Here is a 71578-nt window from a genome sequence, read left to right as displayed (position 1 = left end):
CTCTCTCCCCATGTGTGTTTTGGTCTCATTCCTCCAACTTCTAAAGTTACTGATTTTCAATGTCATTCTAGGTGGCTATCAAGAAAATCTATCTTCGGGGACCGAGCGAGATGGAGGATATTGTTACTGAAATCACGGTCATGAAGAGGAATATGAGTCCCCATCTTGTCCATTATTTAGACGGGTGAGTGGTCATGGTCTCATCCCATGAAGGTTTGTTTACATAGTAAAAGTATGCAAGGTTAAAACCCCACTTTGGACACTAGCAGAAAAGAAAGCTGTTAATTATTGCTTCATTATTATTTCTCTACTCATCTCCAATGGATGGGAAGAGAGTGCAGTTTATCTCCGTGAGTCATCCCTGGCTTTCCAACACATAGTTGAAAAATTGTTCAAAAACCTGCATCAACTCTACCATAAGAAGTCAGTACCCTGTAAGTTGGCTGCCTCCATGTTGTCTCAGGATGGATTTTTTAAGGTTTCTTCAATGCTGATGAAGCATGCTAGGGAGGATTTCCCTTGGATTGTTGCCCCTCTTTTCCAGGGCTGGCCATGCCAGGAACACTAGGTGCTTCTTTCCAGAAATACCACGCGGGACAGGTTTTTCATCTTGGCTGTTACTAAACTGCACTTTTTGATTGCTGGCCATCAGAGACATCTCCTTTTGACAGATGTGCTGTTCTCCTTGAGACTGCACAGACTGCAAACAACCCACAGCCCGGAGGGAATGTCTTTAATTCTTTTAATTCTGTCCTTGTCACAAAGCAACCCAGAAACAAGAATCAAGCAAAGGAGCCAACGAATGCATGTTCATCTGCATGGCCTTGTTCCCTTCTTTCAGCTACCTTGTGCATGAAGAACTGTGGCTGGTGATGGAGTACATGGATGGAGGCAGTCTTTACGACACAATCCAAAAGACTCGCCTGACAGAAGACGAGATTGCCATCATCAGTCGGGAGGTCAGTCGGGGATCCCAGCTGTGCTTCCCAGAGCTTGGGCAGGATTGTCTGGGAAAGGGGCTCAGAGCAGGAGCGATTCCGTGAGCCAGGCTTTGTTTCTGTGTGGCTGATATGCTCTGGGCAAGCAAGAGCCTCTCAAATGAACTGCCTGCCAGTGCCCCTGCACTCACTGGACTCTGTTCTTGTCCTCTTGTCTCCTGCTGTTGCATTCTCACTCTGGCTCTTGTATTTGCTCTTCTCCATCTTGCCTCTCTAAACTTTGGTCTGTTGGCACTGCATTCCTTGCCTGTAAAAGCAAAGGTAGTGATGGTGGGAGCATTTGAAAGGAACAGCAAAGAAGAAAGAGAGACTCATTTCTCTGAGTCCTCAGCTGGAAAGGTTAGCAGTGCAGCCAGAGTGCTGTGTGCTTCTGAGCACATCCACTGCAGCAGCAGTCATCCTGGCTGGTTTGCAGGGCAGAGTCTACACCAGCAGTTGCTGTTGCTCTTTGGCAAGCTGACATGCCTTTCTTTAGAAAGGTGCTGCTCTGCCTGTGTTGGAGTAGCGAGCTCTTCCCATCAGTGGCACTGTGTTCTGCCATTACTCCTCATTCCCCTGCAGAGGGAATCTTGGAGAGCTGTTTCCTTTCTTGTGTGATGAAATCACATCACTGATATTTGCCCTCCTGTTTCTGGTTTCTCTCTCAGTGCCTGCAAGGACTGCATTTTCTCCACGCCAACCACGTGATGCACAGAGATTTGAAAAGCCTCAACATCCTTCTCAAAACGGATGGCTCTGTCAAGCTGGGTCAGTATATTCTTGGGCAGGTGCAGCATTCCAGGGATATGTGGGCTGTGGGGCTGCTTTTGAGTGAGTGCCAGCCCCCCCAAAATGGCGCTGGTGGCAGTGCAGGGAGCCTGTTGTGAGCTGACCACGCGGTGGCAACGTGCACAGACCTATGGCAAGGCTCGAGCAGTCCACAGTGGCATTGCTCTGTGCGTGTCCCTTCCAGAGGGAGGGAGCTACATGTCTAAAGTTTGAAAAGCCCCTGCTGGAGGCAGTGTAAAAAATGTGAGGATTTCTGAAGCAGCCAGCACCATATTTCCTTGGCTAAAGTCCTGAGGAAACAGAGCAGGGACGGTTGTCCAGGAGATTCAAGAGCACATTCTCAAACTTCTACCGGGAAATTCTTTTGCGTGCTTTCCTAATTGCACAGGATTCAAATAAAAACGGTCTTTTGCTCTCTCCCCAGCTGATTTTGGCCTCTCTGCTCAACTCACCCCTGAGCAGAGTAGACGGAGATCGGTGGTCGGGACTCTTCAGTGGATGGCACCTGAAGTGAACGGTGAACCCTATGGCCCCAAAGTGGACATATGGTCTTTGGGAATCGTGGTCATTGAAATGGTGGAAGGAGAAGCTCCTGACTGGGAGGAAAATTCTGCCATGGTAAGGTGTAAATACTCTCTGATCCCGCTGTCTTTCTCCCCCATCCCACTTTGTGTGTGCCACTGGACAAAATGCCATTGCCATCCGCTGGAACTACTTCCACCACAGTCCCTTTCTGAAAATGTCCCGGCAGCACATCAGCATCTGCTGGGGTTTTGGTTGCATCCGTGGGGGAACTCAAGCCTTAGCCCAGGCAAACAATCTCCCTTCTCAGGCAACACTGGGCTTTGGCTTAGAAGTCGTTCCAGCTCTTTTGGCTTTGTAGACAGCCCTAATAGCAGCAAACAAGCATCTTAGAAGTGGTGTTATCTTTCCTGAAATGAAGGAAAGTAACCCAAACCCGAGGATGTTTATAAAACAGGGGTTTGGAGAGAAGAAGTGCACCCCCATTCTTCTCACAAGGAAATTTGCCTGAAACCTTAACAAGAGGGTGTGAAGGCCACAGAGTCTCTTGTGCTTCTTGTGCGGTGCTGCTGAAACACTCAGTGACCGTCTTTCTTTCCTAACCCAAGCCGTCACCTCCATGTCACTAAGATGAAGCCTGGCCATGTGGAGAGCCGGCCAAACCCACCCCTTTGTTTCCAGGCACTTTCTAGGATGGCCATGCCATTAATGCATTGACTTGAGTGTCCAAATGAGCAGAGGGCTACCACATGGATGGCGTTTCTCCCTCTTCTGCTTTGACCACCAAAATTTTCCTTTTGCTGCCTAAGGGAAGCTGAAATTTGCAGTCTGATGAGAGACGGAGGTGCAGGTGTTTCCTGTGTGCCCAAAGAGGCATTTTCGTCCCAAGACATTTGTGCATGCATCTTCATGTGTCTGTGTGGAAGATGAGATTCCAAATGTTTGTTTCCTTACCTGAGGAATAACTGAGGGATTTCCTTTCTTTGCTTGCAATTCCCATTGTTTTCAAGAACCAAGGAAAAAGCTTGATGACTTTGGTTTGATGGCAGCTGTGCTTAAGGGACCAACAAGAGCTGCAGAGATGCTTTTCATGTAATTATCTTTGGAAATAGTAGAGTGAGTTAGTAGAGCAAAGTCCCTCTTCCAAATAGCCTGTCAAGCTGCTCAGGTGAACCCTCAGAGAAGCAAACCTGCTTTTGCTGCTATTGTTTCCACTAACAAGGCCAGTCAATGAAATCAACTGCCAAGGCAAGAGCTGCTGGATGCTGGGAAAGCTGTGGCTGCATCGGGCTTTGGGTGTTTTGTTGGTCAGGAAAGTCATCTCTGCCTCTGTGCCACGGCAGAAAGTGCCACTGCAGAGTGCACCTGAAACAATGGGATCTGGGAGAGCAGTTCCAGACGTGAAAGAAGCGGGTGAGAAACTCGTGTTTCCTTTTTCTTCAGGCTCAACTCCTGAAAGCCACCAAAGGGATCCCAAAGCTGCAGCAGCCCAAGCTCCTCTCCCCTTTGCTGTGTGACTTCCTGAGCTGCTGCCTGCAGAGAGACGAGGCGCGGCGCTGGTCTGCCAAGGAGCTGCTGCAGGTAAAATGCCAAGGGGCTGCAGGGGAAACAGTGTCCCAGGGACGGGCTCCTCCTGCACTGAAGTGCAAGGCATCAGAGGAGCCTCCTCCTCCTCACCTCCACTCTTGGTGCTGTTCAAATGAGAACAGTCAGGAATCCTAGACTGGGCTGGGCTGGCAAGGGCCTGTAAGGGTCATCTGCTCCAAGTGCCCTGCAATATGACCAGGGACCTCTTTCAAGAGATCAGGATGCTCAGACCGGAGATATTTCCAGGCCTGGGGCACATAGTAGCTCTTGCAGCAAGCTGTGCCAATGTGGCCCCACTGTTGCTCCTTAGACGTACTCTGATTCAATCTCCTTTTCCTTTGAAAAATATTGCCCTGCCTTTGAGGCTCTTAGCTTGCAAAGTAATGGTTCATTCTTGTTTTTTTTTTTTTTTCTTTGTGCAGCATCCATTTGTAACATCAGCCAAGCCTGTGTCCAGCCTGGTGCCACTGATCACTTCAGTGAAAGAGTGGAAGGAGGAGACAGGAATCAGACAACTGTTTTCTCCAACACCAGTATAGAGAAGGATTGTAGAATAGGACTGTAGAGTAGGATTGCAGCTAGGACAGTGGAGTAGGATAGTAGCATAGGATTGGAAATAAAGTTTGTGAAACCTCAACTCCTTTCAAAGATTCCCCTCCTTCTGAGCCTCTGACAAAGCTCAACATTTTCTTCTGAAGTGTCAGTTTTTTCTTAGAGGTGGAGAGTGACATTGATGGCTTCTTTGGTACAGTTGGAAAGTGGGGAAGGCTCTCCCGAGGGGAAGCGTGGCCGTGCTGGGCACAGCACAGACCGGTGGCATCGGCCGTCCGGAGCGTGCACAGGAGCAGAGAAAGGCAAACCACAGGCGAGGGCTGCAGGCCTGGCTGAGGATTGCCACCCTTGTGCCGGCTGCCCTCTAACTCCTGGCCAAGGCGAGCAGTGTGTGCAGCGCTCTGGGCACAGGGGAGGGAGCCGGGCTGCTCCGCAGGCTCCGGCACAGGGCAGCCTCCTTCAGGCACGGCGCTTCTGCCGGGGGAAGCGAGGCCAGCGGCAGGCAGGGACAGCTTGTCAGCTCACATCTGCAGGAGCCGGGGCCTCACACGGCTCTGGGAGGAAGCGCCTGCAGTGCTGGAGTTGTGCACTAAGCCAGAGCAAAAGAGTGAAATGCAGAGTGTTCTGCAGAAATATTCCGGGGTACCAGGCCAGCCTGCTTTGAGCTCTCTGGCACAGAGCAAGCTCTGCAAAATACAGCCCTGAGCTGCTGGGAGAGAGAGAGGTGTTAGAAAGGAGCCAACTCTTAGATGAAATTAAATGGGGAGACAAAGTCATCAAAGCCAAAGAGAACTGTTTCTTAGGAAGGATTCACCTGAGCTGGGTGTGTATCTCCCTCTCCCAAGAGCCAAACACACACACAACACACACACAGAAAATGCTGCTTTTTATTGCCTTTCCCAGCCCAGGGTGAACCGTGTCCTCTTTCCCTTTGGCCGGGAAATAGGAAACTTGTATTCTGTCCCCACCGCCTCCTTTTCTGTCCCCTCCCCTCTTCTCCTACTTCCCTTTTGGTTTGGTCTTCACGCTGGCCCCTCTCCCAGCTCACAGCAACACCCAACAAATCAACTAGAACCAATCCAAACCCTAAATAACAACCCCAAGAACCAACAGCTTTCGTTCCTTCTTCTAATAACCCTGCAGCTGCAGCAAAATATTACCTCCTATCTCACAGAGGGAATCGGGCAGGAGCCTGTGGCTCGTGCTTGAGCAGTGAACTGATTTGGAAGGGAGCAGAAGGGTTTCAGTAGGCAGTTTGTGTTTTTCTTCTGAATTGCTGAAGGAAAGACACACTCTGGCTTCAGTCAGCAAAAACATTTTCAAGGTGCATTGAGGACATGCTTGTGAGCAATTCCCAGAGAAGGCAGGTTTTGAGAAAATGTTGAACTGTAACAAATTGTGAATTCCCTTTGCATTAACAGAGTGTTGAGCCCTCTATTCCCCCAGTGCAGTGATTGATGTGTGCAAGTGGCTACCTTAGCCTTGAGAATAGAGTAGTCTTCCTAAGAATGTAGCTGGAATGCATTCAAGGGGAAAAGAGTGGTTGTAGGAGGCTCTTGGGCATCAGAGGAGAATTGCAGGAATGGGATGTTCCCCAAATGACCAGCCAAGACTCTCAAGAGAGCCCTACTCTCCTGTCAGTAACTTCTGAGAAGTGATTTAAATATGTCAACTAATTTGAGGGAATGTTTAGCCTGTGAGTTTCAGCAAAGTAATGAGTAGGTCTTATTTCCATGGTTACAAATGAGTAGGTGGGATTTCTGGCTGAGCACGTGTTAGGAAAGTGATTCCCCACGCACCCAGCACTGAAATGAAGTCATCTATTGACAGGTGAAAATGAAACCTTTTCCAGCTGTTCCCCTCGGGTTTACCTTTCTGGGGGCCAAAGCTCTGTGCTGCAGGTGGCCCGGGTGTGTGCAGAGCAAGGCAGCCTCCACAAAGCCCTTGGTTTCCCCACAAGTCGTCATGATTTGTTGCCAGGTGTGCCCAGCTGTGGCAGGAGAAAGAGCCCGCAGTGCAGTGGGCGCCGTGCCCTGCCCGGCCAGGGCTCTCTGGCACAGAGGAGCAGCAGCAGCACCTTTCAACCCACTCCTGCCCTGGCCTCACCTGGGACACAGAAGCCTCTGGAAATCAGCACCACCTGGCCCCTTCCCAGCTTGGAGCAGCTCCTGCTGGTGGGCACATCCTGCACTTCTACTGCTTCCGAACAGGAATCAAGGCACAGGGGGAGACGGACATACAGAGAAGCCCTGGGCTAGTGCAATAAATGGGCAAATGCATGGGGGAATGTGTTAGGAATCATTTCAGCTGTCATGCCAATCCTGCCTTCGCTCCTCTTCTCCCTTCACATTTCCTGTTCTTTTCCCTCTCACATTTCCACTCCTTCCCCCTCTCGAGTCTCACAGTTTTCCTGTCATGTTTGCCTCCCAAGTTTTACTTCTTTTCCCCACCCTTTTCAGCTCCCTTTCCTCAGACTTTGCCTCTCACACTTCCCCAACTTCCCGCTTTTTCCTGCTTTTTTGTTCTCGCATGATTCTCACAATTTCCCCCTCACTTACCCTGCCCTTTTCTCCCCTCATGCTTTTCTCCTTTCCTCAGTCATTTTTCTCCAAGTTGTCTCCTCATGTTTCTCACTTTTGCCCTCATGTTTCCCAGGCTTTCCCTCTTACATTTCTCCCACTTTTCCCCTCACGTTCATCATTCTTTCCCCCTCATGTTGCTTATACTTTTCCTCTAGCATTTTGTGCCCTTTTTTCACTCCTGTTTTCTGTCACTTTTCCCATCCAACTTCCCACCCTTTTTTTCCCCCTAATGTTTTCTGCCTTTTTCTGCCCTTCGGTTTCTCCCTCTTTTCCCCTAAGGATTCTCACAATGTTCCCCTCACATTTGCTGCCTGTTTCTCTTTCTCTGCCAGTAATTTTCTCACTCTCTTCCCCTCACATTTCCCTCCATTTTTTCCTCTATGTTTTTCAGCCTTCCCTGATCATGTTTCTTAGAATTTTCCCGTCATAAGTCCTGCCTTTTCCTCCTTTCACCTTCCTCTCCTATTTTCACTCACATCTTCACCATTTTCCCCTCAGTTTTCTCAGCCTTTCCCACTCAGGTTTCCTTCCCTTTTCCTCCCTCACACTTCCCTCCTTTTTCCACTCCCATTTCTCACACTTGTCACCTCATGTTTTCTGCCTTTTTTCCCCTCACATTTCTTAACCCACTGCTTCCTGTCAGTGACTCTTCCTCTTCAGTAGTTGATGAGCTTCTTTTCTTCTTTCCTGCAATCCCCTCCTCCAAAGAATGGGTGCCAGAGCAGCGCTCCAAGAAGCCCCTGCCCGTGTGTCTGCTGAACAGAATGGCTGTGCTCAACTTGAACAATCTCGTGAAGAACAACCTAAACTGCAGTGGACTTTCAATTCCCTCTAGTCTTCATAGTGTTCTAAAGAAATAGGTACCCTGAGGGATACACGTCGCAGGTGCGCAGCCGCTGCACCATCCGCCTCAAGCAGATCCCATCTCCGTTTTCATCACCTCACAGTGACTGTGACTCCTGCCTGGACGAAACCACTTGTGATGCTGCTTGATGCTAACTGGAGTCCATGTGCACAAGAAGTGCTTTTAGCCCTCTTTCAAAAAAAAAAAAAAAAAAAAAAAAAAAAAAAAGAAGATGTTTTTATTTTAAAATGTTCAATGCCTGGAGTTTCGTTCTATTTTCACCTATTTGAATTGCCTTGACATCAAAGTACTGCCAGTTGGCGTTCCAAACTGGCTGGTCTATGTTTGTGTGCACAGAGCAAAGGTGCCAGACCGTGTCCTTTTCCCGGGTGTCCGTTAATGTCCATTTCAACAGGCACTGAAGGGGGGCTCTGCCTGCCCCACACAGGATGGCAGCCAGAGGGCTGAGGCTGCGCCTCCTAGTGAGATCAGCCGCCCTGGCAGCCCAGCCCCAGCCGCCATCTTGTGTGTGGTTCTCCAGCCCTGGCCGCCATCTTGTGTGTGGCTCTCTCAGCCCTGGCCGCCATCTTTTGCACTGACCTAGTCCAGCTCTTAAGCGAATGTGTTGCTGTTTTGTCGGCAGTCAGGGTCCGCCCCAAAGACACCAACACCAGCAGGACAGGCTACAGGGAATGGCACGGGTTTGGCTCAAAGCAGCCAGTCCTGACTTGTCACTGTCCTTTATCCATGAACATGTCCCCATATGCAGCCACAGCACATGTCCAACAGCAGCTCCATCAGCCACTTCCTCCCGCTGGCGTTGGCAGACACGCGGCAGCTGCAGCTCCTGCACTTCTGCCTCTTCCTGGGCATCTCCCTGGCTGCCCTCCTGGGCCACGGCCTCGTCACCAGCGCCGTAGCCTGCGGCCACCACCTGCACAGCCCCATGTTCTTCTTCCTGCTCAACCTGGCCCTCAGCGACCTGGGCTCCATCTGCACCACTGTCCCCAAAGCCATGCACAATTCCCTCTGGGACACCAGGACCATCTCCTACGCAGGATGTGCTGCACTGCGCAGGATTTCGGCGAGGGAAGAATGCAATCAATCAATATGATTGGTAAAGCATTGTTCAACTTTATTGCTCATAACATCCGTTCTTATACTTTTGCCCGAAGCGTTCAGCATACTTGTCAAATTATAATTGGTTAGCATACACTACTCATCTATACTTGATTGGCTATATCAAGCGTGAGAAGGTTCCTCCCCTTGGCATGCTGAAAACTTTGTATACGTGCTTACTGCTATGCTCTATTAACCACAAGTTCTTTTATCTTTGGCCTGTGTCCGTGCTTACTGCTGTCCCAAGGACAGCTTGTCTCAGCAGCGCGTAGGCTGCTAGCACTTGGTATCGGGCCATGAGGCCTCTAATGATCCGTGGCCTTGCTCTGCTAATTGTTCTTCAACACCTGCGTTCCAGAGGAAATTAAAAATCTATGAGTTCTTCACCTTATTAAGCTATAAAATAAACTAAATGACAGTCACAGTAGCTTTAGTTATTAGGCCGATGTTTAGATAAGGGCCTGCAAATGGAAGGAATACAGCCACAACCACATGTCATCCAAACCAGGCTAAGTTAGACTACATGATGCAGCCTAATGAGGTTTTTATATCCAACGCACACAAAAGAAAGTACTAGGTTAGTTAAGAACCGCTATTTCTCTTCCCTTTTCTTTTCTCAGTGCCCTCAAGCCCCACACTTGGGCGCCAAAATCTGTCTTGGTTTGGGAAGACAGGTATTTTCCAGGTAAAATTACAATCAGAGGCTCTTTGGCAAAGATTTGGGAAATAGGAATAGCAGTTCTTTACTAGTATGTAATACAAAGCAAACAAACACAACCCCCCCCCCCCCCCCACCAAACAACTACAGCATTAATAACAAACGAAAACAGTACCAAGATTTTTGAGGGCTTTGTTTCACAAAACCCAGGGCAGTTTGGTTTCGGTGTCCCTGCAGGATCCTCAGAGCACCAAGCTGAAACAGTGGAAAAGTCCCGGGCTGATAGCTGGGATGGCAGGGTGTCCCGGCAGGCAGGGGCAGGATGTCCCGGCAGCGCAGGGGGTGCAGGGTCACGCTGCAGCAAGAGGAGCAGCGCCGAAGAAGCCGAAGGCGAGGCCGTGCCTGGACCAGCTCCCGCGGGTGGCAGGGAAAACTCAGGATTCAGGCCAAACCAGTGATAGTAGATTTCTTAGGACTGGATCCCTTTGGCCACACAGTGAAACTCATCTAGAAAGCAACAGCCGTTCTCTCTCTCCCCGAAGGCCGGAAAAAAGAAAAGCCCGCTGCTGCCTCAAGCTTTGTTTTTTACCTGCGTTATCTCCCCCTTCCACCTTTGCCCACCACTGTTTCGGTTAAGTACTCTCAAGTATCCAACACTTGGTCTCCTTGGCAACTTGTGGGGAAAAAAATCTTAAGAGAGAAAAGGAACAAACCTAACCCCCAACACCAGCTCAGGTGAATCCTTCCTAAGAAAAAGTCCTCTTTGGCTTTGAGGACTTTGTCCCCATTTAATTTCATCTAAGAGCTGGCTCCTTTCTAACACCCCTCTTCCAGCAGCTCAGGGCTGCATTGCACAGTGCTTGCTGTGTGCCAGAGAGCTCAAAGCAGGCTGGCCTGGTGCCCCGGAATATTTCTGCAGAACACTCTGCATTTCATCCCTTTGCTCTGGCTCAGTGCACAACTCCAGGACTGCAGGCGCTTCCTCCCAGAGCTGCGTGAGGCCCCGGCTCCTGCAGATGTGACCTGACAAGCTGTCCCTGCCTGCAGCTGGCCTCGTCCTTTGGTTCTGCCTGCAAATGCCACTGCCCTTTCTGCCTCAAACACAAGTGCCACAGCTGGGTAAAACCCAGCCCCTGGGCCATATTCCAAAGGCACTGCGGTCCGGAGAGCATGACGAAAGAAGAGCCTACTCCCCCTTCAAACCGTACCAAAGAAGGCATCAATGTCACTTTCCACCTCTAAGCAAAAATGGACAGTTCAGAAGGAAATGTTGAGCATTCTCACAGGCTCAGAAAGAGGACAATCTTCAAAATGACTTGAGGTTTCAGAAACTTTATTTACAATCCTCGGCCAAAATACTACCCTACAATCCTAGGCTAAAATCCTACTCTACAATCCTAGCTACAATCCTACTCTACAAACCACTACAATGCTGGTGATGGAAGAAAAAGTTTTTAAGTGACTGGTCCATTCCTGTCAACTCCTTCCACCTCTTAAAGGTAAGGATGAGTGGCACCAGGCTGGATGTAGGCTTGGCCGATGTTACAAATGGATGCTGCACAAAGGAAAACAAAAAAGCCAAGAATGAACCATTACTTTCCAAGCTAAGAGCCCCAAAGGCAGGGTAATCTTTTTTTCAATGAAAAGGGGATTGAGTCAGAGTAGGTCTAAGGAGCAACAGTGGGACAACAGTGGCACAGCTTACTGCAAGAGCTGCTAAATGTCCCAGGCCTGGAAATATTTCAGGTCTGAGCATCCTGATCTCTTTAAAGACGCCCCTGCTCATTGCAGGGCACTTGGACCAGATGACCCTTACAGGTCCCTGCCAGCCCAGCCCAGTCTAGGATTCCTGGCTGTTCTCATTTGAACAGCACCAAGAGTGGAGGCGAGGAGGACGAGGCTCATCTGATGCCTGGCAGTTCAGTGCAGGAGGAGCCCGTCCCTGGGACACTGTTTCCCCTGCAGCCCCTTGGCATTTTACCTGCAGCAGCTCCTTGGCAGACCAGCGCCGCTCCTCGTCTCTCTGCAGGCAGCAGCTCAGGAAGTCACGCAGCAAAGGGGAGAGGAGCTTGGGCTGCCGCAGCTCTGGGATCCCTTTGGTGGCTATCAGGAATCGAGCCTGGAGAAAAAGGAAAGACGAGTCTCTCAGCTGCTTCTTTCACATCTGGAACTGCTCTCCCAGATCCCATTGTTTCAGCTGCACTCTGCAGGGGCTGTTTCTGCCGTGGCACAGAGGCAGAGATGACTTTCCTGGACCAACAAAAACCCAAAGCCTGATGCAGTCACAGCTTTTCCAGCATCCAGCAGATCTTGCCCTGGCAGCTGATTTCATTGACTGACCTCCTTAGTGGAAACTACATCAGCAAAAGCACCTTTGCTTCTCGGAGGATTCACCTGACCAGCTTGACAGGCTAGTTGGAAGAGGGACTTTGCTCTACTAACTCACTCTAGTATTTCCAAGGAGTATTACATGAAAAGCATCTCTGCAGCACTTGTTGGTCCCTTAAGCACAGCTGCTATAAAAGTCATCAGGCTTTTTCCTTGGTTCTTGAAAAAAATGGGAATTGCAAGCAAAGACAGGAAATCCCTCAGTTAAGGCAAGTTTCCCTGTGAGAAGAATGGGGGTACACTTCTCTCCAAACCACTGTTTTAGAAACTTGGTTGGGTTTGGGTTACTTTCCTTCATTTCAGGAAAGATAACAGCAGCTCTAAGATGCTTGTTTCCTGTTAGTAGGGCCATCTACACGGCCAAAAGAGCTGGAACGACTTCTAAGCCAAAGCCAAATGTTGCCTGAGAAGGGAGATTGTCTGCCTGGGCTAAGGCTTGAGTTCCCCCACGGATGCAACCAAAACCCCAGCAGATGCTGATGTGCTGCAGGGACATTTTCAGAAAGGGACCGTGGTGGAAGTAGTTCCAGCAGATGGCAATGGCATTTTGTCCAATGGCACACAGAACGTGGGATGGGGGAGAAAGACAGCGGGATCAGAGAGTATTTACACCTTACCATGAGAGGACCTTTATTCCCATAAGGAGGTTCTCCTTCCACCATTTCAATGCCCACAATTCCAAAAGACCATATGTCTGCTTTGGGGCCATAGAACTCAGCTTTCGCAATTTCAGGCGCCATCCACCAAGCAGTCCCGGTCACCGTTCTCCGTCTACTCTGCTCAGGGGTGAGTTGAGCAGAGAGGCCAAAATCAGCTGGGGAGAGAGCAAAAGACCGTTTTTATTTGAATCCTGTGCAATTAGGAAAGCAAGGAAAAGAATTGCCCAGTTGAAGTTGGAGAATGTGCTGCTGAATCTCCTGGACAACTGTCCCTGCTCTGTTTCCTCAGCACTTTAGCCAAGAAAATATGGCATTGGCTGCTTCAAAAATCCCCACATTTTTTACACGGCCTCCAGCAGTGTCTTTTCTTCCCCTGAAGCTTTAGACTTGTAGCCCCCTCCCTCTGGAAGGGACACGCACAGAGCAATGCCACTGTGCACTGCTCGATCCTTGCCATTGGTCTGTGCACGTTGCCACCGCGTGGTCAGCTCACAACAGGCTCCCTGCACTGCCACCAGCACAATTTTGGGGGGGCTGGCACTCACTCAAAAGCAGCCCCACAGCCCACATATCCCTGGAACGCTGCACCTGCCCAAGAATATACTGACCCAGCTTGACAGAGCCATCCGTTTTGAGGAGAATGTTGAGGCTCTTCACATCTCGGTGTATCACGTGGTTGGAATGGAGAAAATGCAGTCCTTGCAGGCACTGAGAGAGAAACCAGAAACAGGAGGGCAAAAATCAGTGATGTGATTTCATCACACAACAAAGGAAAGAGCTCTCCAAGATTCCCTCTCCAGGGGAATGAGGAGTCATAGCAGAAGACAGTGCCATTGAGGGCAAGAGCTCGCTGCTCCAACACAGGCAGGGCAGCATCTTTCTAAAGAAAGGCATGTCAGCTTGTCAAAGAGCAACAGCAACTGCTGGTGTTGACTCTGCCCTGCAAACCAGCCAGGATGACTGCTGCTGCAGTGCATGTGCTCAGAAGTACAGAGCATTCTGGCTGCACTGCTAACCTTTCCAGCTGAGGACTCAGAGAAATGAGTCTTTCTTCTTTGCTGCTCCTTTCAAACAGTGCCACCCCCACCTTTGCTTTTGCAGGCAAGGAATGCAGTGCAGACAGACCAAAGTTTAGAGAGGCAAGATGGAGAAGAGCAAATACAAGAGCCAGAGTGAGAATGCAACAGCGGGAGAGAAGAGGACAGGAACAGAGTCCAGTGAGTGCAGGGGCACTGGCAGGCAGTTTGCTTGAGATGCTCTTGCTTACCCAGAACATATCAGCAACACAGAAACAAAGCCTGGCTCACGGAATCACTCCTGTCCTGAGCCCCTTTCCCAGACAATCCTGCCCAAGCCCTGGGACGCACAGATGGGATCCCTCACCTCTCGACTGATGGTTGCAACGTGGTGTTCACATATGCGAACCTCAGCGATGACATCATCCAGAGAGCCTCCATCCATGTACTCCATCACCAGCCAGAGTTCGTCGAGCACAAGGTAGCTGAAAGAAGGGAACAAGGCCATGCAGATGAACATGCATACATTGGTTTCTTTGCTTGATTCTTGTTTCCGGGTCCCTTTGTGACAAGGACAGAATTCAAGGAATAGACATGCCCTCCAGGCTGTGCATTGTTTGCAGTCTGTGCAGTCTCAAGGAGAACAGCACATCTGTGAAAAAGGTGATATTTTAAATGGCCAGTAAGCAAAAAGTACAGTTTAGTATCAGCCAAGATGAAAAGCCTGTCCCGCATGGTATTTCTGGAAAGGAACACCTAGTGTTCCTGGCATGGCCAGCCCTGGAAAAGAGGGGCAACAATCCAAGGGAAATCCTCTCTAGCATGCTTCATCAGCATTGAAGAAACTTGAAAAAATCAATCCTGAGACAATATGGAGGCAGTGAGCTTACAAGGTATTGACTTAGTATGGGAGGGTTGATTCAGGTTTTTGGCCAATGTTCCAACTCAGTGTTTGAAAGCCAAGGAAGACACATGCAGGCAAAATACACTCTCTTCCCATCCATTGGAGATGAGTAGAGAAATAATAATTAACTGATTATTAACAGCTCTATTTTCTCCCAGTGTCCAAAGTGGGGTTTTAACCTCACATGCTTTTACTATGTAAACAAACCTTCATGGGAAGAGACCATGACCACTCACCTGTCTAAATAATCCACAACGTGGGGACTCTTATTCTTCTTCATGACCATGATTTCATTAAGCGCTTGTTGATTCCTATTCATTCCTTGAAGATTGATTTTCTTAATGGCCACCTAGAATGACACAGAAAATCAGTAACTTTAGAAGCTGGTGGAATGAGACCAAAACACACATGGAGCGAGTGATTTTGCAATGACACAGGTGAGCTCTGCCAAAGTGCCTTGCGATTAGACAAAGGAGTAATTAGGAACTGACATTCCTACAGCTCATTTCTCTGCTCCTTTGGGGGCCAGTTCCAGGACACGTGGCCACTGACCACAATTTGCCTTGTCCACTTGTTAAAAATGGTGTGTCAACTCTCACCCCCCAAAGCTCTGAGCACACTCTCTGTTTCTCTGTCCGTACTTCAGAGGAAGAAATGCGTGCCTTGGTACTCTGTGGATACATCTCGGGCTATAGGCAAGGCTTAGGGCTTTTAGGGACGCCTTGCAGATCTCTCCCTACGTGCAGTTCCCAAGTGCAGAACTGCAGGTGGCTAAGGAACTGCCAGGAACATTCAGATGTATTTGCTGGCAGCCAGAAATGGGAATTCAGGACTCTGAAGCCGTAGCCCCAGAGAGCAGTGTGATTCTCCAAGGCACCACCTTTGTTGGAGCAATTGAGAGCCAGGGAGAGCGTCCTTCTCTGAAAGGAACCGCTGCCCTCCTTGCCTTCCTTCTGGCAGCTGAGCAGGACAAAGACTGTCCCAAGTGCAGCTGGCTGGCTGGCACCAGTCTGTGCTTCTTGTGCCTTTGCAGCACAGCTCTAGCCACAGCTGCAGCCACAGCTGACACGAGACAGGAAAGCCCTGGAGAGCAGCAGAATCTGCAGGGGCTCTTGACATTTACCTGTCTTCCTGTGGCAGTGTTGATGGCTCTGCAAACCTCTCCAAAAGCCCTAGAAACAAAACAGCAGCAAAGAAAGGAGAAGCCATTTAGACCTTGGAGTGAAAGCCAGCCCAGACAGGAGATGTCTGCTGGAAATGCCTCCAACCCGCAGCATGCAGGAGGGCTCTGCCAGAAGGCAGATGATGCATGTTCCTCTTCAGTGCATGGGCACTGGGCCTGTTTCTGAAGCATTGGGGTTTAGTGCCTCAGCTCCAAAGGCCAGGTGATTCTTTCATCTTGGATTTCAGTTTCTAAACTTGGCAGTTTTTATCCTGATCACACTATTTCCTTCAGCAAACTCTTGGGAAGAAATGTTCCTTGCAACAGTTATCTCCCTGCTACAAAAAGGGGTGGTTGCTGTTTCTGGCAATGAAATCCAAGTGTCTTTGACAATTCCTTCTGACCACACTTCCAAATTCTGGCTGGTACTGAGAGATGGGGCAGACTAACCCCAGTGTCTGAATATGTTTGCAGCTTGCCTGACTTCACCCTTGACAGATATTCCAGCAGCAAATCGTTGCCCCATGATTGTGTAGAAGCAACTGTGGTTGGACTCACCCTCTGCCAACAATTTCCTCTTCAATGTATTTCCTTCGGGGATTTTCCATGCTCGCCATTTGCCCTGAGGGAAACAAAATGCAAGATGCTCACTTGAAAGCAGAGATCCCACTATCCAAGAGATACAAAAGGCAGCCCTGCTGGGGCTGTACAGTCTGGCCTTCTGAGCCCTTTGTGGTCAGCTGGGTAACAACAACAACTGCAAGAATTGCAACAAGACAGGCAGCTCTGCAGTACAAGCAGGCCAGCACTGATTTCTACAGCCCTTTGAAGAGATGCCTTGGCAGAAAACAAAGCACAGGGAGATGCATTCCCAGGAGAGGAGGGCATCTTCCCCACCTTGCAGCAGTTTCCCAAAGGAATGCCTTTCCCTTTGTAAACCCAAGCAGCTCATGCTCTAACCAATCCCAAGGGGCCTTCAGCAGCAGGACCCTCACCCTTGATGAGCAGGCTGAGCTGGAAGACGCCCTTGCCCGTGGCCCACGTGAAGAACCACACTGCTTCTCCTCCCCCTGACAGCAGGGATCAGTCCCTGCCATTGCACTCGCCCTCTCATCCCCGCACACGTGCCCACCTTCCCGCAGCGGGCAAGGGCAGCAAGGACAGCAGTGCTCCTCAGGTGCCGGCGGGACACGGACAGCTGCCCAGAGGAGATGCTGACCCTCTGTGAGCCCAGCCCAGGCCATGCAGGAGCCGGCCCAGAGCAGGGGCTGCTGCCTCGGGGCAGCTCCGCGCTGCAGCGGCCGGCCGGCAGCGGGACTCTCCCAGCTAAGGAAGGCTCCAGCCTCGGCACTCACACCAGCCCTCAGGGCCAGGGCAGCCACCGCCACAAAGCTGCCAAAGCCCAGGCACCAGCACTGACAAGCAATGGCAAGAAGGCACGGCCACACCCAGCCCCTTCCAAGCTGGTGCCCCCACTGAGGACACGGCAGGATTGGCTTGGAGAGCAGACACACCCAGGTGCACATCAGTGCCCTTTTGTGCCAACAGGTGACGGGAGACAGAGAGTCAGCTGGGCTCTCTTCTCAGCCCCACCAGGTCTTATCTGAGGGCACAGGACGGGCAGCTGCTCTGGGCAAGAAGCAGCTTCAATGACTTGTGCTGTAGAATCACAAAGGGCTTGATGTGTTTTCCTAGAGACTGATCTGAGCAGGGCTTGGGCCAGTGGGTAGCATTCTAACAGTCATGGGAATGACTGGGAATCAGGTAGGAAAAAGTGTCATGGATCTGAGGAATATACAGCAGAGGCGCTGAAGGCTCACTCCTGAGAAATGCCCACAGCGCACTTTTATCTGATCATGTCCCAGGCCTATGTCTCTTGGATGTATCTTTCTAGGAACAAAACTAGGATATGAAATACAGATTGTAATAAAAGGATCTGGTTTTTTTCATTGGGGGCACAAAAAAACCAGCTCTTGCTCTCTGTTTCTGCTGTCACCTGATGTTCTTTCCAAAGAGTCCTCACTGACAAATATATAATATTCTCATTAAAAAACCAGCAGATGTAGTAGTGGTAAATAAGAACAGTCATCAAAATGACGCCACTAAGACACATGGGGCAGAAGAGCTCCTTCAAGATGGAGAAAAAACCGCTACCCAAAAAAAAATCTGGAAAAAACCCCAAACTAAAACCACAACCAAAAGACAAAATGCCAAAACCAATCAATTTTCGTGAAGGTTTTTTTGCTCGGATGGCAGATGAGAAGTCAGGAGTCTAAGGAGCATTTAGGAAGCTGACTATTCTATCCAGTTTGGCCACTAGCACACAGGACTTGCCCAGATCATTTGCTAGCTCACAGCCTTCTGCTGATGCAAGGACAACCCCTGCTTCTGCCTTTAGCAGCTGGGGAAGCTCAGGCAAACCCCAGGCACGTCCAAGCTGCCCTCAGAGGCAGCGGGAACACCCAGAGCACTCTCTTGCTGCCTTGGAGCACAGCCTCTCCTGTGGAGAGCCCTAAATGCTCCTGGGACACCAAAGTGAGGAGGATCATTGGGTCCAGCTGTGCTGGCACGTGCACACAATACACTGTCCCTCAGAGAAGAAAGACACAAGACATACTCAGGAGCTCCAGGGACTCATCCTCATCATCCTCCATCTCCTCTTGCTGAGCAGAAGCCGTGTCAGTGCTGGAGATGAACAAACTGCCCGGCTTCCACTGCACAACTTGGCCAGCACTAGTGCCTTCAGGTGACACTGCTGCTCCTGCAGGTTCAACAGAAGAGCCTGTGGAGATCTGAGACAACAAAGGAGTTGGTGTCAGAAAGAAAAGTGGCTGGCAGAGATTAGCCCCAGATCCCATTTCAAATGCAAGCCCTTAGCAAGATGCTGTCAGCCACATGCAGGGCTCTGCCATGGGTTTGTTCTGATGTCCACTCCTCAAACTGGATGGCTCAAAGCCAAAGGCTGGTTTGACTGGAGTGCAAGGCCAGATTCATTGTCCATTTTCTCCAAAATGCATTTGCGTGGGTTTTCTGAAGGCAGAGTGCCAAAATGACCATTCCACTTTCTCCCAAGGACGCTTTTCCCCCTCCAAGGGCTGCAGACACACTTGCAGCTCTTTGTTCAAATGTTCTACCTTCTCCCATGGAGTCCTGTTTTCTTCCGGCATCTTCTGAACATGCCCAACCGGCAGCGCTGCTGCTTGGGACAGTTTCTGTGCCTCACAGGAATCTTGGGGCTCCTTGCTGCCAGTCACTTGATGGAAATCTTTGCAGGCTGCCAGGCGAGATGTCAACACTTCCACCTCAAGTCAAAGAGAACAAAGCAGTCAGAGAGTCCAGCTTGTCCTGTCAGCCAAGAGTCATCGACTGTGAGGAAAGGGAGAGGACCAGAATCACAAGGGATACAGACAGCTTCTTTCCAGATCCATCTGGGTCACCGTGTTCACCTGCAAGAACACCTCAAGAAACAAGGAGAGCAGGAAGAGGCCAGCAGGAATGCATTCAGATGACTGCTGGCCAAAAGGCCAAAGCACTAGTGCCACTGTGCAAGGCAGCAGCTGAGATTCAGCAGAGCAGGGAGTGTCCTTCAGAGTGCCTGTGGCACACACTGGAGCAGGATGGCACTCAGAGGCATCACCCCACCCCCCTGCTGCTCTGCAGGGGAAAGGCAAGAAGGGCAGAAAGCACCAGGTTGGTGACTGCAGTGGCTATTGCTCATTCACTCACTTGTTTCTGTAGAGCCTCTCGCTTCTCAAGGAGGAGACAAATTTTCGCTCGGTCTTCTGCTAGAATCTCCATTTCTTCCTCCAGCCTCTTCTCCCGTGCCTTGATCCTAGCCCGAGTTTTCTGCAGCTCTGCCTCCAGCTTGTCTCCAAAGTTCCGTAAAGAACAGGAGACAGAACCTTCCATCAGGGGAGTGGCTACTACTCCTCCGCTTACATGGTTTTGTTGATTGCCCCTCTCCTGATGGAGTTTCCATTGATCCTCAGTTCTTCTGATGTCTTCCCTGCTCTTCCTCCTCGCTGCCATCGTGTCACTCGGAGGTTTGGGCGGCTCTGCTTGTGCCTTTGCCTCCACGTTCTGTACACACAAATGCAGAGCAAGTGACTGGGAGATGCCATCAGGCTCAGCTTTTTCCTTTTTCAGCGTACAAATCATATTCATTCAGCCACTTCTTTCTGCTTCCCTGCCCACCTCTGCTTCCATTGTAACCCTCCTGTCCCAGTGCTGATCTCTGCAGATGACAAGGCTCTGTGCTTTCAGTGCCTGGGGGACTCCTGGCCTCCTCAGTCCCAAGAGCTCCATTGAATTCCCCTCTCCCTGCCCTTCACTCTGTCCCACTGTGACACTAGCAGTACAATCAGCCTCCATCTGGGGCTGAAGCTCCAACAGCCTCTTCGGAAGCTGACAGGGAACGTGTCTTTTGCCACACAAGAGAAGAGTGGCCCCCCAAAGATTCACGGACAACACATCATCTCTTAGCAGCTTATTAAAAGCCAAAAGACAGGTGGACTCCGAGTGCCTGCCAGCTCTGCTACTGACTGCTCTGCCTGAAGAGGCAAAAGAACAACCTGGCAACAAAGGCACCAAAATCCCTGTCTTCAAACAGCAACTCCACGTCCCCAGTGTGTCTCTGAAATGCTCCCGGGTAAGCACAGCCAAGAAGCTCACGGGGACAAACCACCTCAAAGAGCTTGTGTTCTCAGATCAAGACTTTTGGTGCCTGTGGGTACTTGGCACGTCTGTGGAGAGGGACAGGTGTCCCCAGACCACAGCGTCCCCTACGTATCCACCAAGGCTGAGCACAGTGCCTTTGACATGCTCCCTCCTCTGCAGACAGGGAGCGTTCCTGCTCCAGGCTGGCCCCTATCAGAATCCCAGCAAGCTGGGGCCTAAACATGGCAGCTCAAAGCCCATTTTCCAGCTGTCACTGGCTGAGGGGAATGGCTAGGTCGGGCAGGACTGCAGCACTTAGCATCCTCAGCCACCAACAGCAAGAGCTGGCTGCTCAGAAACTTGCAGCTCTGCCTCGCACTAAAGACAGCACCCTCCAGAAGTGGCACTTACTGTCTGGGAAAGTTCCGGCTGTGGCGTGACAACAGCTGGAGCCTTGTGGTCATTTGGCTCCTCTTCGGCTTCTTGTCCAGGAGCAGAGGAAGCCGGAGGGGAATCTGTTCTTCCTTCTGGGATCTGTGGACAGACAGGAGCGTGAGACACAGGCTCATTTAGAACCTTCTTTCTCTTCAGCTCTAGAACCAGCTCTACTAAGCACAAATCATCAGCTTGGAGAGCAAGGGGATTTTAAGTCCCTCAGACTAAATTCTAATGGGTTGATTCAACTGGACACTGCAAATTGCTCCAAATTACATATTCCCCCCTGACTACTATCAGGAAGCACATTCTCTCTGCAAAACTGATCTTTTAGTTCTTTTAAAGCTCTGGAATGGAAAATTAGGAAATAGGCAGTGATGCCTTTGCTCTTGCTGCAGCAGACATGGAAATGGATTTCCTTGCAGCCTACTCAGCTGGCCCTCTACACTCTACTGCCACAGGCCAAGCTCACAGCTTGCTGCACAATTCTTAAACACCAGGAACATCAAATGATCTTTCCTTACTCACCTTGGGATCAGCACCTCTGAATACCCGGCTCAGGTGACCTGCAGTGGGCAAGGGAAAATGAAGCAGATGCTTTGAGAAAACTGGAGACAACCACAGCATTTTTAGAAGACCTTCCAAGGCCTCCCAGTCTACATTTTCAAAGTTGTCCTGCTTGACCCAGCAATGGAGGAATTGGCAAACTCTGCTGCCACAGACTCTCCCACGGAGGGAACGCAACCCCTGCAGGCTCCCTTGCAAATGCTGCCCGCACGGCCGTGGCTACAGACACCCCCTTTTGAGCTGAACATGTTGACAGGAGCTTTACCCAAGCAGCATCCCAATGGCCTTTCTGTTTCCAAATCAATTCAGTCACTAAGAAAGAGCAGGAAGACCAAAAACCAGGTTAGGTGACACTCAGGGAAAACCTCTACTTACCTGCCAGGTGAGTCAGGAAATAGCAGGAATAAGTAACTCCATAAACAGTGAAAACTGCAGCGGCGAGTTGCCCAATCATTGTGGCAACTGCTGTGCAAGTTTGCAGACTGCGCTCTAACGCTAGCTAAAAGGAGTCTCCTGTCAGTCAGCAGCTGCCCACTGACAAAAGCCTCAAGCACAGGACCAAGTTCCTGCACCGAGCAAGCCCAAGAGCTGCTCTGACACCCCTGAGGCCTTCCGTGCACCAAGGCAACCTTGCAATGTCACCATGACCACGTGGCAACCGTGCCCTGACATCACAAAGCAGACGCTCTGCCTTGATCTGTGAGTTGATACAGATGGAGAGACTGATGTTTGTGTAGGCCTAGGCTGCATTTTTACCTCTTTCCCTCCCTCAGCTGCCTGTTTCAGCTCTTGTTTCTCCCCCTGTGCCCCCTGTGTCCCCTGTTGCTGTGCTGGGTCCGAGCTGGCGGCCGGGCCGGGCGGAGCAGCAGTTCCAGCCCCGGCTGTCCCTGGAGCGCTGGGAGCTGCCGGTGGCCCCAGGCACTGTCCCCTGAGCCAGTGCCATCTGCTGTCCTTGTCCAGGGGTGCTGCTCTGCAGGGGAGGAAGCAAGAACAGAGTGAAAGGCTTTGAAGATGGGGCGGCGGGAATCCCTCTGCTTAGATTTCTGTTTAAAGATATATGGACTGTAGCATAGAGAGGAATAATTACATGGATATTTAGATATGCGGGTTGCTTATTGTATAGGAATATTTCTCTATGTATCTTGGTATATTTATAAATGTATTCTACCTATATATGTGTCTGTATATATGCATACATCTTTGTAATAACATATGTATATATGGATGTAAGTATATGTATATGTAAGTATGCTGTTCGATGTGTGTTTTAATTCTATTTCCTATGAATACAGTTGTGTAGGTATTTCTGTTTATGCAGTTGGAGTTATATGACTCTTTAAATAGGTATATTGGTATTCCTAGAAGTAAATATATCCAGTTTTCTATTTACATCTGTGTATTGACTTCTGTATTTTGAGGTGGGTGTATCTGGGTGTATCTTTCTATTTAAACATGTATGGAGATGTATAGTTGTGTCATTGTATCGATTGAGATCTTTGTAGACGACTGTTTAGATAGAAATACTGATATTTTTGTATTCCTAGATGGGCTTTAGGCTTGCAGTAATATCTAATAAATTAAGTTGCTAAACACCTAATTGATCTTTGTGTCTAGTGAGTTGTTGTAGATGTTGGCAATAAATTAAGGTTTTCTTAACTGAAGTGGATATTTCTATATTTTTTATATAGCATTGTTGTAAAAATTTAAAAAATCCCTTTTTTAACTTAAATTGAGATATATAGTTAAATTAAATACATAGTTGTATAGTGTCAGCGTCGGTGAAGCAATTTGTAATAAATGACATTTTTCATGTGAAATCACTTCTGGTGTATTTGTCGATCAGCAGTGCAGCTGTAGGAATCTGCAAGAAAATACAATTGTCAACTGCGATGGGTGTTTTGTGATTTGTGCTGTCCAGAGCAATGAGCAGTTGTAAATCCTGGAGGATTTTGGCCATAGAAATCTCCATCCATGCCCAGCACATGCCCCACTTGCACTCAGGCTGGCCAAGAAAAGCAGAGATTTGGGATGGCAGCAGAGCCACACCTTGGCTGAGAACTCGCTGCAAAGGCAGCTGAGAAAACTCCGGGATTCCACGGAGCATCCAACTCCAACCAGAGCCACCCAGGGAGAACAAATCCACCCACCATGCCATGGGCAGCTCTTCAGGAAGCGCTCCAAGTGTCCCTCTGAAGGTCATCCTGGAGCCCAGGAGCCAACAGGGATCCTGAGCCAGCTCCGCTGCCTTTGGCAGCACTTTGCAAGTGAGCTGCAGCAAGGGGGAGGCCGCAGGGCTGTGAGTGCTGCAGGCTGGGGATGAAGGAAGGGCCATGGACACTTGGGCTGACATGCTCAGAAATCCACAAGGATGGTGAAGAACTGGGAAGCAACAAGTTCTCACAGCCACAACAGTGATGGAAGCCCTTGGTGTGAAGTTCCCTGGGGGAACTCCCAGGGGAGTTGCTGCTAGGATCAGCAGCAGCAGAAGCCAGCAGGATCTGCTCCTTTTCCTGGCTCTGTGTGCAGGGCACAGGCTGTGATGGCCCCTGCCCCACAAAGCCCTTGCCCATGGAGGCTGCAGGCTCAAAGCAATCCCATTGCAGAGAGAGGCTTTGCAGTTGAAGTCCACTGCCCTTGTGTTTCGGGCTGGAATGGCTCTCATGCCAAAGCACAGCAGGTAACCAGGGCTTTGGGAGGCAGAGACTTTAGAGGGAAAGAGAGGTCAGGCACTCACATGCCTGAAACTCCTTCAGCTCTCTTCTTTTGTAGAATGAGAAAGAAGCAAGCTGGGGAGAGGCACATGCAGTCCTTTGAAAAAACACAGTGTCTAACAAGTCCTGTGGCAGAAGAAAAATGGGTAACAACCTTGCCTTGTTTTCATAGCCTGCATCTTCTGCAGAGGAGACAATGGGATGGGCAGGAGGAAGGGGAGGGGAGGAATGACTGTGCTAACCCAGTCTGCCTTGCTGTGTCCTGCTATACTTTGTAGCAGTGAACATTAGAGGTAATGCCAAATTCCTATTTAGCACCATGACACGCTGCTGCTTCATTGCAAAACTGCCTCAGTGTTGTTATAAATACATACTAAGTGTTTGGATTTTTACAAATATGAAAATGAATCTTAGATGTGTTATGGTAGAAAGTTATGCGATAGTAATATACCCTCTTGTAGTAGTGGGATAAACACAGTTTTTAGGCTATAGCAGATGCTTTTTGTAACTAGCTCAAAAAATAAAAATAAAAGAACCAAAACTAAAAAACAAACAAACAAAACAAATGGGAGAAGCAATGAAGAAATTCCTCACAGCATCTCATGTGGATAGACATAACAGCAAGGACACCTAGGACTCCAACAAGAAGAATTTATTGCCTTCGTTATCAAGAGATTTGCGACTTTGTGGAGCCACAAAAACTTTATGTGCAGGAAAGAATGGTGGGGGAGAAAAGTTGCAATTAAGGAGAAACACCTAAAGTCAAAAGGAATGTTTAAATCGCGGATGAAATGTATGAATATGCAATACCTATGGTATTTAAAGGTCCTTTGCTGGCAAGCCGTGCCTTGAGTGGAAACACCAGGCACCCAGATGTCTGTCATTTTGCTTTTCTTATGCCTCTTCTTGTCTTATTGTTTATTATTAAACTTTTAAAATTTTAACAAAAAATGAACTGTGTTTTTCACAGAGAAAGTCAGCTGAATTTCTTGTTAGTTACATTAGATGTGGTGAGAAACAGTGACAGTGATTCAAACAGGTTTTCTAACCTCATCATCCAAAGGGAATTTAGTGTTCCCTTTTCTTCATTGTATGCACAACAGTTTGGAGTTGTTCTGGATTCTTCAAGGGGGTATCTACAACCGACCAAAAAAGAAAAGGGGGATTATTGCATTCATTCTCTTTTAACACCTATTTGCACTAAGCTGTAGCTTCAGCTTAGTAAGGAAAAGGAGAGATTGTCTTTAGTCATGCAGTGTGGAATCAATGGTGTAGAACAGCAACCATCCCAGCTGTAAGAACAGCGTGTTCTTGCTCTTAACAGGACATTGTGGATAAAAAAGCACCACAATGCTCATGATTCACGTCTTAGGTAAAACCAGAATGGTTCATGGTGTCAAACTAGCAGGTGATAGAAATAACAAATGTCCCTGGGCTGGGGCAGAAGCAGAAGTTTCCCTCTTTTCCCCCGTTGCCTGAGGTACTTGAGAGCTACATATTTCCCAGAGTGCCCAATACCCAAAATTCCTCCTTAACATACAACCCCCTTTAAACTTTGAATTTTTATGGAATTTATGGGGTTTCCCCAATGTTTCTTTCATCTTTCAACATCCATTTTCATTTATCAGCAAACCCACCGTTTGTTTGTGAAGGCAAACATCTTCTTTTCCATTCATCAATCAGTGGGATCCTTCCCATTGTTTCTTTTCTCTCTCAGTGCTGGTTTCATCCAGCAGCAGACCCAGAGTTTGTTTGTAAAGACAAACCTGTCATTCCTCCCAGAAGTGTCAATGTAAAGATAAATGTCAATCTTTAGAAAGCTGATGAGTTATTTTCTGATTGGGACAGAGTGTGAATAGTAGAAAAATTCATTTTTTTCTTTGTGACATCTGAGACTGACCAAGCCAACAATTATGAGGGAGAGGTCGTCACCCTACATAAAAGCTGCTGGATTTCTAGTTTCTCTATCAAAATAAAACCAGCCAAAACCCATGCTACCAAACACAATAAAAAGGCCCACAAACAAATTGATCAAATAAGATAATTAGCAAAACTTTAAACAAGCAAACAAAAAGTTTTAATATCTATTGAATATGTAAAACAGCAATCCTTAAAAACACAGCCATTGAAAAGAGAAGGGTGTGTGCTTTCCGGTGAAGCACCCCAGCTGAAACGTTTGCTCTTATGTCTCCTAATTGTCTGTCTTTAATTTTTATTCAACTCAGAAACATTTGAAAAGAGAGTGGAGCTCGTTTTTCACACAGTGGAAATGAATTCCCTCCTGTCCTGGCAGTCCCTGATGAACACTCCCACTCCGGTTTCCCTGTAGATCCTTCAAACACTGCAAGTTTTCTCTTCTCCAAAGTCATTTTGTTCTTGAGTTCTTTGCTCCAAAAGGTTCTTGCCATATTATTCAAACCCTTGAAAAAGCTATTTTTTTGAACTGTGAAAAGCTCCAGTCTGCTATCAAATTTCATCACCTTACACCAAAAACTACCTGAATCCTGTGTGCACATCAATTGCTTTCTGATTAAAAGATGTTCTTCTTCAATAAAATGTGCTTTTAACGAGGCAAAACCACGTTAAAAAACTTCTGGATTGAAGCCAGAGGATTTATTTACCTCTTCAAGGTGTAGAAAGCAAAGGGCTGAGTTTTACCTGAGATGTTGAACAACACGTTCACTTTCCAGCGACTCTGGCATGAATTTGAGAAGGAACCACAGAAGAAAAAAAAAAAAGTCAAAACAACTTCTCACAACACACAGGTATCATGTTGGGAATCAGCTGCAAACTCCTCTTGGACATAAAACGCTTCATTTCCCTTGATCTGTGTCTTTTCAGAGATGTGTCAGAAGAGAACTGTGTTATTAAATGGATCACGTTCAACTGCTCTGAAGCGGTTTTGATTCCTGGAAACCCGAGCATCTCCATTTGCTACAGCTGCTGTGAAAAACACAGGCTCGAATGACAGGGCTTGGTTAGGAAAGGAGTTGTGCAACAAATTGGGAAGTTTCAGGGACCAGCTCAAGGATTTCAGTGACAAACTCGAGGGGTTTTGTACAAAACTCGAGGGTTTCTGTGACAAAGTTGAGGATTGCAGTGACAAACTCGAGGATTTCTATTGCGAACTCCAAGATTTCTATGACAAACTCGAGGATTTTTATGACAAACTCCAGGATCTCTATGACAAACTCGAGAATTTCTAGGACAAACTCGAGGATTTTTGGTAAGAAACTCGAGGATTTCTGTGACAAACCCCAAGGTTTCAGTGCCACTTGAGGGAGCTCAAAGATAATTGACCTCGCAGAGCCACCTGGAGTTTCCTAATTCCAGGGAAACAATTTCTATCCACAGATAAAACGCATCACTTTGGAAAGCTAAAGCTAAACCGAGCCTGGGGTTGTCTTTTTCTTGTTCTGTGTAACACCAGGCTCTTTATCAGAGAGGAAGAAATCTCAGCCACGTATCCGGAATATTTACCAGGAGAAAAGGACGGTTTTCCATTTGCTGATTCCCAAGATTTGCCTTTCTCCCCTGTCACCTTCACCTTGGCTGTGACCTTGCTGTGCCCGTGATGTTCCTGTGAGTTCAGGCACATGCATTGCAGGGGAGTGTTTATGTGCCAAATAAATACAGTGGATCGCTCTTAAACTCAGCTTTAGGATGTTTGTTACAGATGGAGTTGCTGCCTCTCTGTAAATCAGAGCACTTAAAGTGCCATATGATCCCACAAAGGCTGTGTTTAGCAGCAGCAAATGCAGGAAAAGCTGTGTACAGGACTTTAGAGGGGCCATAAAATCCTGCCCTCCTTGCAGTGCAGGTGCAGGCAGCACGGAGGGCAGTAAAAACTCCCAGGAGACAAGGATGAGTCTCAGGGTTCAGCTCCTCAGAGTTATTGTCCAGCCTGGCCTTGGACACTGCCAGGGATGGACACCCCAGGATGGACACCCCGTGCCAGGACCAAGGCTGGTGCACATCAGGCACCCAAACAAGCCCCAGCAGCTGCAGCCTCGGCGGGTTTAATCCCAACCATCCAACATTCCCGAGCCGGCAGCACAGCAGTGCTGACCTCTAGTGAGAGGTCCCTGGAAAAGGGAGGATTTCTTGGGATAAAGTTCCCTTCCCAAAGCCTCTGAAGGCAACACCAGAACCCTCAACAACCAAAAAGCACGGGTGACAGTGTCCAACGAAAGGTTTTCTTTAAAAAACACCCCAAATTCACAAGGAAAGCGTCCAATCAAAGCCTCAGGGCTGGTACCGAGGAGCCCAGAAAGGACCAGGACAGCTCAGGGGGACAGGGAGCTCCCAAACTGCTCCGTTGGGTCCCCTCATTGTCCTCCAGAATCCAGAACTTTCACCCAAAATGTCCCTCGGGAAGATGAGAATTTTCCAGGCACGTCAAAAAAATCTCCACTGCACAAAAATCTCTTTTAAAACCAAGCTTTGAGATTGGGAGTTCTGCTTAGATTGAAACAATGAAATTCAGGATATTCTACATCAAATGCAACATTTTTGATTCTAACGGACTCCTCTCCCTGCAGCCAAACAAACGTCAAAGGCTCCTGAGCTTTTTGTGGCACACCAGGATTCCCTGGAGCCATCCCAGGAACATTTCCTGGAGTATCCCAGGAATATTCCCCATTCCTGGGGCTCCACAAACCTCCTGCCCCTTTACAGCAAGCTCAGCTCGGGTCAGAGATAATTGATCCAATTACCTCCAGGAGGAATTAAAGCAAAGCAAAGCGCACTCTGTAGGAGCCCTGGGAAGTCCCTGTTCAGCAAGAAACTTCCCACCGAAATGATGGGAAAAGGATGAGTTCCAGCATGGAATTCAAGGCTTTTCCCTCCGGAAGCAAAATCCAGTCCTTGCATTAACTCTTTTTATTGGTTTTCAGTCACTAAGTCTTAAAAAATAAATCGGTTTTCACATTGTTCAGGCTTGGAGAGGTTATTGCTGTTCCTGAGCTGGGATAAATTCCTGAGGCTGAGCACTTTTTGTACTTCTGGAACTGGAGATTCCTCTGCAATATTCCCTGGGGAGCTTCTCCTCACCTTTTCCTCCCCCAGGGTTTTTTTTTTTTTTTTTTTGTGTTTGTTTGCTTTGTAATACACACTAGTAAAGAACTACTATTCCTATTTCCCAAATCTTTGCCTAAGAGCCTCTGATTGTAAATTTATAATTGAAAAAAGAAAAAAAAAACGGGGTTGAGGGGGGGTTTACACTCTCCATCCTAAAGGAAACTGCAGTTGTTGTTGGTTTTTTTTTTTTTATTACCTGGCAGATACCTGTCTTCCCAAACCAAGACAGATTTTGGTACCCAATGTGGGGCTTGAGGGCACTGAGAAAAAGGAAGAGAAATAGCGGTTCTTAACTAACCTAGTACTTTCTTTTGTGTGCGTTGGATATAAAAACCTCATTAAGCAGCATCATGTGGTCTAACTTACCCTAGTTTGGATCGCATGTGGTTGTGGCTGTATTCCTTCCATTTGCAGGCCCTTATCTAAACATGGGCCCTATAACTAAGGCTACTGTGACTGTCATCCAGTTTATTTTATAGCTTAATAAAGTGAAGAACTCATGGATTTTTAATTTCCTCTGGAAGGCAGGCACATGGATTCAGGGCTATTGTACACTAACTGTGTGTTTTTGGAGTTACTTTAACAATAGTACCTACTGTGAGGAAATGACACCGAGAGAGTTTTTTTCCCAACCCTTTACCCATCTCTTTGGGTCTGCCTCACCAGTTTTTGAAGAGTTTAAATCCTCTTTGAATGCTAATGATATCATACAATGGCTGGTGCTGCTAATATGCGTATTCTATTTAGCATTCAGAGATAAGAAAAGATTGATCTAGATAACCACCCTGATACCTACCTCACAGAATAGGGATGATACCCCAGAGCCTGACTCTGCCCCACAGCCTGCCTCAGAAAGGACCCACCCGGATTGGGTTGAAGTTCTGGTAAAAGAGATGGGCCAGATGCTGAGGGAGTATATTTCCCCAGCTCATGAAAAACACTCCCCCTGCCCCGAGAAGGCGGAGACTGATGGTGCAGCAGTGGAACCCACAGACGTTACAACTGTCCAGGTTCCAGCTGAACCACGAGGGCAGACACAGCCAGCAGCAGTCGCCCCTGTGGAAACAAGGAAGTGTAAAGTGAAATCGTCAGATTCTGGTATTAAGGATAAGAAAGGAGGGTCCTCACAATCCACAGAAGAGCCACAGGTTGAGATCATCACTGAGTCCCTGACGTATGAAAGTCTATGTAATCTGCAAAAAGATATTGCACGACGAGGACGTGAGGCTTATACAGCCTGGCTACTTCGAGTCTGGGACCTTATGGGTACAGGTGTGCAACTGGATAGTGCTGAAGCAAGGAATTTGGGACCCTTGACCCAGGACTCAGGTATAAATCAGGTATTTGTAAGACAGCAAAGGCCCCTTCCCCTTTGGGAACGACTTCTAATGAGTGTGAGAGAGAGATTTGTCCACAGAGACAGAATGCAAGAGCACAACCATAAAATGCGATGGAAGACCCTTGAAGAAGAAATCCAACAGTTGAGAGAAGTGGCAGTGTTAGAAGTACTTTTTAAAAAGACCAGACAGCATGATAATAACCCCGACAAGATTAGATGCACAGGGCACATGTAGAATCTAGCAACTCATGGACCATCTCAATACGCCACATTCATCGCAACAATTAATGCCGAGGATAACCGAAAGACAGTGGGTTCTGTTGCCAACAAGCCCGGAAATTATGAAAGTATGATCAGTGGCCCAATGCAGGCTCATGTCTCTGCAGTGATGAAAGAACTCGAAGAAGAGATGAAAAAAATAAGAGAGGAGATGAGAAGAAACAGTTCCCATGTAGCACCGGTGCGAGTCACAAGCCCCAAAATTAGAGCCCAACATTCCCCAGCGAGAGAGAGAGGGCACACCCCTCGAGCTGACCTGTGGTTTTATTTGCGAGACCACGAGGAGGACATGGGAGCATGGCATCGGAAACCTACTTCTGTCCTGGCAGCACGGGTACGTGAGCTCAAAGAGAGAAACACCAACAGAGAGAGTTCCACTAGAATGAAAGTAGCCTCAGCCTCCCATGAGCAAGCTGCCAAGTATTACGGAAGTGAGAATGCTGTGTCAGATTCCCTCGAAGGAACCTCTACCATGTATGTCCAAGAAGAGAATAATAACCAGTGCTAAAGGAGCCTTGCCTCTAGCCAGGAAGAGGCACGAGAAAATCGAGTTTTTTGGACTGTGTAAATTCGGTTGCTTAGCACATCAGAACCACAAAAATATGAAACTTTAGTAAATACTAGGTCGCAGTGTATTCTAATGCCATCGGGACATTTGAGGGCAGAACCGATTTCCATTGCCGAGGTGACGAGAGGATCACAAAAATTGACTCTGATTGAAGCCAAAGTGAGCCTGACCAGGAAAAAGTGTCAGAAACTTCTGATTGTGACCGGCCCAGAGGCTCCGTGTATTCTGGGCATAGACTTCCTCAAGAATGGATATTATAAAGACCATAAAAGACTCAGATAAGCTTTTGGAATAGCTGCTGTGGAGACAGAGAACATTAAGCAGTTGAACACCTTGCCGAGACTATCAGAGAACCCATCTGCAGTGGGACTCCTGAAGGTAAAAGAACAACAAGTACTTGTTGCCACCTCGACGGTGCACCATCAGCAGTATCAGACAAATCAAAACGCCGTGATCCCCATCCACAAAATGATCCGTGAGCTGGAGAGCCAAGAGGTGGTCAGCAAAACCCACTCACCCTTCAACAGCTCAATCTGGCCTGTGCGCAAGTCTGATGGAGAATGGAGACTGACTGTGGACTATTGTACATTGAATGAAGTGACTCCACCGCTGAGCGCTGCTGTGCCGGACATGCTGGAACTTCAGTACGAGCTGGAGTCCAAGACAGCGAGGTGGTATGCCACTATTGACATCGCCAATGCATTTTTCTCCATTCCTCTGGCTGCAGAATGCAGGCCTCAGTTTGCTTTCACCTGGAGGGGCGTGCAGTACACCTGGAACCGGCTGCCCCAGGGGTGGAAACACAGCCCCACCATCTGCCATGGGCTGATCCAGGCTGCACTGGAGAAGGGTGAGGCTCCGGAACATCTACAGTACATCGGTGACATCATTGTGTGGGGAAAGACTGCAGCTGAAGTGTTCGAGAAAGGAGAGAGGATCATCCAGATTCTGCTAAAAGCCGGGTTTGCCATCAAAAAAAGCAAAGTCAAAGAACCTGCCAGACAGATCCAGTCCCTAGGAGTAAAGTGGCAAGATGGACGGCGGCAGATCCCCACTGAGGTCGTTGATAAGATCACAGCAATGTCCCCACCGACCAGCAAATAGGAAACACAAGCTTTCCTAAGAGCCATAAGTTTTTAGAAGATGCACATTCCTGAGTACAGTCAGATCGTGAGCCCTCTCTACCTGGTTACCCGCAAGAAGAACAATTTCCACTGGGGCCCTGAACAGCAACACGCCTTTGCCCAGATCAAGCAGGAGATTGCTCATGCAGTAGCCCTTGGCCCAGTCAGAACAAGACCAGATGTGAAAAATGTGCTTTACTCTGCAGCCGGAAACAACAGTTTGTCCTGGAGCCTTTAGCAAAAAGTGCCTAAAAGACCCGAGGCCGACCACTGAGATTCTGAAGTCGAAGTTACAGAGGATCTGAAGCCAACTACACTCCCACAAAGAAAGAGATCTTGGCCGCCTATGAAAGAGTTCAAACCACCTCAAAAGTGATTGACACAAAAGCACAACTCCTCTTGGCACCCCGACTACCAGTGCTGGGGTGGATGTTTAAAGGAAAGGCTCCCTCCACCCACCATGCCACCGACGCCACATAAAGCAAATGGATTGCCCTCATCACACAGCGTGCCCGTATTAGAAACCCAAATCGCCCTAGGATTATAGAGATAATTACAAACTAGCCAGAAAAAGAAAACTTTAGTCTCACGGATGAAGAAAAGCAAGAACAAGTGACATGGGCTGAAGAAGCTCCTCCGTACAACCAACTGCCGGCAAAAGAAACACACTACGCTCTTTTCACTGACGGTTCCTGTCGCATTGTAAGAATGAACCATAAGTAAAAAGCAGCCATATAGAGCCCCACATGACAAGTTGCAGAAGCCACTGAAGGAGAAAAGAAATCAAGTCAACTTGCTGAACTCCAAGCTGTTCAATTATCCCTTAACATCGTTGAAAAAAAAAAGGTAGCCAAAGCTCTACCTCTACCCTGATTCGTAAATAGTAGCCAATGCTCTGTGGGGCTGGCTGGAAAAGTAGAAAAAGGCCAACTGGCAGCGTCAGAAAAAACCAATCTGAGCTGCTGATGAATAGAAAGACGTTGCCACTCGTGTAGAGAAGCTGCCTGTGAAAGTCCGCCATGTAGATGCCCATGTTCCCAAGAGTCGGGCTAATGAGGAACACCAAAACAACAAGCAGGTAGATCAAGCTGCCAAAATAGAAGTGTCAAAGATAGATTTAGATTAGCAACACAAAAGAAAGTTGTTCCTAGCTCGACGGGCCCATGATGCCTCGGGTCATCAGGGCAGAGATGCCACCTATAAGTGGGCCCGAAACCGAGGGGTGGATTTAACCATGGACAGTATTTCTCAGGTTATCCATGACTGTGAGACGTGTGCTGCAATCAAGCAAGCCAAGCCAGTGAAGCCCTTATGGTGTGGTAAACGGTAGTCCAAATATAAATATAAAGAAGCCTGGCAAATTGACTACATCACCCTTCCCCAAACCCGCCAGGGCAAGCACTATGTGCTAACCATAGTGAAAGCCACCACTAGATAGTTAAAGACCTACCCTGTGCCTCATGCTACTGCCCGGAACACCATCCTGGGCCTGGAAAAACAAGTCCTGTAGAGACATGGCACCCCTGAGAGAATCGAGTCGGACAATGAGACCCATTTCAAGAATAGTCTTATAAGCACCTGGGCTAGAAAACATAGCATCAAGTAAGTGTACCATATTCCTTATCGTGTACCAGCGGCCAGGAAAGTTGAACGGTGCAATGGCCTGCTTAAAACTACCTTGAAGGCACTGGGTAGGAGAGCCTTCAAGAATTGAGATATTAATTTAGCAAAAGCCACCTGGTTGGTGAACACTCGAGGTTCCACCAACCGAGCAGGTCCTGCCCAATCTGAGCCCTTGCAAACGACAAAAAAAAATAAAGTTCCAGTAGTACACATGAGAAGTATGCTGAGAAAAACTGTTTGGATTAATCCTGCCTCCAGCAAAGACAATCCCATCCGTGAGGTTGTTTTCGCTCAGGGACCAGGTTGCACCTAGTGAGTGATGCAAAAAGATAGAGAGACCCAATGTATACCTCAAATGGACCTTGTTTTGAAGTGAACTACCCATGACAATGTAACTGTATCCATATTTGCATACGTATTTATATATATGTATTTTAACAGTTAAAACTCAATGTAATATGTTCGTATGGAAAAAAAATTCGGGATGGATAATGTTGGGGGTTAGGTTTGTTCCTTCTTTCTCTAAAGAATTTTTTCCCCATAAGTTACCAAAGAAACCAAGCGTTGGATACTTAAGAGTACTTAACCAAAACAAAGAGGTGGACAAAGGTGGAAGAAGGAGAAAATGCAAGTAAAAGACAAAGCTTGAGGCAGCTGCCAGCTCTTCTTTTTCCGGCGTTCAGGGAGGGAGAGAACGGCTGTTGCTGGCTGGAGGAGTTTCACTGTGGCCAAAGGGATCCAGTCCTGGGAAATCTACTATCACCGGTTCGGCCTGAATCCTGAGTTTTCCCTGCCACCTGCGGGAGCTGGTCCAGACACGGCCTCGCCTTCGGCTTCTTCGGCGCTGCTCCTCTTGCTGCAGCGTGACCCTGCACCCCCTGCGCTGCCGGGACATCCTGCCCCTGCCTGCCGGGACACCCTGCCAATCCCAGCGACCAGCCCGGGACTTTTCCACTGTTCCAGCTTGGTGCTCTGAGGATCCTGCAGGGACACCGAAACCAAACTGCCCTGGGTTTTGTGAAACAAAGCCCTCAAGGTTCTTAGTACTGTTTTCGTTTGTTATTAATGCTGTAGTTGTTTGGTGGGGGTTTTTTTGTGTTTGCTTGCTTTGTAATACATACTAGTAAAGAACTGCTATTCCTGTTTCCCAAATCTTTGCCTAAGAGCCTCTGATTTTAAATTTATAATTGAAAAAGAAAAAAAAGGGGTGAAGGGGGGGTTTACACTCTCGATCACAAAGGAAACTACAGTTGTTGGTTTTTTTTATTACCTGGCAAATACCTGTTTTCCCAAACCAAGACAGACTGTGAGATTTTTTTTTCCTGGGTTCATTTCTTGCTTTAGGAAGCACTGCCTTTTCAACAATATTTGCAAAAGAGGTTCAGGGATACACTGAAACACACTCTAAAATACTACAGAGATAAGCAGGGATCCACCATCCCTGTGCCCTGGATTCCTATCCCTCATTCCCACTCCTGGAAATGCTTTTGATAACAATAAAACATGTTGAACTTTTTTTTGTACTTGCTGACACCACTGCTAAATCCCAATAAGAAATAAAAGATTTGCAGCTTGCTTGGATTTACATCCAAAAGAAACAAAAGGCACAAGACTGGGAAAGGGTGAAAAGTCCTCCACAAAAGCAGTCATGCTTTGCAATGTCCAAATGAAGGAAGACACACAAATATTTTCAGGAAGACCGAATGTAGAATGGAAACACTTGGAGATGGGCAAAAATAATAGAAAAGTGAGCAACCTGAAACTCCTGGCATGCCCAGAGACCTCCTGACACCACGCCAGCTTTAAAACAGAGCTACTGCTGCTCACAGAATAACCATTCGAGGGAGGCTATTTGGAATTATTTCACATAATTTCAGTTTCCAAAGGGGCTATAAAGCACTATTGGTAGTCATCTGTACTACAATCATTGACCTTAACTTTAATTATTATTAATGAAAAAATATTTATGAACCAAAGCTATTCCCTTCCATTTCTCTGTCCCTTTCAAAGCTGCTAAGAGCTGGATAACTAAGCGAAGGAGTGCCCTCTGGGAAGTCAGCGGTGATTGCCTCATCCTCAAACGGGAAATTGGAAATTCAGAGTAGGGCAAGAAGCTTAACTCCAGCTATTGAACAGCTGCCATAAAAGAAAGAGTTACGTAGACAAGGGCACTTGTGTGGAGAAGAGGCAGCTGAAGAAAAGGTAAAAACCAGACAGCTGTGAAGGCAGGCACTGGACAGAAAGCAATGATTCTTTTTTAGAAGAATATGGAAACATCAAATTAAACCAGCAGAATGAAGACCAGGATTCCTCGCAATGTGCAATGGGGACACTTTTGGACAATCCTATGTCCCAAGTGCTCAGTTAGGGACTCTTCCAGAGCCAAAAGACTAGACTGGAAATCTCCTTAACTGGATTTAGCACACGCCTGCAGCTTCATTGTGTTCAGAGGAACACTCACCGTAAAGGTAAAATCCCCAGGAAGTCACACACAGCACACTGTGAACAAGCAATTTCCTCTTAACCCATTTTAGTTCCTTCGCCAAGACCCAAAACCAGAAGAATGCCAGCAACGTGGATTTTTCCCCGGATATCCCTAATCTTTCTATCAATTAAATGTATTCCCAAATCTTTTCATGGACGGGTTTTAATTATTACTTCTACCACTTAAAAAAATAGTCTCAAAAATTTGCTTAAAACTCGCTGAAACAAGGCACCGTTCAAATGAAGGATACAATTAAATGGGGCTATTGATAAAAATTTTCTCCATATTCAGAATTTTCTCTGTGGTTTACATGCATTAGCAAAAGCAGTATCAACTGTTCCCTGCCAGAGTAGTTTAGCATCTTCCTGCTACTAATTCAGCACACATATTTCAGTCATTACCCAGGAAATGCAGTGATTAGGCAGCTTTCCAGTAAACAGTCCTTAAAACAGTTCATAAAAATTCCATTTAGAAAAAGGTTGGTTTCCTGCTCGAGAATTTGATAAGATGTTGCAATTACTGCTTAGGGATATATTTCAAGTCCGCCAAGTGAGGTAAATTCCATTTCCACACACGCTATCATAGCGTTTGCAGGTTAAAATGCCATAAAGTAGTTCTTACGTACTCAGAAGATGCAATTAATTTGGGTGCTGCTTTTTTATAAACACACACTTAGAAAATCCTAAAAACTTGCAATGAAAAAAGTGAAAATACCCATAAAACAGGCCACAAAAGGCAGATTCTCAAGTAGAAATCTAGCGGCATTGTCTGAATCACAACTTGCCCGGATCAAAAACTGCTCCTAGTAATGGAGAGAAAACAGCATCACAATCTATATATTCTTTTGACATCCCACCTGAGGTAAGACCCCTAGTTCAAAGGTCCCAGAATACCCAGAAACAGTCAGTTTTATGGGTTACAAGGAAATCAAAGAAATACTCAAATTTTGGCACAGTAATTCCTAAACTTAGAGCATCAGTTTGTTATCCATAAATGGAAAGCATTTAGCTTGTTTTAACAACTTCCTAAAAAAAACAAGATTCAATTGCAACATTTATTATCTAAAAGTGTTCTGGTCAAAATAAAAATGAAACTCAAAATTATGAACCCTTTTTATGATAATAGCTGATACTTCTTAAGCAATAAACTCTTGCTCTCTCCTGTTTTTATTTCCTCAAAAAAGCAACATAAACTAAAACAATGTAATCTCATGTGTTCAGGCTCCATATTTGTTGTTTTGAGAAAAGGCTTTATAACAGCTTCATTGAAGGCTCTTTAAGAAACTAAATCTTTCTAGTTTAATAGAGTGACAAGGTGTATATGAGGGCATCAAATGAAAAGGAAAATGAGCTGTCACAATAAAGTACTACTGAAAGCCTTAGCACAAACTGCATGACAAGCTAAAAGAAAAAGAATTATTTTCTTCCTTTTGCTTTAACCAAAGTCCTAACACTTTGGACCTGCAAACCACTGCCATTTTAGAGCCAATCTGTATTTTAAGTGGATGTAACTAGCCCTCGCAAACGTAGCAAAAATTGAAATGTTCTCAAATTGGTCTTAGCATGTGCACTAATCCATCCACACCACATCAGATCTATCTTGTAGTTGATAATATTTTACATGCTTACAATAATTACTGTAATTCAGAACCTTGACACCCATTTTCCTAAGATAAATCAACGTAACAAAAATTATTCAACCTCCCTTTTCTTCTAAGGGTAAATGCAAAGCAGTTTGAAGCTCACTGTAGGTTGAAATTTTAATCCAAGGGCTGATGGTCTGCAACATGATTACAGTCTTTCCAATGTCAAAAGTTAACAGAGAAGTGGAGTCTATTTCAAATGACTGGCTCTAAACATCTCAGAATTACATTAGATAAATTACACTTCACACATATTTACAACAAGGTTTTGCATTATTAGGCACCGGTCTGAAATACTTGGCAGTTTCACAGTGAGACACTATTCCTGTTGATGCATTTGGATGAGGTCCTTACCCTTCTACCATCACAGTCAGGGATCTGCCACTGGCATAAAATTCCAGATGGCAAATGCCAGCAATCCTAACTACTTCACAAAACAACAGGTAAGGAGGCAAATTGATTAATATGCTGTTCTTATCCCCTTTCAACTGACAGAAGTTTTGCATGCTTAAAAAAAACAAATCGGTTTTCCCATGACATCATTCGGCTTGAATACTAACGCTTTTCCTTAATGCAGCTACATGTACATGGATGTACAACTTGTCTTTTCACAGAAGCAACGCCCAACTTTATATGTTTTTCATTACTCTGTTTCCCCTGATTCTAAGATCCTTTCTGATTTTTATGCCATTTCCCTGTCTTAATTCTTCAGTGTTGTTAAATGAAGTGCCCCTCTCCATTCTGTGAAGATAGAGTGATTTACAGCAGCTGAAAATCAGGGGATTGTCCAGTAATTACAGCTTTTCTCAGTAAAGTAGTAGTATTGGATTCATTAACAGTGTTTGGATTCATTAAGAATTAAAGTTTATTTCACTCAACAACAAGTACAAAGTTGGGTCAAGCTCCCTTGTTAGGCTTTGACACTTCCTTCAGGAAGACTACAATTCAACCCAGGGTTTCATTTTCTGTTTGGCTGCTTGTAAAATAGAAGGCATCTTGAAAATGATACTTCTATTTAGGGCTCTTACTATGGACCTTACAGGCACTGTAAATGTGGAGTGGCTTTGTCTTAAACAGCCTAATCTGCCCATTCCACAGAACAGACATTTGGAGTACAACGACGATGGGAGCATGAAAACGCAGCATTAACAACTTCTTCATTGCAAAGAGTAAGCACAATCCAAGTCTGGCTATTTCCTTGGTAAGACCATTAGAAATGAGGCAGGGAAAGTGAATGTTTTGGGCTTGCAACCCATTTTCCTTGAGCTGGGACATCTGCTGACTGCAAGGGGTTTCAGTTTGGAACTGAAGGCATGCTTTTTACACCACTGCCATTAGACAGATTCTATCTGACACCCTACTTCAAAATTAAAACAGCAGGCAAGTGGGTAAATAGGAGCAAAAATTGAAATTTTCAGTACTTGCTCACACCTTATTTTCAGATATTCTCCAAAATAGGGAGCAGCACCAGTGAAAAGCACGTTTGCATCAACAGGGCCTGGATGGACTATCCCAGGTGATACAACCACTAACCCACAGATGACGTGAGAGGTTTCACAGCACAGTGTTTAAAATTCAAGCAGCAGAAGCCCTTCCACCAGAATTTCACCCTGCTTTGGGAACAGATCTTCTGTCTGTATCATTAATTTCTTTGTTTTCCAATTGAGTTGCCGTGCAGCAAGTATTGCAGCATCACTAAAGAAACAGAGCTGGAGCACAGAGCAGCTCAGCTGAGTGAACTTGCAGCTCAAACCATCAGAAACACCAAGAACAAAAAAGGCTGGGCCAGCTTTCTCAGCAGCCTGCTTGTGGCACTCAGACCTGAAATTACTCACTGCAAGTGTTCTCTCTAGGGTCTGACAGGACTGACATATATTGGAATAGATATAACAAAATGATAATGCAGCTTCAAAGAGTGACTCACAGAAAACCGGTGCTGGAGCACTCAGAATTCATAAGGGACTTTAACCACAGTCACAACCCTCAGTTATTTGGTTGGCCTCCTTTATTCCTTTATTCTTGGGCTTTTCTTCCAGCTTTCTATCAACTGTGATATAAAACCATACTAATTAATCCAAATAAGCACATGTGCTATGTATTTCTTTCAAGATGGGATAACTACATACTCATCATTCCTGAAAACAAGCCCACAGTAACCAAAACCGGTCAAAGCAACACTGTTGTTATAAATTATAGCCCACAGCCACGGGTGTTCCTTGATGGAAGAAGAAGAAATATCAACCCAACCTCCTGGTCTGCTATGAGAACACTTGTTATAAATCATGTTTTTCCAGTGTTCTATTTCAACTGCATAGATCAGTATCCAATAGAGAGCTCCTTAAGTCACAGACAAACCCACAAAAACTGCTTAAGACCAACATTCCACAAAAACATGACAAAAAACTTCAAAGCAACCCTACAGTAGAGAAAATGCGGATTTAATAGGAGCTTAACATTAAGAATCCCATCCTCAAAATAATGCAAATTGATTTTAAAGTGGATTCAGGTTTTTAAATATTAAGAGCATAAAATTGAAGAATTAATTGAATTTACTGTCGGTTCAACATTGCTAATGTAAATGATAGATAACTGTATCGGGTCATTCTTGACTAAATGAAGCGCTATCTACCATTATTACACGACTAAAGGCTTTAAAAAATTCTGTTGTTAAATGCAATCAACTTTAAATTAAACTATGTGCATTCAGTCAGTGTCTTAAGCAATGATGAGGCAGAGATGCCTTAAGGTGGTAGTAGGGATTTAGACCTCCACAACTTCTGATGTAAAATTTAAATAAGTTAGAATTTGAAAAAGAAAATTAACCTGTACTGCATTTTGCCCACAAAGCTCTTCCTTCCATTTTGATTTACCACTGGTCTCCACTCATTAGATCAAAGCTCACAAAGTATTTTTGAGACCAACCAGCACTTTCAGCCCAATTGAAAAGTCACTGAAGGCAATGAAAATTACTTCTGTCAGCTTCACTAAGGCCTTCTACAATCTCAGTACTCAGAAGCTACAAGGAGTAGGACTGAGAGGGTCTGACCAACTTTGCTGAGGATATCACTTGGCAATCAAACATCATTGGAAAAAATCAGAGATTACTATTTATATTGCTTCAGCACAGCCACTGCTGTTCTGAGATTACCTGCTGCACAATGGAAAAAGCAAAAACAAGGATGTGAAAATACATATACCGACACCTGACTTATACACATCAGTATTCATCAATTAAAAGAGCCTGTGATGACTTCTCCAAACTGTCACTGGGGAATGACAAGCAACAGTCATTTCAGCCAAACTGGTACACACATATCCTCTTGGCTGTGGGAATTCTGGGTCACACCCATTTCTTTTACCATTTTTTCCTGCAATGTAACTGAAAGTGACATTGACATTTGTCCCTTGGAAAAGTTACTGTTATCCTCCTTGTTGACAGGATTATTCTACTGCCTGATGTTTTGTTTATTTTCTAAGCAATTGCCAAGAATACTGTCTGTGCCTGTCATCAGTCTACATGTTGACTGGTATCTACGCATCACACTGGAAGATCAGAATCCTTAAAAGACACTTTCCTTCTCAACTCTTGAAAAGATATTCCCAACACCGCCAGTAGAATCTGAAGATGCCAGCTATTAGGAGACAGAATTGACCACAATTTAGTCAAAGTGCACCATCACACCTCCTACTAAGAAGATTTTAAGAACTGGAAAGTCTGTTCTTGTGGGAAATCCGCGGCGGGAGAAATGTTCACTCAATATGAGTGATCGGCAAATCTCGTTTATTGATAATTCATACAATGCTTTTATAATAACACTAATAAGCTCATGCATATTTCAAAAGTTAAGCTCAGGATTGGTGCTCAGACTAAAAGTCAGCTACGCCTCTTTCTACATTTCTTTGTGGTTACACAGTTTGAGTAAGTTTTTGTTTTACCGTGCTTCTCCCTCATATCTTTCAGCTACAAGGTCTTGTTATCGTATCCCAGCTGTGCTCAAGGACATGCGAAGCTTGCTGCCTTGCTGGTTTTCATGAGAGTGCCTGTGTGCTCAGCAAAGCTCCCTCATGTCTACGTGACCTTTTGCAGCTAGCCAGTTATCAATCACACTCTCCACACAGAAGCTTTCTCCCTCAGAAATGCCCACGATGAAGGAGAAAGGCATGCGTGGCATTGTGTTTGTTTCCAGCTGTCATCGCTGCGTAGCCCTAATCTTGGCATTCAGGTGGCCTGAGACGCTTTGAAGATGGTGTATTTAAACGATTATAACTCAACAACATTGTTTTCAGTCTTATTCTCATAACTGAAGTCTCCTTTATGTGTTACTGCACACTGGCTTACTTGAGACAAGCAACCAGGTTATCTGGGTGGGTTGGTTTTGGTTTTGGTTTGCTTGGTTTGGTTTTTTTTGTCAGAACCTTAAACTGTAGGTCTCTGGCAAGTCTTGTTCCGTTCTGCAAGCAAAACATGTTTTGTGCAAAAAAAAATAGGAGCAGGAGTCTGCCAGCTCCAGCTAGGAAGTAGTGAGCCTGGGTTCAGGGAAGTATTGGATCTCTTGGTTCATTTTAGGAGATAATGTCAAATCATTGTGGGGAAGGGTTAATCTAAAGAGTTACTAAACAAAGCAAGGCCTGACACACTTGCATCTATTACAAACAGGAATGACGGCACTGAGTTTGGTGGGTCTGTTTATCAGAAGGTTACTAATAAGGTTGAGACATCAGTCAATCTTGCATGGACTGCTGGCAGTAACAACACACGTTTTGGTATTGCTGGAAAGTACCAAATGGATGAGAAGACTTCCGTTGTGGTAAGAATTTTGTTACAGAAATGAGTATTTCAAGCTCCCCTAAATACTGAAAATTTGTAATGAAGCAGTTGCCTGAACTAGTTACTGAGGAAGTATGGTAGATTGCAAACTGTGGCTTCTGTTGTGGTTCAAATTTAAATTGGGACCTCACACATCGTACTTGTGAACTTATGGAGGAAAAGAAATCTTAAATATAATTTTGTCCATAGTGAAATAGTCTGACTAGTGTGCTTGGAATAGCATGCTACTGTGCTGAAAAATGTCTTTTAAAAGACAATGAAAGTGTCCTTTGAATTCTTAAATCCATAATGTAAAACCATATTATAATTACAATGGTGGAAGTTTACCTGAGCTTACAGCCTTCTCCTAACAGTAAGTTAACCGTTGAAAGTTAGCTGACGTGTGTGTTTTAAGACCAAGAACTGAAGTAGCAAGCATTTATGTTTCAAAACAACAATTAGTTCCAGGACCACTGAACCAAAATTGAAAATGAGAAATACTGTTGTTAAGAGCTCAAAACTTAGTAATGCAAAAAGGGGATTGCATATTCATGTATTTCTTGCTCATTAGAAGAAAAAAGAAAATCACTCCTGAGTGATGTGAACAAGACAGGCTCTGAGGGACTGCAGTAAGTAGCTCTTTAAAAGATATAAAGACATAATAGAGGAGGCAGTGAAAAACAGCATGGCATTCTCTGAAGGCAGAATTTGCACCATTTGCTTAAGCTGAAAACTCCTGAGAAAAGGAAAAGATTGGAACATGCTTCTAAGAGAGGTTGGTCTCCAAGTAGCTCAAGAGTGTTAATGCATAGGCCACCTTCTCAGGGGACTGGGATACTTCTGTATGAATACTTACACAGTTTATAAATCCTGTGATTTTTTTTTTCCTATAGGCTAAAGTGAACAATGCCAGCCTCATTGGAATTGGTTACACTCATGCCCTTCGACCTGGTACGCAGTTCTCACTGGTAGCAGCAAATGGTGTTAAGTACTACACTACGGTTTAATTCACTGTCATCTTAAGAACAGACTAGATGAACAAAGGAGCTAGAAGTCTACGCAGACTCAGAGAACTAAAGGATGTCTATGTATGCAAGTTCCTGTGGCAACTAAGCCACATTAGTGAGGTCAAGGACCTGAGGAAGAGCACTGTACTGGGATGTCAGTGCATGATGGTTCTCGTGACTTGCTTTTGTAGGTGTAAAGCTGACCCTCTCAGGCTTGATTGATGGCAAGAATTTCAGTGCTGGAGGTCACAAAATTGAGCTGGGATTTGAGCTGGAAGCCTAACACAGCTTTAAGTAAAACAACTGGTGGTGCTCTGGAAGATGAAGGAAAAGTGTACCCGGTGCATTTCAGCCTTAATATTACTCAGAAATTTGAAGAAGTGTGAACTTTCTACTCTGCCCAAGAATGACTTTAACCCAATGCTGAAGTCCAGAGTGTGCCAGCACAACAAAGGAAGACACTTGAAGGCATGCATGGAAGTTGTGATGTTTGTGCCACATTTCAGTTTCCTGTATTTTAAATCTGTTCCAAAAAAGCCAAAAGAAAATCCAACCTCTCCCCATTATTGTATTGCATTTTGCATGTCCTATACTTCACAGCCTTTTATAAAAGGAGGTCTCTGTGTTGTAGTGGAAATTTGGGGTTAGAACAGAATGAAATAAATTGGTCACAGTCAGAACACAAGGTTGGTGTGTGTTGACTCTCACCAAGGTTCCATCCAGCTGGGGTTTTTGGTCTTTTTTTCATCTTTTCATGCAACTTTAAGCATGGTTAATAGATAATCTGCAAATGCTTTGTTACACGATACCTGTACACTGAAGATTTCCTTCTTTGGTTTCTAGGCTAACATTCTTACACCTCTCACGTTTTAGAGACCTGCATAGTGAAAGCAGCTTTTTCCATTATAGTGTTATTGAGCGCATCAACAAGAGCAAACCAAAAGTTTACATGTTTTAGATAATTTTGTTCCCATACAGGAAACAAGTATTAGGTAAGTACAACCATTACACTTAAAGAAAAAAAGTGCAAATCAGCAAAGTTAAGCAATTAAGTTCACAGTTCATTAGGAAGGTGACATCTACCAGTGACTGGGTATACCTTGTCCATTGTTCATTAGAAAGCCCAAAATGCAGCAAAACAGCCACAGGCGATGCCCAAGGGAAGACGTATCAGGACAGAGATCTGCTGTCTTAAGGCACAATTAAGAACATTCTCCAAGCAGTTAGAACAGGCATTCCCTAGTGTATCTTTGTGAAAAAGTGTCTGAGAAGTGGATACTAAAAGCTAAGCCATATGTATCACATAAGCAGTTGGTGACAGTAGAAGGCAGTTGATATTCCCTTCTCAGAGGCAGCAGCTTTTCACAGTTGGCTTCCCAAAGCAGCATGGCTTCAGAGGCAACCAGAGTGATTCTACATCTGGGTTTGTTCTGGATTGTTTGTTTCTTCTACCTGAAGCTGCAGCCAGCTCCAGTCTAGAGCCGAAAGAATAAATGAAATTCAACACCAGGCTACAGTTGAGCTTTTTCTAAAATAAAGGTAAAGTGTGCTAAGAGTTATAAAAAATTTACTGGGAACAAGTTGGTCAATTTCATGATGAGCCACGTGACTGCTGTTAAGGAAACAACCTATTTGCACTCTCCAGTATTTTACTCTCTCTTCAATATTCTGCATTGTTAAATTAAGGATCCCTGACACCCGCTCATCCCAAATTTGTGTGCAGTTTTGCAGTAGTTTTGTACAACAGCCAAGTGCTTTGCCCCATCCTTTACTGTTTAGCGCAGCAAGTTCCCAGCATGTGGCTCCCAGTTTTGGCAAGCAGAGTAAGTCAGGCGGCAGATTATGAGGGAACCGGTGCTTCCTATCTCTGTGCATCTCCTACTCTCCCCCTTGGCCATGAGTAAAATGCAGATTTCATTTAGCTGTGTTAGTGGTGGCAAAGTTGCACATTCAGAACTTCGAAGCCAGGCACTTCCTTAGTCCATTTACAGAAGAGTGAATACATTACCAAGAAACTCTGCTCTTGATCCTTCATTGTGTCACGCATCACATTTTCTAGTTGGCTACAAAGTTTCCGAGATTCCAGCAGCAGCTCCTCACTGAAAGGGGCAATTATTACACTATTAATTTCTGTGGCAGTTTAAAGAGATGCTGCCTCTATCATTAAGAAATACTTCTGGCAGATACGCTGCAGAACACTGAAGTTAGTCAGGTCATAGGCTTGTCATTCATACTGCAACTTGAAAAGTTGGTGGCAGCCCCTGATTTACTAAATGGGGGAAAGGAAATGTATTCCAAGATGGATCTGGGTTCTTATTAGGTGGAACCACTGTTGCTAGAGGAAAAGCTGAGAAGCCTATAAACTTAAGGATGGGGCAACAGGCAAAGAAACAAACCAAGGTCTTTCATTCCAAGTGGTAACCCAGTTCATTTAAGCAAGCCGGAACTACGCATGCAGCAGTCTCAATGACACAGCTCAGCTACTGTGACCTTACATGACAATACTTCAACAGTTCTTGCTGGCAGTGTACTTCCAAGTGAGCCCAACCATCTCAGATTAAAGGAAGAAAACCAAAAAACCACTTTTGTTACTGAGGCTGGGGGAAGTGAAGCCATACATGATACCCAATTTTCATATGGAAGATCTGAAAGCCCCAGGAAGTCTTAACTACCAAGTAAACTAAGGCTGCTGACAATGCAAGCTGAACACAAAGTGTAAAATATGAGAAACCCTGTGTGCCATTATTTCACAAAGCAGGAAGACTAGCTTTGTAGTGGTGGCATTAGCAGCCGAAGAACTCCAGACTTTGCCTCACCTTTTTCTTACAGATTCTGATAAATTGAATGTTCCAGAAGGGACTTGCAGCAGCAGTTGACCTGAGCTACCAAGACGGGATGTGTTCATGCTCTCTGGACTGCCAGTAACAGGACCACGCACTTTACTCTGAAGAAAACACAGAATATTCAGAGTGCAATTGTTCCCACTAGTTTTCAGCAGCCGGGAATATGAGACAACCTGGAACTTGGCTTTCATACTGATTCAAAAGAAAGAAAAGAACCATAGGATACACTCAATTTACTATTGTTTCAGTAGCCTGTGCTACAAACCATATTCTCAGGTTAAAGGGGAGTTCTTATTTTACTTACACAAGCAATTTTCAGCAAGTTCCACAGTTCTTTCTGTCGTTTCTCCTGAAGCCTAACAACTGTTTCCTCATCTTCACTCATCAGATTCATCACTTTCTCCACTCTGGGGAACAATTCCAATGCCTTCTGTTTGCAAACTACAGTTTTACTATTAAAAAAATAAAAACTAATCAGATCACACATGGGCCACTGCAGTAGGAGAACAGTTCTGAAGTTAATTATTTTCTGTTAACACTGCAAGATCTCAAGAGCCATATGCAATGAGTTTTAAACCTTCTCTTGCTGGAAGAGAAAATACCTTCTCTCAACTATGAACAAAATGAACAAAGTTCACCTGAGCTGAGCATAAATGACTCAAACTTTTTTTTCAAAGGTCTGGATTGCCTGTAGAAGCAGTCGTACTATTTCCTGGCTGTCACCGCCTGTCCTCTGATCTGGAATGAGAGCCAATATTACACAGAAAGGTCGGTTTATAGGACAGAGTGAGAAGATTCTTAGCGGCTCATTTCCACTACTGCTTTAATCCTGAAACAGCCAAAGTTCAGGATATGCAAGTTTGAGTGGGATGAATTACACTGAATTTTAGCCACCTTCTTCAAAATTTAAAGAACTTGAAAAGGAGAGTTGGGACGGGATCAAAGGAACAGTCGTGTCTTTCATCCTTTCTACCCAGAAAGGTTGGTTGTTGCTTGTGGCAACAGCCTGCTCTGAGAAGAGCTCCAGAGGAGTTTCGAGAGCAGCTCACAAAGCACCAAGAAAGGAAGGCTGGCCTAGTGTGGAACTGACTCCCTGACTTCCCTCTCGAGAAAAGGCAATCCAGGACAGCCCATGTGCTGCTAGGGTCTGGGCAGGCCTAGAAGTCAGCTAGTTTTCTCAATGATCCTTACTACATCTCCAAAGTTACACACAAAGCAAGCTGACCTTGAGCTAAAGCGTCTTTTACCTCTTGGCTTCTCTCTGAATCTTCGGTACAGCTCTCTGGCTTGTTCTTCTCTAGAAGAAAAAAGCAGGATAGAAAAGGATTTCCAAAGAACCAAAACGTGGAACAAATAGTTTGAGAACTCAAATCTTTTCTATACCTGTCTGCCATTTCAGAACAATGACAGATGAGCCAAAAAACATCTTTAGTGTTAAAGTGCTCCCAGTCCCCCACAATTTGGGTGGAAGAAACAGCCCTTTCACTGTCCTCTAGTGAGTAAGCTTAGCCAGAAACACTCCTGCATCTGAAGCTCAAGGTAGTTCAACTCACAAATCCTCCAGTGTTCCTCCTTGTTTACGACCTAGCGGGCTTCTCTGCAGGTCCACGATGTCTGTCTGCAGGGCCATCATCCTCTTCACTACCTGCTCCACATCATCTTCCTGAAAGCAGGGTAGAACATAAGCAACACAACAATCTCATACCTAGAGACACTACCACTCACACTCACACTGGTTCTTCCTTTCTCATTCTTATTTCTAAACAAACCAACAAGATGCAAACAGCAGCCTTGGCCAAAGACAAATGAGTCGTTTCAATTCAAGGAAATTCCAAGAGGTTTCTGGGGCTTCGCCAAGATCTCCCGTTTCCCCCTAAGCCTTACAACAGAACGAGCTTCATGTAGTACTAATAATGGACAAAAATTGTGCCACACAAACCGAGGCAATGTGAAATCTGACATCAGTGCAGATACAAGGGGCTTCTATTTAAGGCAGGGACAATGAAGCTAAAGGGGGAGGAGGGGAGAGATAACAAAAACAAACCTCTTTATGACTAGCAGTTAGATTTAGAAACATACCCTCCCACAAAGTTCCACAGCTTGCTCCATCCCTTTCCAGACAAACAGCAGCTTCTCAGAAGCTAGAGGAATCAAAGAAGAGTGACTGGCTTTCTCAGGTTCACAGAGAAAGAGGCAGGTGTTTTTGTGAGGATAAGAGTCATGAAAAGACCCGTTTTCCAGATGCTATACTCACTAATTCCAAACTCAATCTGCTCTTTATACTTTTCCAGGTCAATTTGGATGCTTGTTTTAAAGAAGTCCAGCTTTGCTTTCAGCTGCTGAGAAAGGGAGGCCATAGAATTCTTCATCTTCCAGAGGGTACTATTGTAACGCAACAGATTCATCCTGCAAGGACAAGAAGGTCCTATTAGCCTCTGAAAGTAGAAATCCACCAGGCTTTCATTTACATCCAAAACAGATACTTGAGACAGCGGTGAGGACAAATGCAGTTGTGCCAAAGGGCTAACTCTCCACTTTTCATGAATTGCATACAGCTCCAATCACGGGCTTCCCCATTCCTACAGGGTCCCATTTCTGTCTTCCCTTCCACCAGCGCACAAAGACAGAGATAAGTATTGTGGAGAAACGGCCACCGTACATGGCTGCTCGCTGCCCCTGCTGAAGCTGATTACAGTCCTCTTTCAGCATCCGCATCGTCTGCCAGATCTGACCCCACACTTTCCGCAACTGGAAAAAGTGGAGATTCTTCTTTGGATCCTGAACTGAAAACAAAGGAGGTGGGAGAAAGGGAAATGGACATATCAGCGTGAAGCAGGAATACTGTGTTATCACAAAACAGACCAAAACACTGCTCCTTTGAGGGGCATGTTACTGCCTGCAAAGCCTAGAGCTGGATAACCCCTGTGCAGCTCCCCTAGCATGTCATAATCAAACACCTCCCTTTTTTAGTTATTCTGATAAACTGAATGAATGACAGTCCATTTTACCGCTTCTTCAGTCCCAATACGCAAAAGCTCCCTCTACTCTTTGTGCACGATACAGACCACAAAACACAGACGCCCCTCTCAACACTGACCCCGGCCCGCCCTTCATATTCATGCCAGAGGAGTCCTTACGGATGCAGCCAACACTTTCTGGATGAGGACGCAAGGCCACCTGAGCCTCAGGAAATTTTCTTGTTATCAAAGAGGAAGAGAAGGTCTGTGTCTGCTGCTGCAGTATCATTCCCCTGCAGAAGACAAAAGACCCAACCAGGTTTTCTTGGGAAGAGCAAGCCTTGGCAACACCACAAACAGAAGAGTCCTCCTCAACCAAACACAGAGCACCAAAGGCAACAGGCTGCCTACGCTACAGTGGCTGTTAGGTCTGTGAGGTTACCATGACAAAAGCATGCCACAACAGCAGGGAGTGCTGTGATCCCAAAGCGAGTGCAGTGACTTCTGATTCACTCAAACTCAAGAAAGGAAATACCGAGACTCACCTTGCCATCAGCTGTATGTTTAGTGACCAACTTCTGAGAAAACAATTCAAGTCCTGCTTCCTGCAGCAGTTCCTGGTCCTGTTCTGGAATTCCTGTATCTGACTGAATCCTGGCCTTCACACTCTGCAGAGTCTCTTCCTCTGTCACAGGGTAGGTGTGCACAGTTCCCGTAACCATGTTCAAAACGTGAAGCAACTACAAGAAGAGTAGCATGGCATGAGAAAGGCTGAAGATACATTGGTCATCTTAGAGCAGAGATTGAGGGACCGAAAAAATGACCACCAAGAAACTCTTCAAAGCACTTGTCAGAATCAAGAAGTCACTTTACAGCTACTTCCTAACATTATGGCAAAGTTCTTGTCCTCCATCAAGTGGAAGAGAGTTAAATATGGCAGTTAAACATGGCAGTTAAATACCTGTAGAATCCTCTATCAGAATATGGAACCAAGCATGCACAGAAGCTCTTCACTACTCCCAACAAGCTCAGGGAGTATTTGTCCTCAAAGAAGCAAGAGGAAAGCACCTGTCACTAACGGTCAGGAGACAGTTCTATGAGTTTCTGCCTCACTCTTCCTCCTAAGTCTAGGATTCAGAGGCTCAGGAAACTGCTCTCTGGAAAACTTTTTAGGCTAATACAGACATATTGCTTACCTTCAAGTTCAAAATGCCATCCAATGCTTTGAAACACCCATTGGGTCCATAGGTAGGATCTGTACCTCTCTGACGTGGGTGCCACATTAACATGAGTTGCGGCCATTTCTCCAGCCTCCCAGACAAAACACTGAGCAACAAAAACCAGGAGATCAGAAAAGGTAAAAGTGCATTTGCAGTAACAATACGGCCTGTTCTGTGTGGGAGGACTGACAAAACTGCCCCCCTCCTTCTCCCTCCAGCACTCCACCTCTCCCCATCACAAACGCAGCGTTTAGAAGGCAGAAACCAAGACTACACAAGTCTGACAAGCGACAGTAGTACTGCCTGTGTCACGCACTCAGTGTATTCACAGATTAACACAGTAAGGCATATAACACAAACTTGGTCCTTTTGCAGAAGAATCAGTTTATCTCAGCACAGCAATTTCTAGTACTCACCTGTTTAGATTGTTGGGGCAGGGCAAACTGCTAGAAAACTTGACTTCTCCGGATAAGTCTTCTGAAACAACAATATCCAGCTCACTCTTCTGACGCACTTTTGCATGCCTAATGTGAGCGAGTACAATGGTGAAAAAATTGCCCGCCTTTCCCAGCCTGCATGCTAGTAGGCTCTTAAAAGCTACTCTTGACATATAATACAGATGCCACTTTGGTTTCTGTTACCTGCCCTGCGGGAGTCAGCCCTTATCCCATAGAGCAAGGATCAGGAATGCTGAACTTGCTCAGGTGAGTCAAGCCCCTGTGAAAGGGGTCACTTTCCAAAAGGGCAAGAAACATAGGGATATTATCCTCAGAAAAAAGGGACCACACTTCTGCTTCCTAAAAACAGGAAAGTCACATCATGCCCACTTACCACCCAGCCACGGTTCACTCACCATTGCACTGGCTGCCAGTTGGGTAGGAATGGTCGGAAGCCTGTAATGGACTCAAAGGCAAGCGTGCCAAAGCTCCAGGAATCCACTGTCACCCTATACTTCTGCTGTTCCAGCAGCTCTGGAGCCTGATACAGTTTACACGCATGAGACAAAGCCAGATGGCTTTGGCCAGAAAGCTCTTAGCTTTCTCTGTCCCTTAACATCTCATTAACATTTGTACAAATAATTAAAGACATTACTGAACGCTGCCTCTCACGTGCTTTAAGACCCTCCTGGAGTGAGTAGCATAGGTTACTGGCACTCCTGCTTTTTTATAACAGATGCAGGTAGCACAAAACCCAGTCTCAGCAAAACCCAGTGTCAGCAAAAAAGCAGTCACCTTTGCTAGCTTCAGCACCACAAATGCACCCCATACCGTGCAAGTACCTAATCCCAGCCCAAAGCTTGGTAACAGTTAATTCTATCCCACTAGAAAGCAGTAGCTGCTCTTCTAGCTGAATTCCTTTCTTACCAAGTACTGCAGAGTCCCAACAAAGGATGTGCACAGGCTCCCCTGATCCAACTCCTTAGCATAACCAAGGTCAATGATTTTGTGTATTAACTGAAACACACAACAGAGAATAAGAATGCCAGACTGAAGTCCTGTTAAAAGCACATCATACAGCAGAAAGAAAAGGTTTGGCTCTTCAAAGCTATGCAGGAAAGGTGCCAGTGAAGAGATAGAAGCAGAAATGGGAGGCTACTGTAGATTTCTAAAACCACAATGAATTTGAAGGTGTTGGAGCACACTTAGCAGTTACGCCTCTAGCTCCTTCCGATCTTTGGTCAATCAGGACAGTCTGCTTCTTTCCTTAATAGTTGAAAGTCAAAATGTCAGGTGTTAACAGACGTCTAATACAACGTCTCACCTCAGCTGCACACAGAATACTATGTGACAGTGACCTGAGACAGGTGTTATCCTGGGCTGAGTGCTCTTGCAGAGGGACCATGTAACTGCATGAAGCACATGCAGGTTCCTTGTAAGTTTACTTGTCTGTGCAGGTAGAGACGACTGCTTCCTGCTTACCCTTTGCTCTCCTTGCTGCAGCACAATGTTCTCTGGCTTCAAGTCTCTATGGATGATCCTGTTCTCATGAAGGTATCTGAGAGCAGAAGCTGAGACAGAAAAAGCCAGTTGTTAGAGCTAAGTAACAGTACCTAGCATGAGCTCAGTAAGTTCTTTACCGAGCTTCCCAGGAAGAAATTCTAAGCAGGCAGCTCAACTCAGATCTAAGTAGTTTCACTGAACAAAGCTTTCTTTGAAAGTGTCTTAGCTACCGGAATCTTGTTTCTAACAGTTTTAAGAACTTCAAGCCTTCTCTGCAGATAACAACAAAGATCACCAGTGATACCAACAATTAGCAAGTTAAAACATTGCCACTGTGGGATTCAGAACACAAGCCTGCATAGCTGTAATAATGAGCCACAGCTGCGGGGAGTAAGGATACTATAACACAGGGTTACAGCAGAAACCAACTGACTGGACAGCGGTTCAGATCATTCACTTCGGCTTTGGGAACGCTGCTGATTTAGCTCAGATGCAATTGAAGTTAATGTCTACTTGGGAATCGCTTGTACCACTTTTTTTTTTAAAAGGCTCACTATGCAGTGTTTCCTAAGAGGTGAAAAATGACTTGAAAGTATATAAAAAGTGTACTGTGAAATCTATGGACCAATACAAGTCACTGAGAGATGCTCCGAATTTTAAGGATTTTATCGTCAAGATGTGACCTAAAGATAAAGCATGGAGTAATTAAGGTCCTCGGAAGATGTTCTTGTGAATCTTTTCAGTCTGACTTGCAACTTAAGTCCCTTCTTTTTGCAGCCTAATGATGAGAAATCACATCCTAAATTATCCTGCTGTACTTCTGGTTCTGCTTCAGAAACTGGACTATTTATACCTTTTGCTTTGAACAAATTTTAAAACAAACAAACAAACAAACAGACAAATAAAAAAGCCCCAATGACAAAACTACTAAAAACCCAGAGTCTTTCTCCATATTAGCCCTGAATCCAAATTTATGACTCATCTATCATACTCCAGTTTCACCAGCTGTTATCCAGCTGCCTTCTTTGGCTTTATATAAACAGAGTCTGAGCTCATGATTTCCGGAAGTAGTAGTTTTTTCAAATAATTGAGTTAGCTTTCTGCATATAACATAGATGATAAAAAGGTGATAGTGTGGGCAACGCTGCCTGAATATTATTTCAAGTATTTGGAACTTCAGGGCAATCCTAGAGACTGGAAATTAAAATCTATCTTCTTGCCTGTATCTTGTGCCTGCTACTTTATCTTGCTCCCAGCTCTTGGTTTGTATAGGAGGTATTATATTTTAAAAGGAAGAGAGAAAATGGACTTGTGGTGCAGGACTTGTTCAAAGCAGGCAGGGTCCACCACACCTACATTACACCTTACAATCTTCCACTAGGGATCAATGAAGGTTCTCTCCCAAGAGTACTGATAGACGAGTCAGACTATGTAAAACGATTTGGAGAAAGCAGAAACTCTTCTTGGTGGATTGAAGAGGGCTTTGAAGTGTAAAGCTGCTGAAGAGATTAGAGGGAATAATGTATAGTTGTGACTGCATAGAAGTGACATACAGAAAGATGCTGCAACAAATAAATGAGACTATCAGAAAAAAGCTAGCCTGCCAGACCATTGCCACAACTCTGCCTTTTTAGCAAAAGCGTATGATACTAGTAAAAACTAAAGGCTTAGTTGGGAAGGATCGGTAGAAATATTGAAAATAAGTCCTCACCTATCATCAAGCAAAGTCATTTTGCCTACACATTCTCTACACAAGAGAGAATCTTCACTCTCACCCAAAGTAGCAGTCTACAAGAAATGCAGATCCTCTTAAACCACTGTTAACACAAATTGACCCTTCAGCAGACCCTCTGCAAGAGATCTCTTAAGTAGGTGTCAGTAATCAGAATCTCAATTAACACATTTAAATCACCATTACACTGCATCATCAGGTAAGCCCATCTCTCTAATAGTGCACATGGTACTACTCTTGGCATCCTACAATTTAGGGAAAAAGTACTTGGAATTTACTTCTGTATTATTCCCCAGGAAGCACTCTCTCAGTTTCCTCCAGATGTAAATGAGTGTGCTTTAGCTTACAAGTTTCTAAGTTTATCAAGTAAAAGCACATCTGGATCCAGCCTGGCAGTTTCCCTAGGAAGACCAGGACAGTTAGACCAGACAGCTGAGAAGTGATGGGTTGAAAAAATGTATAAAAAGAATTCTCATCATTTAAAACTTTCATTTAAAGTTACACCTTGAACTGCATTCACACTGTAAACTTCCTTTGTTCAACATCCTATTTTTTGTCTCTACAAATAATTTGATATTTAGAGCTGATGTGAAAAACACTCCGAATGGAAGGCAAGCTCCCATGTCTCCTTGTGCTGGTAGGAGCAATCATGACTGCCCAGTGCCAGGTAAGAGGCTAATGCATCAAATAATTCTCTTGCCATCTTCCTGTATTTTCAGCAGCATTTCTTTGCCATTGGCTGCAGCTGTCTGCATCAGACAGAATGAGAATCTGCTTAGCTCACTACAAATCAGAGGAAGAAAAATGTTACAAAGTAGTCTATCATTGTGGATGTGTTATGTGTTATCCTGGCTCGTTTTCATTTCAAGACTTGCAAGTAAACAAGTCTTCTCCGAGTATTCTTGGTGTATCTGTTCACTGTCACCTTTCACTGTTAATAAGAACTCCATTGTAACCAGCCTTCCGTTTTCTATGGTCATCATCTTCATCACTATTCTCACTTAAAACTGCACGTCAGTGGTTCCCTTGTCCCCTCACTTTAAGCCTCACACCACACACAGCTTGAGTAAATGCTACACAATTCCAGAACGTTTACTCCCTTTCTCAAAAAATTGCTATCCCACCTTTCCTCCTTCTTATCTTCTTTCTCTTGTGGCCTAATCAAAGAAGCTTTCTAAATCGGTTTCCTCCATTAAACTTTATCCAAAATATTTCATTTAACTGGCTGCAAGAGACATATCTCTTAAAGATAATCAAGCTACAAAGTCTCATGGGGAAACTGCATGTCAGTGAGCAAAAGTAACTGCTTGTTGACTGTACCTACCTTGGAAATTATTTGCTTGAACCTCCTTCAAATAGCAGAAAGCTGGCAAGCTTTAGTTAGCATTTGCAACGCCCCAAGAACACATAATGACTTCACACACAATGTGAGTACGGCATATCCCAGATTCACCTCACTCAGATGACAAGCAATCACCTGGTAATCTGTGGAACAAAATGATTTACAATTCTTAGGAACCCATACTGAGGTACTAGAGGCACATTTCACTGTATTGTCTGACAAGAGGGCAGACAATTCCTCAGAGCTCCTGATTTACATGCCCTTAAGAAAAGGACTGACTCTTTGAAGGTACTTGTTCTCTCATCTTTTTTAAGAGAGCAGTTACTCACAGAATTAACCTTCTTTGCTTGCAGGGCTTACACATGCGTTTCAAACGAGGAGCCAGATCTAGAGGTAAGCCAGGCTAACTAAAACCATGTTAGCTGGAGCATTATGAACATGGGAGGGGAAAGCAAATCATGCTGAAGAAACAGAGCCTGACAGCTTTTTGTCATGGTTATGTGGATGAGAGATTCAGAAGGCAAAATACCAGCGCATTAATACCATCCACAACAAAGTTTTCCCCTCCCTCTGCTCTTCCTGAAAGAAAGAGAGACGAGTCAATAGTGGAACAGTACATTTGGCAGCACAGCAGCGAGAGAGATGGGACCGTTGTGGTCGGAGAAGGAAAAAGGGCAACCCATTAGAAAGATGCTCCCATCACAGATGCTTTTCTCCTGGAAATAGAAGGGAGTCCTTTTGCTCAGCCAGGTCTTTTCCCTGAACTAAAAGAGGATTTCCTTTCTCCGATTACAGCCATTTGCACAGATAATTCATCTGCAGAAATTTACCAATACAGGGGGACCTGGCTGAGGCTTTCAGGGAGCAGAATCGAATACTGTGGGTGTGACAGTGGTCGGAGTCACTGCCACACTCTGCCTGTCAGAGGTAAGTATGACAAAGAAAAAGGAAATGGTGAGAGCTTGTCCATCTAATCATCCACTGTCAGGGCCAGAGTTACTGCACAGAAAATTTGTCTGGGAATAGAAGAGGATAGAAAAGAAAATACCAGTATACACTGTCATGGGCGGGACTAAGTGGGAGTGGGCATGGAGCTGAGAAAGTCTGACAGAATATGTGGAGAGAATGAAACAGAGAAAAAAATTGAAGCGCTACACAAAAAGGCTGTAAGCACATGGCAATAACAGGTGGGTAGGGAAAAACAGAACAGGCTAAAAGAGACTGACAGGAAAATGAAAGGTGTGTATACATTTCCAGCTTCTTGCTTCTGTGAAATCTTAACAGTATTTCCTGGCTTTGGCTTATTCCACAGCCTGCACCAGAAATAAATGCTACAATGGGGGCCAGTGTTCACAGGCATATTATTCCCCACAGCTCTTCATCTGCCAGTGCCACCAAGGTTTCTCAGGGAAGCGGTGTGAAATAGGTGAGTATACCGCATCAACTGCTGTGAACAATGCTATTGGGGTTAGCTGTGCAGTACACAAGGATGAGATACCCAGAAGCTCCTGCTGTAGGCTAGGCTCTCTAGTAAGTTGTCTTTTTTTATTCTAAAGCTAATACTACAAAGAACTTTTAAGCACATCTTGGTTGTTCTAGGTGTCTCTTAATAAAACTCTAAATTTTGTAACTGAAGACCTTCATATACACTTACAGACTGCCTGACAGGGCATTTTCACTGACTTACTAGACAAGACATTTGAGAGCCAAGTTTAAACAGAGCAGAGACTGGGGAAACTGTCAGGGAAAAGAATTGGTATGCTGTCCTTAGATTTTCACATCTTACCTTTTTTTCAGATACTGAAGTTAAATGCTACAAAGACACTGGAGTAACATATAGGGGTATCTGGAGCACGGCAGAGAGTGGAACTGAATGTTTAAATTGGAATAGCAATGGCCTGGTGGACTGGTTCTCTCCACAAACAGAGAAGCTTCTGCAGCACGGAAAGTGCTTCTCTTAGCCTGGGAAGCGAGAAAGCGCCTGTTCTCTGCGCCAAGTGCAGTCAGCGGTTCAACGCTGCAGGCAGGCTGAGAACAGTGCTAGGTGCCGTTTCTGAGCTCTCCACAAGCAGAGAAGCTTCTGCGGCACGGAAAGTGCGTCTCCTAGCCTGGGAAGCGAGAAAGCGCCTGTTCGCCGCGACTAGTAACTAATAACTAGGACTAGTTCCATTGACGCATGCCACACGAGTTTCTTCACCTTACATAGCTTTCATTTCTACTTATGAATGCAATTGACTTTCCCTGCTGTTACTAGTTTTCCTCAGATTTTTAGTCCAGAGGGACTTTTATCCAAAAGGTCCAGGGACAAATAAGCACCAGAGTTTAACTTAACTGTGTTTTCATTCATTTCCACTGTGCTTAAAATTCAAGACTTAAATAAAACTGAAAACACTCCTTCTGCAGTATCCTATACGTAGAATTTGAAAGTTTAAGTAAACTTTAGCATTCCAAGTAACAAGAATTTCCTGTGATCCCCATTTTAATGATGGAGAAGTGAAGCCTCCTCACAATTTCACAGGAGAGCTGGCAAAACCAGGAATGGGTGTCATAATTTCGATCTTTAACCACAGGCATATATTATTTGCTAGATAATATTTTTCTTACGTTGTCTCTGAATTCTGCACATCGTACCGCTCAATGCTGTTCTGATTAGTAAGACGAGCTGCTTTTCAACCTACTTTGTAACTCTATTTGCCTGAGCTCCCTCCTCTTACTGCATTCTTATGGTGCAAATGGTGTAAGTCGTTAACTTTCTATTACTGTATTCTGTCTCAGTTGTGCTTTTGATGATTACTTGCATCGTGCACTGGGAACGTGTGGGCACGAGGAACTGTGTGGTCTCCGTACTATGGCTGCCTCTGCTTACTGACATCTCTTGACAGACAGTTTTTCTGGCTGGAAGCTTTGATTCTCAAATAATATGCTAATAGTTAATTATGCTGTCTTCTGATTGTGATGGAACGTGAACAACTGTATTAATAACTAAAATGGGCTTTTTCTTCTCCATGTGTAGTGGTTTGGAAGCAAAACAAATGAGAGGCTCCAAGTCAGAGATACAATTTAATAGGAAAAAAAAAAGGAAAGAAAGTAAACTAAAATAGATGCAATAATACAAAAGACCACTGACAGAGTCAGAATACAACCTGAGCGGAGTGATGGAAGCAGTCCAGATGAGGTGGTCTTACTGAAGCAGTGATCCTGTAGAAAGGTCTGGTAGCTCGGGTCCTCTGGGAATCCAGTGGGTAAGCGCCCCTCTGGTGTTCAGAGTCTCAGCTGATATCCAGGTTGGAATGTTTGGTTTCTCCCTCTGGGTGGAGCATCTCACAATGGGATGGTGAGTCACGTGATAAGGCCTGATGGGCCCATTAACAGGAGGTAGTCCAGGAGGGGGTTATCTGTGAGCTGTGTAGCAAAGGTGCTGATGGGCCCATTAACAGAAGATAAGCCAGAGTGGAGGAGGCAGGGAGCACTGCCTCACCTGGTTTCAGCAGTTCATGAAGATGGTGATAAAATATACTTCAACGCAGGACAAATTTTTAAAGCCCCAAAATCCCCAAAATTCACCCCAAAAATTCTACCCAAAATCCCCAAAATTCACCCCAAAATTCCCACTAAAATTGGGATTTTCAGAGCCCCAAAATCCCCCCAAAAAACCCCAAAATTCCCACCCCAAATCCCCCCAAAAAACCTCAAAATTCCCACTAAAAATTGGAACTTTTAGAGCCCCCAAATCCCCCAAAATTCACCCAAAATGCCCCAAAAATGACCCCAAAAATTCCCATTAAAAATCGGGATTTCAGAGCCCCAAAGTCCCAGGAAATGACCCCAAAATTCCGACTGAAAAAATGGGATTTTTAGAAGCCCCAAAATCTCCCAAGTTCACCCCAAAATTCCCACCCCAAATTCCCCCAAAACCCCCTAAAATTCCCACTAAAATTGGGATTTTTAGAGCCTCAAAAATCCCAAAAATTCACCCAAAAATTGGAATTTTTAAAATCCCAAAACCCCCAAAATTCCCCCCCAAAAACTGGAATTTTTAGAGCCCCAAAAATCCCCAAAATTCACCCCAGAATTTCCACCCAAAATCCCAGAACATGACCCCAAAATCCCGACTGAAAACTGAGATTTTTTAAGCTTCAAAATCCCCTAAATTCACCCCAAAATTCCCACCTAAAATCCCTCAAAAAACCCCAAAATTCCCACTAAAAATTGGGATTTTTAGTTCCCCAAAATCCAAAAAAATTCACCCCAAAATTTCCCCCCAAAATGCCAAAAATCACCCCAAAATTCCCACTAAAAATAGGAACTTTTAGAGCCCCACAATCCCCCAAAATTCACCCAAAATGCCCCTAAAATGACCCCCAAAATTCCCACTAAAAATCGGGATTTCAGAGCCCCAAAATCCCAGAACATGACCCCAAAATCCCGACTGAAAACTGAGATTTTTTTAAGCCCCAAAATCCCCCAAATTCACCCCAAAATTCCCACCCAAAATCCCCCAAAATTCTCACTAAAATTGAAATTTTTAGAGCCCAAAAATCCCCAAAATTCACCCCAAAATTTCCTGCTGAAAGTGGGAATTTTTAAAGTCCCAAAATCCCCTAAATTCATTTCAAAATTCCCACTAAAAATTGGAACTTTTAGAGCCACAAAATCCCCCAAAATTCACCCAAAATGCCTCAAAAATTACCCCAAAAATTCCCATTAAAAATCGGGATTTCAGAGCCCCAAAATCCCAAAAAATGACCCCAAAATTCTGATTGAAAAATGGGATTTTTGAAGCCCCAAAATTACCCAAATTCACCCCATAATTCCCACCCAAAATCCCCCAAAATTCCCACTAAAATTGAGATTTTTGGAGCCCCCAAATCCCCAAAAATGACCCCAAAATTCCCACTAAAAATTGGAATTTTTAGTTCCCCAAAATCCCCAAAATTCACCCAAAATTTGGAATTTTTGAAGTCCCAAAACCCCCAAAATTCACCCCAAAATTCCCACTAAAAATTTGGCTTTTTAAAGCCCCAAAATCCCCCGAATTCACCCAAAATTCCGACTGAAAATTGGGATTTTTGATGCCCCAAAATCCCCAAAATTCTCCCCAAAAATCCCAAAAAACCCCCAAACCCCCTCCCAGAACAAACCAGTAAAGAAAAACCCCAAACCAGTATAAACCAGTACAAACCAGTCACCCCAAATCCCTTCCCAGTTCATCCCACTTCATCTCAGTGACCCCTAAACCCCCTCCCAGTACAAACCAGTAAGGAAAACCCCCAAACCAGTATAACCCAGTACAAACCAGTATAAACCAGTAACTTCCAGTATCCCCCAGCGCCGGGCCCTGGCCCTGAGCCGCTCCCTGGAGGCCGCTGAGCGTCAAGAGATCCCAGTTCAAACCAGTACGGACAGGTGAGGGCACTGTGACGGGGACTGGGGGGCATTGGTTTATACTGGGATGAACTGGGAGTGGGTTTGGGGGTCACTGGTTTATACTGGGATGAACTAGGAGTGGGTTTGGGGTCACTGGTTTATACTGGGATGAACTGGGAGTGGGTTTGGGGTCACTGGTTTATACTGGGATGAACTGGGAGTGGGTTTGGGGTCACTGGTTTATACTGGGATGGACTGGGAGTGGGCTTGGGGTCACTGGTTTATACTAGGATGAACTGGGAGTGGGTTTGGGGGGTTACTGGTTTATACTGGTTTAAACTGGTTTTGGGATTTCTGGGCGTGGTGTTACCTTTGCCCCTCCCCCCACAGGTGAACCGACCACGCCCCTCGTCAGGCCACACCCCCTTCCCTTATATGGAGCGACAAGGGCGGGACAAACTGGGCGGGGCCTGGGGGTTACTGGGCTGTACTGGGAGGGAGTGGGAGGGGCCAACGCGGCTCTGACCCCGCCTACCTCGCCGATATGCAAATTTATGTAAATGAGAGCACAAATAAACGCGAATGACGTCACTGACCACGGGGACTGGGAGTTACTGGTTTGTACTGGGAGGGGCCTGGGCGTGGCTCAGACCCCGCCCACCTCACTGTCGTGCCAGCCTTATGTAAATTTATGCAAATGAGAGGTGAAATAAACGCGGGTGACTTCATTTGTACGCCGAGGAGCAAAGCGGCGCCGGGGGAATGATGGGATACACCGAGGCACAGAGCGCCGCAGGGCATGACGGGATACACCGAGGCGCAGAGCGGCGCTGCGGGGCATGACGGGATACACCGAGGCGCAAAGCGGCGCCGTGGGGCATGACGGGATACACCGAGGCACAAAGCAGCGTGGGGCATGATGGGATACACCGAGGCGCAAAGTGGCGCGGGGCATGACGGGATACACCGAGGCGCAAGGCGGCGCGGGGCATGACGGGATACACCGAGGCGCAAAGTGGCACTGCAGGGCATGACGGGATACACCGAGGCGCAAAGCGGCACCGCGGGGCATGACGGGATACACCGAGGCGCAAAGCGCCGCCGCAGGGCATGACGGGATACACCGAGGTGCAAAGCGGCACCGCAGCGCATGACGGGATACACCGAGGCGCAACGCAGAGCGGGGCACGATGGGATACACCGAGGCGCAGATCGGCGCCGCAGGGCACGACGGGATACACCGAGGCGCAAAGCGGCGCCGCAGCGCATTATGGGATACACCGTGGCGCAAAGCGGCGTGGGGCATGACGGGATACACCGAGGCCCCAAATGACCCCAAAATTGTCCCGAATTTCCCCCCCAAAAAATCCGCCCCAAATTTCCCCCCCAAAAATCCCCAAAATTCCCCTCAAATTTCCCCAAAATGTAAAAAAATTCCCAAAATTTCCTCAAAAGTCCCAAATAATCCCCAAATTTTACCAAAATCCCCCCAAAATTTCTTCAAAAATCCCCCAAAATTCTTCAAAATTCCACAAATATCTGCCCCAAAATTGTCCCCAAATCCCCCCAAAATCGACCAAAATTGTCCCGAAATTCCCCCCAAAAACAGCCCACAAAAATTCCCAAAATTTCCTCAAAAATTCCCCAAATTTTACCAAAATCCAAAAAAATTTCCCAAAATTTTGTCAAAAATCCCCCCAAATTCCCCAAAATTATCAAAATTTTTTCAAAAATCCTCCAAATTCTCCCAAATTTCACCAAAATCTAAAAAAAATCCCAAAATTTCTGCAAAAATCACAAAAATCCCCAAAAATTCCCAAAATTTCCCCCCCCAAATCACCCAAAATTTCCCCCGATATGACCCAAAATGGTCCAAAAATTCCCAGGATTTCACCATTCCTTCTTTGAATTCCTCCGAATCCCCCGGATTTCCCCCTAAAATTCCCAAATTATCCCAAAATTCCCCCAAATAACCCCGAAATTTCCAGAAAAAAACCCCAAATTTTCCCCCAAAAGTCCCAAATTTTTTCCCAAATTCCTCCCAAAATCCCCCAAAATTTCCCCCCAAATCCCCTGAATTTTCCCAAAATCCCCAAAATTCCCCCAATTTTTTCCAAATTACCCAAATTTTCCCCCAAATTCTCCCGAATTTCTCAAAAAATTCCCCCAAATTTGCCCCAAAATGACCCCAAATCATCAAAATTCTCCCAAAATTCCTTCAAAACTCTCCAAAATTTCCCCAAATTTTCCCAAAATCCGCCAAATTCTCTCCCTGCAGAGCGCCCACTGGTGGCCCTCGAGGTTGGAAAGTTTTGGGGGAAAAAACCCGAAATTTGGGGTGAAAATTTGAGAATTTGGGGGAAATTTGGGATTTTTGGGGTCGTTTTTAGGGGAATTCTGGGGGGAAAATGGAGGATTTGGAAAATCTGGGAGAATTTTGGGGAAATTTTGGGAGATTTGGGGTGAAAATTGGGAATTTGGGGATTTTGGGGGGAATTTTTAGGTGATTTTGGGGGAAAATCGGGAAAATTTTGGGATTTTTTGATGGTTTGGGGTCGTTTTTAAGGGGATTTTTGGGGAAAATTTGGGGGAAAGCCCCCAAAATTTGGGAAAATTGGGAAAAAAAATGGGAACATTTGGGGGGATTTGAAAGATTTGGGAATTTTTGTGGAAAAATTTGGGGAATTTTGGGGGAATTTTTTGAGGATTCTGTGGGAAACTTTCAGAATATTATAAAAAATTGGGAAAAATTGAGAAAAATGGGGAAAAATTGGGAAAAAATTGGGAAAAATGGGAAAAAATTGGGAAAAATGGGGAAAAATTGGGAAAAAATTGGGAAAAAATTGGGAAAAATGGGGGAAAATGGGGGAAAATTTTGGGATTTTTTTCGAGGAAAAAAATTGGAATTTTTTGGGGGGGAAATTTGGAGTTTTTGGGAAATTTGGGGATTTTTGTGGGAATTTTGAGGGATCCCCGCTCTGCCCCATAGATCCCGAATCCCAAACCCCGCCCCACAGATCCCATCCCCGCCCCACAGATGGCTCCTGCCCCACAGATTGTCCCGCCGCCGTCTCTGCCCCACAGGAGCCGCTGGAGCCGCCCCACAGGATCCGGCGCCCCCCGAGTGACCTCCTGAGCAACCCCTGCCACGGTGAGCCCCACGGCTGAGCCCTGACCCACGGATCTGTGACCCACGGCTGAGCCCTGACCCACAGAGCCCGGACCCACAGAGCCCTGACCCACGGATCTCTGACCCACGGCTGAGCCCGGACCCACAGAGCCCTGACCCATAGAACTGTGACCCACGGCTGTGCCCTGACCCACAGAGCCCTGACCCACGGCTGAGCCCTGACCCACAGAGCCCTGACCCACGGCTGAGCCCTGACCCACAGAGCCCTGACCCACAGAGCCCTGACCCACAGAGCCCGGACCCACAGAGCCCTGACCCACGGATCTGTGACCCACGGCTGAGCCTGGACCCAAAGAGCCCTGACCCACAGAGCTCTGATCCACAGATCCGTGACCCACGGCTGAGCCCTGACCCACAGATCCCTGCCCCACAGATCCCTGCCCCACAGATCCCTGCCCTGCCAGGGGCCGGGGCTCAGGCCTTGGCCTTTTGGATTCATGGAACACATCCAGGTTTGCTCAGCACCAGAGACACCTTTGCCTTGTCTGTCCCCACCTGTCATCAGTGCCTGCAGTGATGGAACCTGGGGACACTTTCTCCATTGGGTCTCTCTGTGTTTCTCATTAAAACTGCAAAAAACTTCAGTGTTTTAATTTACCTTTGAGTTCTTGAGAAGTTTTTGGAACACTCTTTCAGGGACAGAGTTGAATGGAAACACCAAATCCACGGGAGGGTCATTCAAGTCCTTGTGCTGTTTCTGTGCTGCTGAGCTGGGCCGGGCTCCTGGCACAGAGGCAGCTCCTGGCAACAAAGGAAACTTTTAGAAAGACATTTCTCCTGAGGAGAAATCCTCCTTCAGATGGGTCACCTGTATTATTTGAAATGTAGACTCAGAGTGAAAGTTTACAGTGGCATAACAACCTTTTCTGTTCCTTTCTCATTAATTGTTAACCCTCTCCTTTTTGTTTGTTTTGGTTAATTTTGCTTTTAACAGTAGAGAACATCATTCTTACATGGAATAGTAGGTTTTGCACTTAGGCTAATTGATATCTACGCCTACAGAACCCATACCTATGGAATATTAAGTTTTAAATACAATACGTATGTTTCATGAGTAAATAAACACGTTGAAGTGAACAAGTGTCCCCCAGCCCCTCCAGGATCCCCAACTGTTCCCTCAGCGCCCATTCGCCCGCCCCCAAAGCGTCCCCGGATCCCTTGAACGCTCCGACCCCACAGATTCCCCTTAGAGCGACTTCAGGGAATTCATCTCCAATCATCCCCCCTGGCCTCGGAGCCCCTCGTAACACGGTTCTGCGCCTAAAAACTCCTGCCCCGCCCCGCGCCCTAGAGAGCTCGGTTACAGCTCCCCAAGCTCCCCGCAAGTGCTCCCGAGCCGTACACGTTCCCCCCGAGGACCTCAAATCGCGGCTCGGACACAAAAGTGTCCCCAAAGCGCCTTCCCGGAGCCCCAGACGCCCCGTTCGAGCCACTTCCGGGACTACAGCTCCCAGCATGCTCCGCGGCGCACTTGGAGCGCTACTCCAGCCGTGACTCCATCTCCCATCATGCCCCGCGCCCCGCCGACAGCCATTGGAGCTGCGCCTCCACCTCCCGTGATGCTCCGCGGCGCCGTTCAACCCTGTTCTACCCGCGCCTACAACTCCCATCATCCCCCGCGCCCCAGAGAGTCCCCTCAGAGCCCCCCAGGTGCCCGCCCGGACCCCGAAGGGCCCCGGATTCCCCTCCCTGACCTCCAAGTGCCCCCCTGGACCCCGAATTGTCCGACAGAATCCCTAAGTGCCCCTCCAAGTGTCCACCCGCTTCCCAAATGTGTCCTCCAGACCCTCAAGTTCTCTCCAAATTCCCTGCCCCAAATGTGCCCCAGAAATGGCTCCATGAACCCCAAAGTTGCCCCTTTTACCCTGTCTGAGAAAATGCTAAAGAAGATGACAAAAGGACTAAAAATAGAGCAAATCAGCATGAAGAAGAAGAAATCAATAGCCAGTAGTGGTCAAGCAATTCATGAAGGGAAGTGTGTTACTTAGAACCAATGACCAATAACTTTCTTCATTGCTAAAAATATATTGATTTTTTAATGTCAATATAAAAATTAGGTAATAAAATATAGAAAAATGTTATTATAAAACTGAAAAATAAATTTCTAATTTTATTATTTACATGTTTCTTTTTATTAAAAAATGCTGAATTTTCTTTTATGTTTTGGGAGCGCAGTCCAAGGTGGGTGATGTCACACGTGGTGAGGTTGGGTGAGAAGCAGGTTGTCCAAACAGGGTCAGCCTGCAAGGGGCTCATTCTTCGCTGTGCTCAGAACTCCTAAGGAGACATTCAGCACCAAGATCACCTAAAGAACGCTTCAGTCAACTCTTCAATGAAATGAAAAATAAAAAAAATACTCCTGCAATTGAAAAACCAAAAATCACGAGGTGCGCTTTGATATCTTCCTCCTTAAGAGAATTCCGAACTGATTCCAAGCAGCTGCACAAGCCATGGAGACTTGAAGACAACTGAAGGAAGACCAAGAGCTCCGCAGGGATTTCGGTGGTTTTTTATCAGGTGGATTTGGGGCTGAGTCCAGGAGCCCCGAGGAACAGACCCCTGAGGAACACCACTGGTGACCGGCTGCCAGCTGGATGCAGCGCCATTCCCCACCACCCTCTGCCTTTGCCTCCCCAGCAAAGAGTGCTCCTGTCCAAGCCGTGGGCCGCCAGCTTTCCCAGGAGTGTGCTGTGGGAGACAGTGTCAAAGGCCTTGCTGAAGTCCAAACAGACAACATCCAAAGCCTCTCCCACATCCACCACGCAGGTCACCTGTTCATAGAAGAGGCAGGTTGGTCAAACAACACCTGCCCCTCCTAAACCCGTGCTGGCTGGCTCTGATCCCCGGGCCGTCCTGTAGGTGCTGCATGATGACACTCAATATAAACTGCTCCGTGACCTTACCGGGTACTGAGGTCAGGCTAACTGGCCTCTAATTACCAGTTCCTCCTTCCCACCCTTTTTGTGAATGGCTGTCACACTGGCCAGTTTCCGGTCCTCCGGATCCTCACCAGTGAGCCAGGACTGTTGGTAAATGACGGAGAGCGGCTTCACAAGCTCATCTGCCAGCTCCCTCATCACCCTGTGGTGGATCCCACTTGGGCCCATAGATCTGTGAACATCCATTTGGCTCAGCAGTTCTCTGGCTGCCTCCTCCTGGATAACAGGGGCACCATTCTATTCCCTGACACCATCTACCAGCCCAGGAGGGCAGCTGTCCTGAGGACAAGCCATATTCCCACTAAAGACTGAGGCAAAGAAGGCATTAAGCACTTCTGCCATCTCCTCATCTGCAGTTCCTAAGTTCCCTCCCACATCCAGCAGAGAATAAAGGTCGGTTTTTAGCCTTCCTTTTGCCGTTAATATATTTGTAAAACCATTTTTTATTTTCCTTCACAAACTTGCTGCCGTTGGTAGGACATTTAGTGACAGAAGCTGCAGCTTGTTCTCCAGGAAGGGTTCTTGGAAAGAGCAGACAGGACTGTGGAGAAGATTCTGGGAAAGCTGAAACAGCTTTTAAAAAATGAAACAAAAATGGAAAGAACCAATCCAAGATGGTTTTCTCTATTTATTTCTATGCTCCCCTTTTCCATTTTGCACTACTTCTCCATCTCATTAACTACAAATGGATGTCACCTCTAAGATCCATGACTTGGCAAGTTTTAGACGCTGTAAAATACCATGAGCTACACACAATTTGCCTACCCCCGTTTTTCTTGGAAAGCAATGCTGGAGACGCAAGTGCAGTGCTTGGGCCAGGTACGAATTCTGCATTCAAGGAATGTTCTCTGACAGTGTGTGACCCTCAGCAGGGACAATGCATAGCAGCAGCCAAGGGGATTGCTCTGCCACAGTGCAGGAGTCAAGGCTCTGGGTCTTGGCTCAACAGGGCAAAGTTCCCGTGTTTGGAAGGCTCAGGGGCTGCCCCCGGGGTGCGCGGGGCTCGGCGTGGCGCTGAGCGGGCGACGGACAAACGGCCCCGGGGAGAAACGGCCCCGGGGCTTCAGTTGCAGCGGCAGCAGCGGCAGCAGCGGCAGCAGCGGCAGCAGCGGCAGCAGCGGCAGCAGCGGCAGCAGCGGCAGCAGCGGCAGCAGCAGCAGCAGCAAAAAAAAAAAAAAAGCTCCTCTTGCGACTCCCTCCTGCTTCTCCTCTCCCTCTCCTGCAGTCCCACACCCGCTCCCAGTCTCCCTGTCCCGGTGTCCCCCTCCTCTCCCAGTGTCCCTCTCCCCTGCAGGGCCGGGCCATGCCCCCGGCCCGCCCCCGGCCCCGGGCGGGGCTGCCCCGTCCCCGTCCCCGCCCCCGGGCCTCCCACCGCGCTCTCGCCTCCGCCCGCCTCTGGCTGTCCTGGCGATGGCGGTGCTGGGCGGGGATCGGTGCCTGGGCCAGGGACAGTATCGCCGCGCTTTGCCTCCGCCTGTTCCGAGCCCGGCCCCGGCCCCTCCCGGGCCCCGCGGACACACGCGGCGCGGCCGCTCCCGCCGCCTGCGCTGCGCCTTCCCCGGCCCGAGCTCCGCCGCTGGCCAGCGCGGCCGCCGGCCCCGAGCCGCCAGTGTCGCCTTCCCAGGAGCGAACGCCTGGGGATGCCCGGCCTGGGGTGGTTGAGGGGCGCTCAGGGGCCGTTCCTGGCCCCAGGCCGAGCGCTGACAGCCGCGTCTCTCCGGCAGGGAAGGCGCAGCGGGGCCTCCAGGAGCTGTACCGGCTGGGTTCGCTGCTGGGGCGCGGCGGCTTCGGAACTGTCTTCGCGGCGACGCGGCTTTCGGATGGCGCCCCGGTGAGCGGCGGGCGCAGGAGGAGGGGGTGCAGGAGGAGGAGGAGAAGGGCGGAGGAGGAGGAAGAGGATGGGGCTGGGCAGGGCGGGCGGTGAGCTCAGCCCGCTGCTCCCCTTGCCTTGCAGGTGGCCATCAAAAGGGTGCCACGGAACCGCGTCCGGCACTGGGGAGAGCTGGTGAGTGAGCGGGGGCCAGCGGGAGAAGCCGGGCCGTGCCGGGCGGGGACGAGCCGAGGCCCGGCAGGGTGGAATCCGCCAGGACGCCTCGAGGGAGAGCGGGCGTGCGGCCACTGGAGGGTGCAGAACATCCCGGGCAGGGTGAGCGCTTCCCCACCCCTGGCAGGGCCTCAGCCCCACTGACGGCATCGTGGTCCTCCCACAGCCCAACGGCACCAGCGCACCGCTGGAGATCGTGCTGCTGGACAGGGTCTCCACTGGCTTCCCTGGTGTGGTCCAGCTGCTGGAGTGGGTGGAGCTCTCCAACGACATCGTGATGGTGCTGGAGCGCCCGGAGCGGTGTCAGGACCTCCAGCATTTCATTCGGGCACGGAGGTTCCTGTCCGAGGAGGTGGCGCGGGAGCTGTTCCGCCAGGTCCTGGAAGCCGTGCGGCACTGCACCAGCTGCGGGGTCCTGCACAGGGACATCAAACCCCAGAACATCTTGGTTGACCTGGCTACCAGGCAGGCCAAATTGATTGACTTTGGCTGTGGCACCTACCTGCAAAAGACAGCATACACTCAGTTTGCAGGTGAGCCCACGCAGGGGTGTGCTCCCGGTCCCAGCATCTCATGGCCCAGCCTGGGTGTGGCAGCAGGGACTCTCCCTTTTGCTGCCAGACACGGCACTGAGTCTTCAGCCAAGTGGCTTTTGAGCAGGGGTGTGTGGGGGGCCAGCTTCCAGCCCTGCTGGCAGCCTTTGCCAGCCACTCTGCCCAGGACTGGCGCTGGGGTTGGGGCAGGCAGCTCGACAAAAACACCTGTGGGTGAGAGTAGCAGAGAAGCGGGGGCTAGAAGCAGTGCAGCAGCCAGTTTGATGTGCAGGCAAGAATGGGCTTGGGCTGCTCTGCCTGCCTTATTTGCCCTGGCTTCATAATGTTTTTTGGGGCAATGCAGGCAGGGAGGATGAGGGCATGGTTTTTCCCCGGCGCTGGGTGGGTTTTTCCTTTGGATGTCATGGCCAGGCCTTGCCACGGCTTCCGCTGCCCCCTTCCGACACTAGTAGCTTTTTTTCCAACCCTGAGTTTGTAAACAAGTCACTGGTGCTGGTGAGAGAGCAGCAGGTCACCCCACGTGCCACTGGTGCAGCCCCCGCATGCCCAGGGATGCTGGGGCCAGGCTCTGGGAGCAGCAGCATCCCCCTGATGAACTCCATCTGTATTCCATAGGAACACCATCCTACAGCCCCCCGGAATGGACCCACTGTGGCTGGTACTATGGCGAGCCAGCTACCATCTGGTCCCTGGGCATCCTGCTGCACCAGATGGTCTGTGGAAGACACCCTTTCAGGAGGGGTCAGAAGATCAGCTGGGGCCATCAGCTCTCCCTGCCACAACGGCTCTCTCAAGGTGGATGCTCATCTCTGGGCACGGGGGGAATACCAGTGCTGGGAAACAGCAGTTGGCTTGTGAGCATCCTGCTTTGGCAGCTGCTGAGGAGGTGGCACGTCCTGCTCTCCTGATCTCCTCCAAAACAGGGAATTGGTGGGAAAGTTTAGGCCCAGCTCTGAGCACATGCAGCATGGCCTGGGCGTGGGAATAGTGGGACAGGAGCTTTCTCCAACTGACTGGCGGCTTCTGGTTTCTCTCCCCAGATTGCCAAGATCTGATCAGGTGGTGTTTATCAGTGCACTCCTTGGACAGGCCCTCATTAGAAGACCTGTTCTGTGATCCTTGGATGCAGGATACTCACCTGCCATAGAAGAAGGGAGAGAGCCACAGGCACACTTTGATGCAGGGCCCTGGTAAGTTCCAGCTGCACACATGCCTCGGCGATCAGAAGCAGAGCAACCCAGACTTTTTGTCCTGCCTGTGTCACTGCGCAGGGCTCATGGGATGGGCACAGGCAGCCCTCGTGCTGGAGCCGAGCTGCTCTGCCCAGCACTGGTGGCTGCCATCCAGGCTGGTTTTGCTTGTCCTGGTT

The 71578-nt window shown here is 46.8% G+C and overlaps 2 long non-coding RNA genes across 3 annotated transcripts; both read right to left on the bottom strand.

The window, feature by feature from the left end:
- Nucleotides 1-44980: 44980 nt before the first annotated feature.
- LOC136303532 (uncharacterized) lies at nucleotides 44981-47743 on the bottom strand. Of its 2 annotated transcripts, XR_010724240.1 has the most exons (4): nucleotides 47563-47743; nucleotides 47229-47376; nucleotides 46898-47025; nucleotides 44981-46180 (listed from the first exon to the last, which is right to left on the bottom strand). It is a non-coding gene; the product is annotated as an uncharacterized lncRNA (long non-coding RNA). The 2 variants fall into 2 exon arrangements; XR_010724241.1 differs by lacking the exon at nucleotides 47563-47743 and having other exon boundaries at nucleotides 47229-47468.
- Nucleotides 47744-59453: 11710 nt separating this feature from the next.
- LOC136303537 (uncharacterized) lies at nucleotides 59454-66108 on the bottom strand. The gene is made up of 3 exons (XR_010724246.1): nucleotides 66032-66108; nucleotides 65271-65413; nucleotides 59454-59593 (listed from the first exon to the last, which is right to left on the bottom strand). It is a non-coding gene; the product is annotated as an uncharacterized lncRNA (long non-coding RNA).
- Between the last annotated feature and the right edge of the window lie 5470 nt (nucleotides 66109-71578).

The sequence above is a fragment of the Chamaea fasciata genome, unplaced genomic scaffold (assembly GCF_029207755.1).
Source record: "Chamaea fasciata isolate MVZ Bird 193981 ecotype frontalis unplaced genomic scaffold, bChaFas1.0.hap1 SCAF_36, whole genome shotgun sequence".
NCBI classification, from domain to species: Eukaryota; Metazoa; Chordata; class Aves; order Passeriformes; family Sylviidae; genus Chamaea; species Chamaea fasciata.
This window is presented reverse-complemented; position numbering and strand designations above follow the sequence as displayed.